Below are 72,089 nucleotides of genomic sequence, written 5' to 3' on the forward strand. Positions count from 1 at the left end.
CTGCACTTAATTCTGATGTCTAAATTGAAAAGGCCCTTGGGGGATATTTATCAAGAAGATACTCTCCCTCTCTAAGAACTGGGCTCTGTCTCACAAACACTATGATGGAGCCCTGCAGTCTAACTTACACTGTCAAAGCTGATTTGATCTGGAGGTGACATGACAGAAGATAGCTCAATGAGCACCTTACCCCATCCCTCTGTCCCCCCTACCCATGGAATTTGGAAGTTGAAACTTTGAGATTATAATTAGGTGGGACTTTGAAATTCTCATTGTGGTGTTCATATTCTGCCAAGAGCATGGAGAAGCCTGGAAATACACTTGACAGAATGAGAGGGAAGAATAATTTAGACATGCAAAAAAATATTTGGACAAGAGACACAATGGACATTATGGGGATAATGGAGAGAAAAGCTGCATTAGACCCTGGTAGCTTTTAAGTTCCAATCAGACACTCAAATACGCACCCTCTGGAGGGGATGGTAAACATATTGGAGGAGATGGTGAACATCCTGGTTGAGAGCAGCAAGTCTGGAGACAGAGTACCAGGGTTTGATGACAAACTCTGACACACTTATTAGCTGTCTAACCATGGGACAGGTACTTAACTTCTGTGTGCTTGTTTTGTTTTTTTAAAGTGTAAAATAGAGATCATCATAGGCTTATAACATTTTTGAGAGGAACAATTGAGTTACATATGTAAATCACTTGGGACACTGTCTACAAACAGAACTCTTACATAAAAGTATTAGCTATACACTTTATGTATTAACTAATACTATCATTGGAATCGAACCTAGATTATTCGTATTTTCATTATGCTCAGACTAATGTCTTACATAGTTTCAAGAAGTATAATAAAGTTGATCCTAAAAATACTATGCTCCTGATTTTAATGCACATGCTTCTAAATGTTTTTCAATTAGTATGATGTTGATGTAGATCTTAAATACAATGCCTTCATCAGGTAAAGAGTCTATTTAGAGAACTATATGAGAATTTTTTTTATAAACAAAGGAAGATGAAATTTATCTTACACTTATGTAGTGTATCTTGAGATCATATTCACAACTCACAGCTCAGAAAATCTTTTGTCCTATAAAACAGTCAAGTAGTTTTAAAGATTTTAATGACTTTTAAAAAAGCTTTATGGTCATACAGATATTGGTTGGATCTGGGCTCCATCACTTATTAGCAGAAGGTTGAGAAAAATAAAAGATAATATATGTATACACTCACACACGCGCATACGTAGTATTGTGTTACATCACCAGTGGATAAAATGTTGCCATCCAATGTTGACCTTCAAAGTGATTTTTAAAAGTTATGTTTCCACACTTTCCTAACTTTTCACAATAAGCATCTATAAAGCAGAAATCAATTTCAGAAACTAAACAACAGGTTTTTTTTTTTCACTTTGCTGAATGAATTCCAGGTATTTCAATACATTATTAATGCCACACAGTTGCCTATGAAACTCATGCATTTCATGATGTGATATGAGAATAAGGAAAAATGTAAGATGGTAGAGAAAACTGATAAGGGGAAACAACATAAGAGAGAGAAAATGCAGAGAGGGGAGATAAAAGTAACAAAAGATGTGGATGAGTTACTACCTATGTGTGCAACTTCATGCCTGATGACTCATGTTTTCTATTTCCTGCTCTACTGACTATTAGAAATGACAGAGGTGATAGTGAGTTAAATAAACTCAAGATATCTATCAATGTTCCCTATCTGAAATCTTTATTGACCATGAGTCTAGTTACAATACCAGAGAAAATGGTGACAAAGGAGCCTCAGAAACAATTACTGAAGAGAAATTATCAGAAAGTGGAAGATAAACAAAGCTAGTAGTAGTGGCATCTGGTACTTGGATAATTCATAATTTTCAAATTCTCTGACCATTGGGAGGTCAGGCAAAAATCTTCTGGGGAAAAAGAAAGAAATTTAAACCCTAGGAATGTACTTACTTTTCCAGATCAACTGAAGATTTCAAGAAATCTACCTCCAAGATTTCAGTGAAGATGAAGCAAATCTTCCTGGGTTTGGGAAAAAAAAAACATAATTTTGTTTGAGGCAAAGGGTGATAACATAAAGATCATAGAGTAGTTTGAAACAGAATTTGACAGTTTCAGATGTTAAATTTGCTCTGGGACACTGTTGGCAAAGCACACTACACAACTGGTAGATGTTACTCCTTCAATGTTTCCGGAACCCAACAATTCTATGCCTTAAAAAATTAAGAAATGTCTTGTTCTTAGGTGCCATCTAGTCAGTTCTGATTCATAGTGACCCTATGTACAACAGAACAAAACCCTGCCCAGTCCTGTACCATACTCACAGTTGTTCCTATGGAAACATAAAAACATAGCAGAGTAAAAATAGTGGCATTTTCTGATTTCCACTACAATGGGGTTGCAATGGGTTCTAATTGAGTCTACTGCAAGTTTTTTTTTTTTCTAGGAAGAATTGCTTTTGATAAGCACAGTACCTTTTTCTTCCTTAATTTTATCTGACCACAAATAAAATCTTCACCCTTAGAAAAATAGCCTATTACTTAAGCCAGTTAAATAGTTGATATACAAATTCAAGATAATAGTGAAAAAGCCCTATATTCCTCTGAACAAGAAAGGCACAGAGATTGAGAACCTCTGGAGAAGGTATAAAATAAAATGCAAGATGAAGGATGGAAAAGAAGAGAATCTGAAAGTATTCTCCCTGAGGACAGGAAGCAGACAAAGATGTCCTTTATCACCACTCTTATTCAACATTGTATTGATGTCCTAGTGAAACACTAAGGCAAGAAAAGACAATAAAGATATCCACAATGAGAAGGAAGAAATAAAACTATCTCTATTCGCAGATAATATGATCCTATACATAGAAAATCCTCAGGACTCCACAGAAAGCTGTTGGAACTAACAGAAACATTCAGAGAAGTGGCAAGATAAAAGATCAACATTAAAAAATCAGTTGTATTCTTCATCAACAAAGAGAACTGTGAAGAGGAAATCAGGAAAACAATACCATTTATAAAATCCCCCAAAAGATAAAATACTCAGGAATAAATCTAACCAGGTACATAAAAAACTTATACAAAGAAAACTACAAAATGCTACTGGAAGAAACCAAAAGAGACCTACATAAATGGAAAAACACACCATGCTTTTGGATAGGAGACTTAACATTGTGAAAATGTCAATATGACTCAAAGCAATATATAGATATAATGCAATCCCAATCCAAATCCCAACAGCGTTCTTCACCGAGATGGAAAAACTAATCACTAACTTTATATGGAAGGGAAAGAGCCCCCCTAAAAGTAAACCTTTATTTAAAAAGAAGCACAGAGCAGGAGGCCTCACATTACCTGATCTCAGAAACTAATCTACAGCCACGGTAGTCAAAAGAGCCTGGTACTGGTATAATAATAGACATAGAGATCAATGGAACAGAATTGAAAACCCACCTATGGACAACTGATCTGCAAAAAGGACCAAAGATGATTGAATGCAGAAGAGACATTCTCTTTCAAATGGATCTGGAAAAATTGGGTACCTATCTGTGGAAAAATTGGGTACCTATCTGTAGAAAAATGAAACAGGATCCATACCTCACACCATACACAGAAACTAACTCAAAATGGATGAAAACACAAATATAAAATTTAAACTATAAAGATCATGGAGGAAAAGTTAGGAAAAATGGGAAATGCTATGGGCTCTAATATATGGCATAAGTAGATTGCCAAGCATAATTAAAAATGCACACAGAAGAAGATGAAGTAGATAAAAGGGACATCCTAAAAATTAAATTATTATGCTGAACAAAAGACTTGTCTAAAATAGTAAAAAGAAAACTTATGCACTGGGACAAAATTTCTGCTATGACATATCCGACAAGGGTCTAATCTCTAAAATTTACGCAAAACTTCAACACTTCAACAAAAAAAGATAAATTATCCAATTAAAAAATGGGCAAAGGGTATGAACATGCACTTCACCAAAAAAAGACATTCAGTCCGCTAACAAACATATGAGGAAACGCTCACAAACATTAGCAATCAGAGAGATGCAAATCAAAAGTAGAATGAGATACCATCTCACCCCAACATTACTGCCACTAATAAAAAAAAAAAGAAAATAACTAATGTTGGTGAGGATGTGGGGAGATTGGAACTCTTAAACACTACTGGTGGAAATGTAAAATGGTACAACCACTATGGAAAATGGTATGGCACTTCCTCAAAAAGCTAGAAATAGAATTACCATATGATCCAGCAACCCCACTCCCAGGTATGTACCCTAAAGAAATAAGGGTTGTGACACAAATAGGCATATGCACACCCATGTTCTTTGCAACATTATCAACAATAGCAAGAATGTGGAAGCAACCGAAGTGTCCATCAACAGATGAATGGATTAACAATCTGTGGTACATGCACGCAAAGGAATACTACAGAATAATAAAGAATAATGATGACTCCTTGAAACACTTCACAATATGGATGAATCTTGAGGGGATTATGCTGAGTGAAATAAGTCAATTGCAAAAGGACAAATACTATATGAGACCTCTTTTATAAAGTAACAGCAAAAGGTTTACACACAGGGGGAAAAAAAGCTCTTATATGATTATCAGGGATTGGAAGGGGAGGGAGGGAAAATTACCAAAGTGATAGTAGACATGAGTTAATATTGGTGAAGGAAAAGACAACACACAATATGAGAGAAGTCAGCAAAACATGACCAAGGCAGGAGAGGACACTGAGTTAAACACCTAAATAAAGGACAACAATGGTAACTACTATAACATAGACAATTCTGCAACAATAGAATCAATAAACAATAATCTATGAATGGACACATAGGTATGTCAAGCATGAGGGAGTGGGTAAGGGAGCACACCCACTGGCAGATACAGGTTCGGTAGTAGAAATTTCTAAATACATGACTGTAGGCGGCACTGGGTAGGTGCTCCTTACCTATTAATGTAGACAACAGAGCACGCAAGTGGCACAGTCAGGGAAACCTCTTAGACATAACTAAACACCTCATAGGATGAAGTTCCCAAGCTTGAAGGCAAAGGACCATAGACTCCAGGGATATCTACATCATTTGGCACAACACATTTCTTAAAGACAATGTTCCACATCCTACTTTGGGAAGTAGCATCTGAGGTCTTAAAAGCTTGTGATTGGCCATCTAAGATACAACTATTGGTCTCTTCTACTCCGGAGCATAGAAGAGAAAAAAAAAAAAAACTCAAGGGAGAAATTAGTCCAAAGGACTAATGGATCACATGAACCACATCCTATACCACCCTGACACCAGAAGAACTAGGTGGTGACTGGGTACCACTACTGACTGCTCTGCCTGTTATTACAACAAAGGGTCTCAGACTGAGTATGGTTAAAATGTAGAACAAATGATCAAATTCACAAAAAAGACCTGACTTACTGGTCTCACAGAGACTGCAGGAACCCTTCTAACTCTGAATTGAAGACACTCCTGAAGTCCACTTTTCAGCCAAAGATGAGGTGGGCCTAAAAAATAAACAATAACACACGTGAGGAACGTGCTTCTTAGAACAATCAAGTATATGAGATCAAATGAGCAAAACCAGCTGAAAACAGACAAGAAGATGAGAAGGAATAGGAAAACTGGGGAACTACAACCAGAGAACCTGGGGTGGAAAAGGAAAGGAGGGAGCTGACACAAAGAGAGATTGCAACCAATGCCATGAAACAATTTGTGTACATATTTTTGAAACAGAAGCTAATTTTCTCTGTAAACTGTCACCTAAAGCACAACAACAATTTTTAAAAAGTAGTGATTAAAAAAAAAAAGAAGGAGTAGAGGCTGAAAAGGGAAAAATATAGAACGAAAATACAAAGGTTGGTGATTGAGAAGGAAATCTGGGAGATGAATTGCTATGTGGGGATTTTTAAGAAAAATTTCAGACATTGAATTGTAAACTCTCTCCTCTATCTCCTTGAATAAATCATTCATAAAATATGTGTTTCTTAGTAATGCTTTTGCCTGTGGAAATTCCTTATGATGAATACAAAAAAGAACTAGGTCTCGCATCAAGGCTGTGATGGGGTAAAGCCAAGATTGTGCATGAGAAAATGTGGGCACGTGCAATTTTCCAATTAGCAGCAGCCTAAAGAGCTTCCTAGGTTCCTGGGTGGCACAAATGGTTTGTGTTGGCTACTAATCAAGAGATTGGTAGTTCGAATCCACCCAGCAGTATTGCAGAAGAAAGACTCACATATCTAGTTCCATACGATTACAGCCATAAAAACCCTGTGGAGTACAGTCCTACTCTGAAGCACAAGGGGTCACCAAGAGTTGGAATCAACTTGACTGCAACAGATCTGGGTTTTTGGAAGGATGTTTCTACACAGAAAAATCTTGGCAGCAGGTGTGGACAAGAAGCAAGAGAGGAATTAAGGAGGTTGGAATTAAGAATTTCCTCTCACTGACTGGTCTGTATGTTCACGTGACACATATCTTGTGAGGGACTCCCAGAAATGTCATGACACTTGAATAGAATAGCTGCCAGCAATTATCTGGTGAGGATTCAAGCTATCATACCTTGGGCATTAAAAGTACACTGAATTAACTGATGGGTAAAAAGTGTTCAAAACTGGGGCATTTTCTTTACACACAGGGTGCAGTATTTAGAACTGATAGTATCCAAAAAGCCTCGCTAGAAAGGAATATCTGTTAGGAAGATATACTACTAAAAGTGGTCCCTATCTAATTACCAAACTACCAGAATCTGTTAAGAGCCTTTGGGCATAAGATGGGGGAGGTTAGCCTGGATTATCCAGGTGGGACCAATGTAATCACAAGGGTCCTTAGAAGAGGGATGCAAAGGATCAAAGGAGACAAAGGTCAGGTGATGGCAGAAACAAAAGGTTAGAATGATGTGAGAAAGGGTCATAAGCCAAAGAATGCAGGCAACCTCTAGTAGTTAGAAAATCAAGGTAGCAGATTCTCCCCTAGAACTTCCAGAAGGAGTCAACCCCGCTGACCCCTTGATTTTTAGCCCAGAGGAACTGACCTCAGACATCTGGTCTTCAGAACTCTAAGAAAATAAATTTGTGTTGTTTAAGCCACCGAGTCATACCATTTGTTAAGCAGCAGTAGAAAACTAATCCAGTTTGACCTAGCATACTGACATCATAGCCTCTATGCTACACACTACTGGATGATATAGTGGTGATGCTAACTCAGATCTACTGGATATAAAAGTATCAACAGAAAACTATGTTCATGATTGTTTTGCAGTCTTCATTATGAGAACCTTAAAACCATAGCAAAGGATGCTTCTGAAATCATAGGCAGAAGCTGCTTCAAACCTCCCATTTCAGTATTGGCCTGGGAAGGTTGAAACAGGGCACTGCTTGAAAGGAAAACCTAGGGCTGTGGATGGCAAAGCAACTGCTCTTTATTACTCAGAGGGACTGAGGGTTGTAGTGTCCTCGGCATGTACTACGGTTTCAGAATCAACTATAGTGAGTATAAAACATTTTGGAGGTCATTTAGAACACTGGTTCTCACCCAGGAACAATTCTCCTCTGCAGAGGAAACGTGGAAATGCTCAGAGAGATTTTGGGCTGTCATGAGAGGGGTAGAGACACTCCAGTGTACAGAGGTCAAGGATGCTGCTCAACAACCTATAGTGCACAGCACAAAAAAATTATCCCATAACAACAAAGAATTAACTGTCCCTAAATGTCAACAATACTGTGGTTGAGACACCCAGAATTAGATCCGTTTCCTGATTTTGCATAGTAAATACTGAGGTCCAGAGAAGTGAAGTGACCTGTTAGGGCCATATAATAAACACTCTCCTCTTTCACCAAGGGGAAAGTGGGAGATCTGATCATGTTCTGCGCCCCTTCCTTGGAGAAACAAAACCAAATGTTGATAAGAGGAAGAGAAATCCAATAGGACAAAATCCATGCATTTGACCTAGGCAGTATCCTAACATCCTTGAGTGTGCTGACTTTGTGAAGAAGAGTGGTTTAAAGATCTGGCTTGAGGACCTGCAGAAGACCTTAACACTTACAAACTTGACTACACAGACAATGTTCACACATGTCCATCACTGACCACAGACTGCTAAGCTATATCAACATTCCGGGTTTTGAATCCTGGTTCTTCACTTCTGAGCAGGTGTTCAATAAACGCTAAATCCTTCTTCATGCATTCTGTCTCTCAGATATTTCCATTCATTTCCCACTGCTCAGTTCCCACCTCTGCTATCTCTCATCATCTCTCTCTGTATCAGAGAAGACTAGCTTGCTTCCAGCACATTCTACTCAATGTCCCCAGAGAGATATTTCTACAAGGCAATCATGCTCATAGAATTCCCTTTCTTAAACACTGGACTGATACTCATTAACTTCAGAAATAAACCACAATTCTGTAGTCTCAAATGTAATAATTTGATATAGAAAATATAATAATTTTTGAAATTTGATAGTTTGGCCCCCATCTACCAAGCCAGTTTCATCTTTCCATATTCTCCTTCTCTCCCCCACATTGTCTTCCAGAAATTTAGAACTAGTTTTAGTGTCCTAAGTGCACCATGCACTTCTGGGTGTGTGTATGTGCGTGTGTGTTAAAATTCACATACCATGAAATTTACTGTTTTACACAATTGGAAGTATGCAATTCATTTACTATTGGCATCTAGAACATTCACAATATTGTGAAGCTGTCATAACTACTAGTCCCGAATCATTTACATCACCCCAAATAGAAACTCCGTACCCCTTAAGAACTCTCCCCATTGCCCTCTTACCCAATCCCTTAACAATTCCAAACCTGCTTTCTATCTCTATGGATGGGCCTACTCTAGACATTTAATATAAATAGAATCATATAATATGTAGCCTTTCATGTCTATTTTCTCATCTCTATACTCTCTTAACCCCCATGAAAAAGAGCAGAAGAATCTTTTCTGCACTCAATCACCAATAAATATGAACAGAAAGTGCCATGATGGAAGAGAGGAGTAACTAAAGGGAATGCTGCACGAGGTGCATCAGAGAGAGAGAAAGGGAAAATGAAGAATGAAAAGAACAGCCACTGTGGTGAATTATAAACTAAACCCAGAGGACTCATACTAAGAAAGAGCAGGCTGCAGCCAATGCTAAGGCTAGGGAATTAAAACTGGAAGGACTTGATACTGTTCAACTTTTACCTTTTCATCCATGTCAGGAGCCTCAGAAGGTAACAAGGTTAAAAGGGGCCCTTCCTCCACAAAGCATTCTCTCTGCACTTACAATAATGCTCCGGATCCCCCAGATGTTATGACTAAGGGGTTGGCTTTCACTGGCTCTGGTTCTCCCCTGAAAAATCATGAAAGATGAAAGCTCTGCCCCCAGGATGGGCAGGGAGACCAAGTGGTTCATAAGATCTCTGGAAGACACAGTTGTGTTTCCTCCTAATCTATCATTACTTAAACCAAACTGGAGTAGATACACAATAAAAAGAAGCCCTTATAATATCTGAGGCTTCCAAGACTGAATTATTACTGCGCCTCATGAGATAAATTACTCTATTGTCACGCTATCCTCTGAGGACTATCCTTCCATAGAAGCTAAGGAACAAAATAGAATCAATTTTGCCAGTCATGGCCCTTAGGAGTAGCTTTGGAGCTGGATATGTGCCTCCTATGTCAAATCAGGCTCCCTTCCTGAGATGTGATCTCGACGCAGCGGGGTATAAAGGAAGACCTCTGTATCTTTAGGTGTTTAACTCCTGGGAGGGGAGGTGTGTGGAGGGGGAAGATGAGGCAGGATTTGTTGAATTCCCAAGATTTTACTCACTAATGTGAAAATGGCCCTACAGAATCCAGGCCCTCAGAGAACAACCCAATTGCTTAACAAGACTTCCGTTCTCATTTACTTTTGGCTGGCTTACAGGCACAGCCTCCGCAATGTCTTTACCTCCACAGCATCACTGCAAAGTCAGAATCTTATCATCGCCCTTCCAGTTTTCAGTCCAAAGGGGAACAGATGAATGTTACCAGCCTATCATGAGACTCGTTGGTAAACGAGACCTGCAACTTAAATAAAATGGGTTTTTGTGGGTGTTACTTGCTGTCAGGAATCTCTATGTCACTCAGAAAGTCAACTTGAACTATCAAATCAATGTCATATAGTGAACTGGTAAATATTCAGAGCAAAGAGTTATGTTGATTTCATCAATTATTTTCTTAAAAAATAAAAGTGCTGTGTGAATGTTACATTGAATGAAAAATACCGAGTGATTTGAAAGAAAATAATTGGAGTATCTGACCTAGCCTTGGTAGAAGAGGAGAGGGAGAACTTTTTAAAAAGATATCATTTGAGCCAAGACAGGAAGAACAAATGGATTTTAGCTGCATGAAGAGAGGGGCTGGAAGATGTTCATTTAGTGTGAAAGCCATATTTCTAGATCAAATATTCATTCCCACTCCTTTCTCCCTCATTATTGTTGTTATTGTTGCTAGGTGCTGTGGAGTCCATTCCCACTCATAGTGACCCTATGTACAACAGAACAAAACACTACCCAATTCTGGGCCATCCTCATATTCATTGTTATGCTCGAGCCCATTGTTGCAGCCACTGTGTCAATCCAGCTCATTGAGGGTTTTTCTCTTTTTTACTGATCCTCAACTTTACCGAGAAAGATGTCCTTCTCCAGGATTGGTCACTCCAGAAAACATGTCCAAAGTGTGTGAGGTGAAGTCTCGTCATCCTTGCTTCTAAGGAGCATTCTGGCTGTACTTCCTCCCAGACAGCTTTTTCCATTCCTTTGGAGTCCATGGCATAGTCAACATTCTTCACCAATGCCACAACTCAAAGGCATCAATTCTTTTTTGGTCTTCCTTATTCACTGTCCAGGAAGTGGTTGAAAACACCATGGCTTGGGTCAGGAGCACCTTAGTCCTTAAAGTGACAACTTTGTTTTTTTTTTTTTAACACCTTAAAAATGTCTTTAAAAACAGATTTGCCCAATGCGATGTGTCTCTTGATTTCTTGACTGATGCTTCCAATGGTGTTGATTGTGGATCCAAGTAAAATGACATCCTTGACAACTTCAATCTTTTCTCTGTTTATCGTGGTGTTGCTTATGTGTCCAGTTTGTGAGGATTTTTGTTTTCTTTATGTTGAGGTGTAATCCATACTGAAGGCTCTAGTCTTTGATCTTCACCAGTAAGTGCTTCAAGTCATCCTCAATTTCAACAGGCAAGGTTGTATCACCTTGCATAATGCACTTTGTTAGTGAGTCTTCCTCCAAACCTGATGCCCTGTTCTTCATACAGTCCAGCGTCTCGGACTATTTACTCATCATACAAGTTGAATAAATATGGTGAAATGATACAACCCTGATGTACACCTTTCCTGACTTTAAACCAAGCAGTATCCCTTGTTCTGTTCAAAAGACTGCCTCGTGGTCTATGTACAGGTTCCTCATGAGCACAATTAAGTGTTCTGGGATTCCCATTTTTCAGAATATTATCCATAATGTGTTAGGATCCACATAGTCGAACACCTTTGCATAGTCAATAAAATTCACAAGTAAACATCTTCTTGGTATTCTCTACTTTCAGCCAGGACACATTTGACATCAGCAGTGATATCCCTGGTTCAATGTCCTCTTCTGAATCCATCTTTTTTCTGGGAGTTCCTTGTCTATGTACTGCTGCAGCCACTTTTGAATGAACTTCAGCAAAATTTTACTTGTGTGTGATATAAATGATATTGTTTCATAATTTCCGCATTTGTTGGGATCCCCTTTCTATGAATAGGCATAAATATGGATCACTTCCAGTGGACTTGTCAGGTAGCTATCTTCTAAATTTCTTGACATAGATGAGTGAACACTTTCAACGCTGCATCCGTTTGTTGAAACATCTCACTTGGTATTCTGTCAATTCCTGGAGTCTTGTTTTTCTTCAACGCCTTCAGTGCATCTTGGATCTCTTCCTTCACTACTATTGGTTCTTGATCATATGCTACCTTCTGAAATGGTTGAACATTGACTAATTCTTTTTGATACAATGAATCTCTGTATTTCTTCCATCTTCTTTTGATGCTTCTGTGTTATTTAATATTTTACCTGTAGAATCCTTCATTATTGCAACTAACGGCTTGAATTTTCTCTTCACATTTTTCACTTTGAGAAATGCCAAGCATGTTCTTCACTTTTGGATTTCTGTCTCCGGGTCATTGGACATTTCATTATGATACTTTACTTTGTCTTCTTGAGCCACCCTTTGAAATCTTCTGTTCAGCTCTTTTACTTCATCATTTCTTCTGTTCGTTTCAGCTTCTCTGCATTCAGGAGCAACATTCAGACTCTCTTCTGACATCAATTTTGATCTTTTTTTTCATTCTTGCCTTATTAATGACCTCTTTCTTTTTTTGTCTTTGATGTCCTTGATGGCCTTTCACAACTCACTCCGTCTTCAGTCATTAGTGTTCAATGCGTCAAACCCATTCTTGAAGTGATCTCTAATTTCAGGTGGGATATATATATTCAAGGTCATATTGTGGACTTGTTCTAATTTTTCTCAACTTCGGCTTGAACTTGCTTATGAGAAATTAATGGTCTGTTCCACAGTCGAACCCTGGCCTTATTCTGACTGATGATATGCAGCCTTTCCATTGTCTCTTTCCACAGATGCAGTCTATTTGATTTCTTTGTGTTCCATCTGGCGAGGACCACAAGCATAGTTCCATTTATGTTGTTGTAAAAAAGGTATTTGCAATGAAAACATCTTTGCTTTTGCAAAGTTCTATCATATGATCTCTGGCATAGTTTCTATTGCCAAGGCCATATTTTCCAACTGTCAATCCTTCCACTTTGTTTCCAACTTCCGAATTTCAATTGCCAGTATTACCAATGCATCTTGATTGCATGTTTGATCAATATCAGACTGCAGACATTGGTAAAAATCTTCCATCAGACTGGAAGAACAACAAACAGAAGCAGCTAAGGAATCAACAGAAATAACATGTTTCACAAAAAGGTACCCCATTTAGCATTACCCATGAGACCCAAGGAAACCTAGATTGGTGCCTGTCCAACACTTAGTGATCAAAGATTTTAAATGAATCATGATCAGAAAGGGGGATATTGTGTATATTGTGGAATCAAATTTTTATTTAAAATACATTTTTTCTTGTGTTTCAAGAGACGTTTTCTTATTCACAAATTCAAAAATAAGTCGGCCAGCAGATTTTTTCTTCTCTCACCCAAAGTTGCTAATTGAATTTTCTTTCCTGTTCCAAGAGCAAATGATAACAAAACCATTAACCTGTAATTTAATGAAAAAGACTCTGGCTTCTTTAATTTAAATTTCTGGAGGTCTCAGGACTGCAGGTAGGTGGAGGTTCAAATCTTCCAGAAAGTTACTTTTTTAATGTTAAATCAGTACCCATTAAGTGCTATATCACCATGATTGCTTCCACCCTGTACTTGTGAAGTGGGCATCAAGAGTAAACAAAGGCTACCTTAGTAAAAGTGGTTGAAGAGAAAATAACAGACATCCTGAAAGACCTGAAAGTCTTTCAGGATGTCTGTTATTTTCACTGGTCACCTTGGATCGGGATCTTGCACGAATACTTTTGAATCAGTGTTTTAACAAAGGTGTGCAGCCCAAGAAAAACAGAACATTTCCATCTCCTCAGAAAGTTCCTTCATGCCCATTTGCACTCATATATTCACTTTTCAACCTTGGCCCAGGGAGCCACTGATCTGATTTCCAGCACCACATTGCTCTAGAAAGTTTCTTGCCCATTTGCTGACAATACATTCCCTCCTCCACCTTGGCCTAGGCAAACACTGAACTGACTTCTATCATCATAATATTAGTTTCAACCCTTCTAGGACTTCAGTGAAGAGGACTTGAAGAACTTACTAATGAAGATCAAAGACCATAGCCTTCAGTATGGATTGCACCTCAGCATAAAGAAAACAAGAATCCTCACAACTGGGCCAATGAGCAACATCATGATAAACGGAGAAAAGAGTGAAGTTATCAAGGATTTCGTTTTTCTTGGATCCACAATCAACAGCCATGGAAGCAGCAGTCAAGAAATCAAAAGACACATTGCTTTGGGTAAATCTGCTGCAAAGGGCTTCTTTAATGTGTTGAAGGGCAAAGACGTCACCCTGAAGGCTAAGGTGCACCTGACCCAAGCCATGGTATTTTCAATCACATCATATGCATGTGAAAGCTGGACAATGCATAAGGAAGACCAAAGAAGAGTCAATGCCTTTGAATTGTGGTGTTGGCGAAGAATATTGAATATACCATGCACTGCCAAAGAACGAACAAATCTGTCTTGGAAGAAGTGTGGCCAGAATGCTCCTTAGAGGCAAGGGTGGTGAGACTGCATCTTACATACTTTGGACACGTTGTCAGGAGGGTTCAGTCCCTGTAGAAGGACATCATGCTTGGCAGAGTACAGGGTCAGCTGAAAAGAGGAAGACCCTCAGCGAGGTGGATTGACACAGTGGCTGGAACAATGAGCTCAAGCGTAACAACGGTTGTAAGAATGGCGCAGGACCAGGCAGTGTTTAGTTCTGTTGTGCATAGGATCGCTATGAGTCGGAACCAACTCGACGGTACCTAACAACAACCAGAAGTCTTCCTATCCAAGACCATGGTATGTTTTTCCATTTATGTAGAGGTCTTTTGGTTTCCTGCAGTAGTGTTTTTTTGTTTTCTTTGTATAAGTCTTTTATGTCCCTGGTGAGATTTATTCCTAAATATTTTATCTTTTGAGGGCCTATTGTAAACGGTATTGTTCTCCTGATTTCCTTTTCACAATTCTCTTTGTTGATGGAGTGGAAGCCAACTAGTTTTTGTATGTTACTCTTGTACCTTGCCACTTTGCTGAATGCTTCTATTAGTTCCAATAGCTTTCTAATGAAATCCTTAGAATTTTCTATGCATAGGATCATATCATCTGCAAATAGGGATAATTTTATTTCTTCATCACCAATGTGGATGCCCTTTATTTCCTTTTTTTGTCTTATTACTCTTGCGAAGACTTCCAATACAATGTTGAATAACAATGGTTATAAAAGGCATCATTGCCTGGTTCCGGTTCTCAGGGAAATATTTTCAAATTCTCTCCACTGAGCATAATATTGGCCATTGGTTTTGTATAATTCTCTCTATTACGTTGAGAAATTTCCCTTCCATTTTTTTTTTTTATTCCTATTTTGTTAGATGTTTTATCAGGAATGGGTGATGGAGTTTACCAAATATCTTTTCTGCATCGATTGATATGGTTGTGTGATTCATGTGATTCTTTTCCTTTTTTTTTATACAGTGGATGAAATTGATTGCTTTTCTAATGTTGAAGCAACCTTGCATGCCTAGTATGACTCCCACTTAGTCATGATGTGTTATTTTTTTAATATGCTGTTGTATTTTATGGGCTTTTTTTTTTTTTTTGATCATTTTTAGATCTATATATTTATTAATGAGGGAAGCCCTGGTGTCGTAGTGATTAAGTGCTATGGCTGCTAACCAAAGGGTCTGCAGTTCAAATCTGCCAGACACACCTTGGAAACTCTGCGGGGCACTTCTACTCTGTCCTATAGGGTCACTATGAGTTAGAATCGACTCGATGGCACTGGGTTTGGTTTTTGGTTTTATGTTAATGAGGGATATTGGACTACAGTTTTCTTTTTTAGTGGTGTCCTTCCCTAGCTTTGGTATTAAGGTTATGCTGGCTTCATAGAATGAAGTGAAGACTATTCCTTTTCTATGTTCTGGAATAGTTTGAGTAAAACTTGTGTCAACTCTTCTCTGAATGTTTGGTAGAATTCACCAGTGAAGCCATCTGAAACAAGGCTTTTTCTTTTTTTTTTTTTTTTGGTTGGGAGGGTATTTTTTTTACCCCTTCAGTTCATTCATTTGTTGCAGGTCTTTTCAAATTTTCTACCTTGCTCTATGTTAGTTTAGGTATGTGGTATGTTTCTAGAAATTTGTTCATGTCTTCTAGGTTTTCAAATTTGTTGGGATAGAATTTTTCCTAGTATTCTGTTGTGATCCTTTTTATTTCAGTATGTTCTGTAGTGACGTCACCCATCTCAATTCTTATTTGTGTTATCTGCACCTTCTCCCGTTTCTCTTTTGTCACTTTGGCCAGTGGTTTGAAAATTTTATTAATCCTTTCAAAAACCCAGCTTTTAGTCTTGTTGATTCTTTCTACTGTTTTACTGTTCTCTGTTTCAGTTATTTCTGCTCTAATTTGTATTATTTTCTTTCTTCTGGCAACTGCAGGCTTCTTTTGCTGCTCCCTTTCTAATTGTTCCATTTGTTGGCTTAATGTCTTGAGTTTTGTCCTTTCTTCTTTTTTGAATTGTGCATTTATTACTATAAATAGACCTCTGAGCATTGTTTTTTCAGTCTCATTGGCTTTGTTATGTCATGTTTTCATTCTCATTTGATTCCAAGGATTTTTTTAATTTCCTTTTCGATTTATTCTATTACCCAGTAGTTTTTAAGCACAGTGTTATTTAGATTCCACGTATTAGATGTCTTTCACTACTATTCGTGTATTGATTTCTACTTTGTATTTTTGTTATCAGAGAAGATGCCTGTCAGAATTTGGTTTGACATTGTATTGAATATGATGAGATATTCTGGGGGAGAACGGACATCCTAACAATATTACATCTTCCAAGTCATGGACCTGGTATATATTTCTTTATATTTCAGTCTTCATAAATTTGTCTCAGAAATATTTTATAGTTTTTAGTGTAAAGGTCTTGTATGCATTTTAAATATTTATTCCTATGTATTTTCATGTTATGGGAAGTGCTGTTTTTAAATTTAAATTTTCACTTTGTTACCAGAATATACAAACATATTTTTGTATATTAACCTTGTGCCCTGCAACCTTGCTAAATTTATGTACTAAGTTCCAAAATTATTTTTATACAGTGCTTTAGACTTTCCGTGTATACAATGATGTTGTCTGCAAATAGTTTTATTTCTTCCTTTCAACTCTTTATACCTTTATTTTATCGTACCTCCAATACAATGTTGAAAAGAAGTTATGAGAGCAGAGATTTATTTCTTTCCTTGCTTCTGCTTTTAGGTAGAAAATATTCAGTCTTCCGGCATTAAATATGATGTAGATGCTATTGATAAAGCTGAGGAATTTCCTTTCTATTCTTAGTTGGCTGACAGTTGAATTTTGGATGTTGAATTTTGTGAAATGCTTTTTCTGCATGTATTGAAGTGATCCTATGACTTTCTTTTTTGGCCTGTTGATAAGATGGGTTACCTTGATTTTGAAATATTTAGTCAACTTAACCTTTATGTATTTCTGATTTCAGTTCTCAAAATTTTGTTGAGATTCGTTGCATATATGTTGATTAGTGATATTGATCAATAAGTTTTTTTTTTGCATAATATCCGTGTGTGTGTGTGTGTGTGTGTGTGTGTCAAGGTTTTGCTCGTCTTAGAAAATGAGAAGAGTTTTTTCCTTCTCTAGTTTTGGAAAGGGTTTGCATAAGATTACCATTATTTTTGCCTTACATGTTTGATAGACTTCATCAGTAAAACCATCTGGTCCTGGAGTTTTCTTCATGGAAAAGTTTGGGATTACAAATGCAATTTAACAAACAAGTCCACAGCTATGCAGAGTTCCTATTTTTTCTTGAGTTTTACTAGGTTTTGTTATTAAAGAAATGTGTCTATTTCATATAAGGTGTCAACTTTTTGGCATAATATTGTTTATACTAATTTCTTACTGTTATTTTCATGTGCGAGCTTTGTAATGGCCTAATTGATACTACTAATTTGTGCTTTTCCCGTTTTTTACTTGATCCTTCTTTCTAGGCATTTGTTCAATTATTAGTATTTTCAAGGAATCTAATTAAGGATTTTTATTATTTTTTTCGTTTATCATTGATTTATTCCCTTATATTTACTATTTCTTCCCTTTTACCTGCTTTGAGCTCATGTTATAATTTGTTCCAAATTTCTTAAGGTAGAAGCTTAGATCATCGATTTAGATCTTTCTCCTATTCTAATATTAATACTTAAACCTATAACTTTTCCTCAGTGCAGTTCTTTAACTGCCTGCTATGAAATTTCTGTTATTTTTATTACCTTTAAATTTTAAATAATTTAAGCTATTAAGTGTCATATTAGGCACCAATGAGTAAGAGAAAAAGCTCTCAGTGAGGAAACTAAAATGTCTCAAGCAACTTATAAGATAATTACACATATTAGGGTCTGAATTATGAAAATGACTTCAGTGAGAACACAGACATAAAAAGCTGGCTCAAGCCTAACACAAAAAATCTAAGCATTGTAATAAACAGCAAGCCAAGAACAAAAAATTGAGCTCCAAGTCTTTATTTTTTATATCGAATCCTAATTTTGCCATGAAAGAGAAAATGAAGTTAAAGATAACATGTTTTTAGAAAAAACCATCACCACTTGAAACAAGTAGATACTCTCGAATTAGTTCTGTTCCAAAATTGGAAATTACTTTTAGAAAAGTAAAATCATAAAATGTCCTAAATGTCAGGAAAGTCAGAGAGATGTCAACAACAACAACAACAAAAAAAAAAAAACATCAGAATTTCAGAATGCCAATCTGGTTCCTGGATACTCATGGATTCTTCTTGTCCAGCCGCAAGACAAACATTTTTGTCACTCATTTAAAATGACAATCCCAACAAGACTTTTCAATGCCCCTTTTATGTCCTTGTTCCTCAAGCTGTAGATAAAGGGATTCAGCATGGGTGTGACTATGGTGTACATCCCTGAGGCTATTGCACTGGCCCTGGAATTTTGGGTAGTGGCAGAACTGAGGTACACCCCAAGGCCTGTACCATAAAACAAAGACACAACTGAAAGGTGAGACCCACAAGTGGAAAATGCCTCATATTTCCCCCTTGCTGATGTAATTCTCAGTATGGAAGAGACAATCCGAGAATACGAAAATATGATACCAGTGAGGGGAATAATGGCTACTACCACAGTTGTAAAATACATCTCTATGACACTGAGGAGGGTATCAGAACAGGCAAGTTGGATAACCTGATTGATTTCACAGAAGAAGTGGGGAATTTCCAAGTTAGTACAGAAAGACAGTTGCAACAATAACAAACCATGTACCAGAGAGTCCAGACCACTCAATATCCAGGACAACAGAAGCAGCAAGACACAGAGTCTGGGATTCATGATAACTGTATAGTGCAGTGGGTAACAGATGGCCACAAACCGGTCATAGGCCATTATAGAAAGGAGAAAACTATCTAACTCTGCAAAAAGGATGAAAAAATACATTTGGGAAAGGCAGCCTTGATAGGTGATGGTTTTGTTATGGGTGTGGATATTCAGCAGCATCTTTGGGATAGTGGTGGAGGTGAAACATATATCTACAAAGGAAAAGTTGGCAAGGAAAAAGTACATGGGAGTGTGGAGATGGGAGCTAGTGATGGTGGCCAAGATGATGAGAAGGTTCCCAATAAATGTGACCAAGTACATGGACAGGAACAGCCCAAGAAGAAGGGATTGCAGTTCTTCCACTTCTGAGAGTCCAAGGAGAATAAATTCTAAAACCTCTGTGTGGTTTCCTGGTTCCATGTAGCTGGCGTGACTGTCAAGAAAGTGAAAAGAAGAGTAATACATTACAAAAAGAATACACATCATCAACCAGCAGCACTACTACAGATTTTAAATTTTTAATGAATAAACATAAATACAAGTATTGTATTTGACACATACAATAAATAAAAGCCTGTATTTTGGCAATAGATTAGGTTCAGCTGAATAGTCAAAGGATTAAAAATGCAGTCATTCTTTCCACCTCTGTCCATCCTTCCAAGTTAGCAAACTAATCCCTAATGATAACTACCATAACAAGCACCACTCTTTCTACATACATATCTTTGAGATAGAATCATCTAGTTCCTTGCTCCTCAGAGTGTGATCCATGAGTAGCAGCATCAGCCTCACCTGGAAGCTTGTTAGACATGCAGGCTCAGTAGACTGCCTCTACTGAACCAGAATCTGCATTTTAACAAGTTTCCAGGTGTATTAATTTCCTGTTGTGTTGTTCTTAGGTGCCATGGAGTCCACTCTGACTCATATCGACCCTATCCAGGACAGAAGGAAACACTGCCCAGCCCTGAGCCATCCTTACAATCATTGTTATGCTTGAGCTCATTGTTGAAGCCACTGTGTCAATCCACCTCGTTCAGGGTCTTCCTCTTTGCAGCTGACCCTGTACTCTGCCAAGCATGATGTCCTTCTCCAGGGATTGATCCCTCCTGACAACATGTGCAAAGTATGTAAGATGCAGTCTCGCCATCCTTGCTTCTAGGGAGCATTCTGGTTGTTCTTCTTCTAAGACAGATTTCTTCGTTCTTTTTGCAGTCCATGGTATATTCAGTATTCTTTGCCAACATCACAATTCAAAGGCGTCAATTCTTCTTCGGTCTTCCTTATTCATTGTCCAGCTTTCACATGCATATGATGTGATTAAAAATACCATGGCTCGGGTCAGGCACACCTTAGTCTTCAAGGTGAGATCTTTGCTCTTCAACACTTTAAAGAGGTCCTTTGCAGCAGAGTTACCCAAGGCAATGCATCTTTTGATTTCTTGACTGGTGTTAGATGGCTGTTGATTGTGGATCCAAGTCAAATCAAATCCTTGACATCTTCACTCTTTTCTCCATTTATCATGATGTTGCTCATTGGGCCAGTTGTGAGGATTTTTGTTTTCTTTATGTTGGGGTGTAATCCACACTGAAGGCTGTGGTCTTTGATATTCATTAGTAAGCGCTTCAAGTCCTCTTCACTTTCAGCAAGCAAAGTTGTGTCATCTGCATAACGCAGGTTGATAATGAGTCTTTCTCCAATCCTGATGCCCCATTCTTCTTCATATAGTCCAGCTTCTCAGATTATTTGCTCAGCGTACAGATTGAATAGGTATGGTGAAAGAATACAATCCTGACTCACACCTTTCCTGACTTAAACCATGCAGTATTCCCTTGTTCTGTCCGAACAACCGTCTTTTGTCTATGTAAAGGTTCCTCATGAGCACAATTAAGTGTTCTAGAATTCCAATTTTTCTCAATGTTATCCATAGTTTCTTATGATCCACACAGTCAAATGCCCTTGCATAGTCAATAAAACACAGATAAACATTATTCTGATATTCTCTGCTTACAGCCAGGATCCAACTGACATCAGCAATGATATCCCTGGTTCCATGTCCTCTTCTGAAACCAGCCTGGATTTCTGGCAGTCCCCTGTCAATATACTGCTGCAGCTGTTTTTTAGCGATCTTCATCAAAATTTTGCTTGCATGTGATATTAATGACATTGTTCTATAATTTCCACGTTCGGCTGGATCACCTTTCTTGGGAATAGGCATAAATATGGATCTCTTCCAGTCAGTTGGCCAGGAAGCTGTCTTCCATATTTCTTGGCATAGACGAGTGAGCATCTCCAGGACTGCATCTGTTTCTTGAAACATCTCAATTGCTATTCCATCGATTTCCAGAGCCTTGTTTTTCACCAACGCCTTCAGAGCAGCTTGGACTTCTTCCTTCAGTACCATCGGTTCCTGATCATATGCCACCTCTTGAAATAGTTGAACATTGACTAATTCTTTTAGGTATAATGACTCTGTGTATTCCTTCCATCTTCTTTTGATGCTTCCTGCGTCGTTTAATAGTTTCCCCATGGAATCCTTCACTATTGCAACTCGAGGCTTGAATTTTTTCTTCAGTTCTTCCAGCTTGAAAAATGCCGAGTATGTTCTTCCCTTTTGGTTTTCCATCTCCAGCTCTTTGCACATGTCATTATAATACTTTACTTTGTCTTCTCGAGCCGCCCTTTGAAGTCTTCTGTTCAGTTCCTTTACTTCATCAATTCTTGTTTTTCCTTTAGCTGCTCGAGGTCGAGAGCAAGTTTCAGAGTCTCTTTTGACATCCACCTTGGTCTTTTCTTTCTTTCCTATCTTTTCAATGACCTCTTGCTTCTTCATGTCAGGTGACCTTGATGTCATTGCACAACTCGTCTGGTCTTCAGTCACTAGTGGTCAGTGCGTTAAATCAGTTCTTCAGATGGTCTCTAAATTCAGGTGGAATGCACTCAAGGTCATACTTTGGCTTTCGTGGACTTGCTGTGATTTTCTTCAGTTTCAGCTTGAACTTGATTATGAGCAATTGATGTTTTGTTCCACAGTTGGCCCCTGGCCTTGTTCTGACTGATGATATTGAGCTTTTCCAGTGTGTCTTACCACAGATGTAGTCAATGTGATTTCTGTGTGTTCCATCTGGCCAGGTCCATGTGTATAGTCACCATTTATGTTGGTGAAAGAAGGTATTTGCAATGAAGAAGTCGTTGGTCTTGCAAAATTCTATCATTCAATCTCCGGCAAGGCCATATTTTCCAAATATTGATCCTTCTTCTTTATTTCCAACTTTCACATTCCAATCGCCAGTAATTATCAATGCATCTTGATTGCAAGTTAGATCAATTTCAGACTGTAGCAGCTGATGAAAATCTTCTATTTCTTCATCTTCGGCCCTAGGAGTTGGTGCATAAATTTGAATAATAGTTGTATTAACTGGTCTTCCTTGTAGGCATATCGATATTATCCTATCACTGACAGCGTTTTACCTCAGGATAGATCTTGAAACATTCTTTTTGACGATGAATGCACCACCATTCCTTTTCAAGTTGTCATTCCCAGTGTAGTAGACTATATGATTCTCTGATTCAAAATGGCCAATAGCAGTCCATTTCAGATCACTAATGCCCAGGAGATAAATGTTTATGCATTCCATTTCATTTTTGATGATTTTGAATTTTCCTAGATTCATACTTCTCATATTCTAGTTTCTGATTATTAATGGATGTTTTCAGCTGTTTCTTCTCATTTTGAGTCATGCCACATCAGCGAATGAAGTTCCCAAAAGCTTTACTCTTTCCACGTCGTTCACTTAGACTCTACTTTGAGGAGGCAGCTCTTCCCCGGTCATCTTTTGCATGCCTTCCAACCTGGGGGGCTCATCTTCCAGCACTATATTAGACAATGTTCCACTGCTATTCATAAGGTTTTCACTGACTAATGCTTTTCAGAAGTAAGCCACCGGGTCCTTCTTCCTAGTCTGTCTTAGTCTAGAAGCTCAGCTGAAACCTGTCCTCCGCGGGTGACCCTGCTGGTATCTGAATACCGTTGGCATAACTTCCAGCATCACAGCAACATGCAAGCCCCCACAGTAAGGCAAACTGACAGACACATGGGGGATTAGTTTCCTAAGGATGCCAAATTGACTAGGTAAGTTTTCCTAGGTAACAAATTAACAAAAACTAGGTAGCTTAAAATAACAGAGATTTAGTCTCTCACAGTTCAGGAGGCCAGAAGTTCAAAATCAAGCTATCATCAGCCCTACTGTTTCTTTCTGAAGGCACTCTCTTAGCTTCTGGTGGCTGCCAGAAATCCTTGGTGTTCCTTGACTTGTAGACACACCACTCCAACCTCTGCCTCATCTTCACGTGGCTTTCTTCTCTCTGTGTCTCTGTGTCTTACTTTCTTCTCATAAAGACATCAGCGATTGTATTTAGTAAAAAAAAATTGTATTTAGAGCCAACCCTAAGTCCTAAATTATTTCATGTCGAGATCCCTATGTAATTAACTACCTTTGCAAAGACTCTAGTTTTTAACAAGATCACATTCTGAGGCTCCAGCAGGACATACATTTTGGGGGAACACAATTCACCCCACTACACTAGGTGATTCATATACAGTTACAGTTTCAGAAACACTGATCTGACAGTGGGTGCCTCTGGGGATAGTAAGTCTTTCATTTCAAGTGTTTTCCCTTTTACATTCTGTTTAACTATGATAATACATTACCCTTCCAAGAGCTGAAATTTCCTTTCTTATGGTTTTCATCAGCTGCATTTAATTCTGATGTCTAAATTGAAAAGGCACCTTTGGGATATCTGTCCAGAGGATACCTTCCCCTCTTCTAAGACATGGGCTCTGTCTCACAGATACTATAATGGGCCCCTGCAGTCAATTTTGTACTGTCAAAGCAATTTGGTCAGGACAAGACATGACAGAAGAGAGCCCAATGAGCTTATTACACCATCTTTGTCCCCCCTACGCATGGAATTTGGAATCGAAACTTTGAGAATACAATTAGTTAAGTGGGACATTGAAATTCTCTTTGTGGGGTTCATATTCTGCCAAAGGCATGGAGAAGCATAGAAAAAATATTTTTTAGAATGAGAGGAAAGAATAATTTATGTTAGACACACAGAAAGGAGCTTAGACAAGCAACACACTGCACAGTATGGGAATAATGGAGAGAAAAGCTGCCTCAGACCCTGGTAGCTTTCCACTTCCAACCAGAAACTCAGAGACCGACCCTCTGGAGGGGATGATGGACATACTGGTTGAGAGTGGCAAGTCTGCAGTCACACTACAGGGTTTTGAAGCCAAACTCTGCCACTTATTATCTATGGGACCTCAGAACAGCTACTTAAACTCTCTCTGCTTGTTTTTCTTTTCCTTGTTTTGTTTTTTTTTTTCAGTTGTAAAATTGAGATCATTTTAGCACTTATGCTGTTTTTGAGAATGATAAATGAGTTACATATGTAAACCACTTGGAACAGTGTCTATGAATAGAAGTCTTATGTAAGTATCAGCTGTAAGCTTTATATAAGTATTTAATAATACTATCGTTCAACGTAATCTTGATTATTTGTTTTTTGTTATCCTTACTTTACCTTAATGTCTTATATGATTTCAGGAACTAAAATAAAGTTGAACATAAAAACACAATATTTGTTCCTGATTTTAATGCACATGTTTCTAAATGTTTTACACTTAGGGTGATGTTGGTGTAGATATAAAATACCACATCTTCATCACCTAAAGAAAGTGTCTGCAAAAGCTAAGAAGTTTCCTAAATACCAACAAACACTTTGAGGAACAGAGTGGCAGGAATGGAGGTGTGTAGACCATGATTTTGAAGGACATCTAGGTCAACCGGCATGACAAAGCCTGTTAAGGAAATGTTCTGCATCCCACTTTTGTGAGTGGCATCTGAGTCCTTGGAAGCTGACAAACAGCCACCTAGGATGCATCAGTTGGTCCCAACCCACCTGAAACAAAGGAGAATGGAGAACACCAAGGACATATGGAAAATATGAGCCCAAGAGACAGAAAGGAGATTAGAAGAACTTGATGGTGCCCATCTACCACCAATGACAGGGAACAAGATGAAAGTCTCTGACGGAGCAAGAGAAAAGTGGGGTACAGAACTCAAATTCTAGTAAAAAGACTGCACTTAATGGTCTGACTGAGACTGGAGGGCCCCAGGAGGCATGGCCCTGCAACACTCTATTATCCCAAAACTAAAGCCATTCCTGAAGCCAAATCTTCAGACAAAGATTAGACTGGGCTATAAGACATAAAATGATACTTGTGAAGAATGTGTTCCTTACCTCAAGTAGATACAGGAGACTAAATGGGCAGCTCCTGTCCAGAGGTGAGATGAGAAGGCAGAAAGGGCTGGGAGCTGGTTAAATGGACATGGGAATAGCAGGGTGGAAAGGAGGAATGTGCAATCACATTATAGAGAGCACCTAGGGTTACATCACAATGTGTGTGTAAACCCTTGTAGGAGAAACTTACTTGAACTATAAACTTTTAGTTAAAGCACAAAAATAAGAAAGTATCTACTTAGAAAAATATGTGAGAATATTGTTTATAGACAAAGGAAGATGAAATTTGTCTTACTCCTATGCAGTATAGCTCAAGATCATATTTAAAAGTCACAGCTCAGAAAATATTTTGTCCTGTAAAACTGTCAAAGAGTTTTGAAGATTTTAATGACTTTCAAAATTTTTATAGTCATACAGATGTTGGTTAGATATGGACTCCATCACTTCTCAGCATAAGGTTGAGAAAAACAAAAGATAACAAATGTATACACACGCACTTAGTATGGTGCTACATCACTAGTGAATGAAATGTTATCTTCCAATGTTGATCTTTGGTGTGACTTTTCAATGGTATATATCTCCACATTTTCCTAACCTCTGACAACAAACATTTATAAAATAGAAATCAGTTTCAAAAAATAAATGGGGATTTTTTTTTTTTTTTACTCTACCAGGTAGTTCAGTCATTAATCATTAATATCACAAGTTGCTTAAAAAATTCAAATAATGTATTTCATGATGGGATAAGAGAACAAAGAAAAATGTCAGACAGTAAAGTGAAAAGGAGAAAAAAGATCAGAGAGACAGAATGCAGAGAGCAGAAATAAAAATAACAAACAGATGTGGGTTTGTTACTCCCTATGTGTGTGACTTCAGGTACAATGACTTATCCCTTCTATTTCCTGCTTTACTGACTATTAGAAATGATGGGGGTGACAGTGACTTAAATAAACTCTAGATATTTTCCTATGGTCCTTTTCTAAAAACTTCATTGACCATGAGTCTAATAATAATACCAGAGAAAATAGTGGCAAGGGAGCTCTGAAAACAATGAGGAAACGGCATCTGACCTCCTCTAACTTCAAAAAGGGAAGGAGAATGAAGATCAACAGCCGAAGGCTGATTGTTATGAGATAGATGTCAGACATGCATCCTCTCTCCACCGTCTTTACCAATTCTCATACCAACTGTTCCTCCCACAGCACTCTCTGCTTCTTTGCTGGGTTCGATAATTCATTGCAAATGACTACAGAGAACTCACAGATAGTACTCACGTTTATGGGGTTTATAAGCAAGTAACAGGTTCAGAACGCTCAGGATACAGTTCTTCCATCAGGACAGCCTCTTCCCAGCCAAGCTACAACATGCGTCTTTGGCCCCTTGGCTTCTGTTCTGCATGGGCAAGTGTTACAAACCTCTTTTAGCTCTGCCAATAAGTGTCCAGAGGCACCCCATTCCACGAGTAAGCCTCAGGCCAAAGGCACTCAGCTTGCTTTCTCGGGCCAGAAAGCCCACTGCACCGTCTTCTGTTGGTCTCTCTTGCAGGTCTCTCCTGCTGATCTCTCAAGCCAGATGCTCCTACTGGTCTCTCCTTCTTGTCAGCCTCCCCTGCCACCATTTCTTTGCCACCACATATCACTGTCTTCATTGTTACAGCTCTCTGTGACCAGGGTCCAGGAGCTTCTCAGCATAGGGCTCCTGGGTAAAAGGACATGCTTTGCATTCCTCGCTGTTCTTCCTTGGTTGTGGTGAGATTCTCTCTGCTCTGGAATTAGCTCTCTTTGAAGCCTAGTGGAATGGCAAAACTGACCAGTGCCTTTGGTGGGCCACAAGTACCTTATTTGCACAGTCCCAACCAATGTCTTGGGTGGCAGTTAAAAGACCATGGCAAGAGAGGCTACACAAACTGATCCATCACAACACAGGAGCCTCAGAAATAGTCACTGAAGAGAAACTATCAGAAGGAGGAAAACAAACTAAGCTAGAAGCAGTGGCAAATGATACTTCGAGGATCCAGAATTTGAAAATTCTATGAGTTTTTTTATGACCACTGGGAGGTCAGAGGTCTCCTGGGAAAAAAGCTTAAACCCTAGAACTGTAATTTCAAGAAAAACTACCTTCAGGATTTCCATTAAAATGAAGCCTCTCTTCCCGGCTTTGTAAAAAGACACAACTATTAAGGAGAGATTTGAAAATGTCTGAGGCAAAAGCTCAAAAGCTGATAACCTTAAGAAGATAGGACAGTTAGAGACAGAATTTGGCAGCTTCAGATGTAGTCCAATTTGCTTTGGAATGCAATTGGCAAAGTGCAATGCATGGTGGAAGATGTTACTCTTTCAACCTTTCAGGAACCCCAAAATTCTATGGATTTAAAAAATTAAGTCATGTGTTTTTTTAGGTGCCGTTGAGTTGTTTCTGAAACATAGTGACCACATGTACAACAGAACAAAATGCTGCCCAGCCCTGCATCATCCTCAGAATTGTTTCCATGGACACGTAGCAGGAAAAAAATTGTTCGTGGCATTTTCTCATTTCCTACTGCCTCTAGACAGGATGGATTTTCCACAGGGTGTAATCAACTCTACAGCAACATGGTTTTTTTGTGTTTTCATTTTCTAGGAGGAATAACACCTGATAAGCAGAGAGCCTTTTTCTTTTATTAATTTTATCTGACCACAAATAAAATCTTCACCTTTAAAGAAAAATGATCTCTCACTTACTCTAAGTCAGTTAAATAATTGATATATAAAATTAGGATAATACTGAAAAAACCCCTAAATTCCTCTGTAAAAGAAAGACTGAGAACCTCTGGAGAAGGTATAAAATGAGATAAGATGAGAGATGGAGAGTCTGAAAAGGGAAAAATGTAGAAAGAAAGCCCAGAGTTTGGCAACCGAGAAGGGAGCTTTAGGAGATGAATTACCACAACGGGGAATTTTCAAGAAAAATCTCAGACACTGGAGTGTAAACACTCTCTTCTCTCTCTTTCATTAAATCACTAGTAAAATATGCATTTATTAGTAATGATTTTCTGTATGGACATTTTTTATGAAAAATACATAAAAAGAACTGTGTCTTACATCAAGGCCATCATGGGGTAAAACCAAGGCTGTGCATGAGAAGCTGTAAGAATGTGAAATTTTCCAATTAGCAGCAGCCTAAAGAGGTTACCAGGTTCCTGGGTAGTACAAATGGTTTCTGCTTGGCTACTGACCAAGAGATTTGTAGTTCAAATCCATCCGGCAGCATTGCACAAGAAAGATCTAGGGATTTTTCCTGAAAGATTACAGCCATGAAAACCCTATGCAGTACAGTTCTACTCTGAAACACATGGGGTTGCCATGAGTTGAAGTCAACTCGACTGAAAGAGGTCTGGGTTTTTGGAAGGCAGTTTCTACACAAAAGACTTAGTGGTTGTGGACAAGAAGCAGGAGATGGAATTAAGGCAGATGGAAATTAGGAATTTATTCTCATTGACTACTCTGTATGTTCATGCGGTACATACCTGTGAGGGAGTCCCAGACATAAGACACTTGAATGAAATAGCTGCTGACAATTTATCTGCTATGTGAGTTATTATACCTTGGGCATGAAAAGAACATTGAATTAACTGATGCTCAAAAGGTTTTGAAAACTTAGGCATTTTTCTTACAAATTGGTTACAGTACTTCGATCTGACAGCATCCACAAAGCCTCTCTAGAAAGGAGTTTCTGTTAGGAAGATTTACTACTAAGAGTGGTACCTATCTCATTATCAAAACACCAGAATCTATCAAGTATCCTTGGGCATGAGATGGTGGAGATTGTCTCCGATTATCCAGGTGGGATCAATGTAATCACAAGGGTCCTTATAGGAGGGAAGCAGGGGATCAAAGGAGACAAAAGGCTAGGTGATGACAGATACAAAAGGTTGGAGTGATGTGAGGAAGGGGTCATGAGCCAAGGAATGCAGACAACCTCTAACAGCTTGAAAATCAAGGTAGCAGGTTCTCCCCTACACCTTCCAGAAGGAGTCAACCCTCCTGACACCTTGATTTTTAGCCAAGAGAAACTGGCCTCAGACATCCGGTCTTCAGAAGCGTAAGAAAATAAATTTGTGTTGTTTAAGCTACCAAGTCTTATCATCTGTTAAGCAGCAGTAGAAACCTAACACACTTTGACCTAGCATACTGAGATCATAGCCCCCAGGCTACACAACTACTGCCTGATAATAGTGCTGATGCTAACTCAGATCTGCTGGATAGCAAAAGCTGTTCTCTACCTTTCTGTGTTATAAGACGGATATAAATTATCAACAGAAATTTATGTTCGTGGTTGTTTCACACTCTTCATTATGAGAACCTTAAAACCGTAGCAAAGGATGCTTCTGAAATCATAGGCAGAAGCTGCTTCAAAACCTCCCATTTCCATACTGGTCTGGGAAGGATGAAGCAGGGCACCACTTGAAAGGTAAACCTAGGGCTGTGGAAGGCAAAGCAACTGCTCTTTATTACTCAAAGGGGCTGAAGGTTGTAGTGTCCTTGGCATGTCCTGAGGCTCCAGAATCATCGAAAGTGAGTATGAAAGTGTTTGGAGTTCATTTAGAACACTGGTTCTCACTCAAGGCCAATTCTGCTTTGCAGGGGAAACCTGGAAATTCTCAGAGACATTTTTGACTGCCATAAAAGGGGAGAGGCAATCCAGTGTCTAGAGGTCAAAGACACTGCTCAACATCCTACAGTGCACAGCACAAAAAATATTCTCTCATACCAACAAAGAAATAACTGTCCCAAAATGTCAACAGCACCATGGTTGAGGCACCCAGAATTAGATCCATTTCCTGATTTTGCATAATAAATACGGAGGTCCAGAGAGGTGAAGAGGCCTGTTAGGGCCATCTAATACACCCAAGTGGAAAGTGGGAGATCTGATGATGCCTTGCCCCCCCGCTCCACAACACCCCTACCCCATGGCAGAAACGAAACCAGATATAGGAAAGAAGAAGAGGAAGTCAATAGGACAAAACCCATGCATTTGACAGAGACAGGGTGTGTCCAAACTTCCTTGGGTGTGTTGACCCTGTGCAGAAGAGTGCTTTAAATATCAGGCTTGAGGACCTGCAGAAGACATCCACATTCACCAACTTGTAGCTACAGAGCCAGTGTCCACAGACGTCCAACACCGACCGCTGACTGCTAAGCTATAAAAACACTCCTCGTTTTGAATCCTGTTTCTCCTCTTCTGAGCAGGTGTTCAATAAATGCTAGCTCCCTCTTCATGCATTCTGCCTCTCAGAGATTTCCATCCATTTCCCTATGCTCTGTTCCAACCTCCACTGTCTCTCATCATCTCTCTCTCTAATCAGAAGAGGCTAGCCTACCTCTAGCACATTCAACTCATTGCCCCCAGAGAGATCTTTCTACAATGCAGGCATATTCATAGAATTCCCTTTATACAAACACTGGACTGATATTCATTAACTTTAGAAATAAGCCACAATTCTGTAGTCTCAAATATAAGGGCATTTGATAATTCAGCCTCCATCTGCCAAGCCAGTTTCATCTTTCAATATTCTCCATCTCTCCCCCACATTGCCAACCAGACATTTAGAACTAGTTTTGGTGTCCTGAGTATGCCATGTGCTTTTGTGTGTGTGTATGTGTGTGTTAAAATTCACATACCATGATATTCACTTTTTTGCGCACTTTAAAGTGTGCAGTTCATGTAGTATTGGCATCCAAAACATTAACAATATTGTGAAACCATCAGGACTACCAGTCCAAATGATTTCATCACCCCAAATAGAAACTCTGTACCCATTAAGAACTTTCCCCATTGCCCGCTTACCCAAGCCCTTAGCAATAACAAATTTGCTTTCTATCTCTATGGGCGTGCCTACTCTGGACATTTCATGTAAACAGAATCATACAATATATGGCTTTTTTTGTCTGGCATCTTTTACACTCCAATTCCTTCTGCATGGAGCACTCTTACCTTGAAATCTTCAGTTCCTGCTTCAAGACACATACCAACTATTCTCTTGCCTCTATACTCTCTAGCCCTTCTGAAACAGAGCAGAACCATCATTTCTACACTCAATCACCAATAAATAAATACGAACAGAAATTGCCAATAATGGAAGAAGGATAAACTGAAAGGAATGCTACACTAGGTGTGTCAGAGAGAGAAAGAGGAAATGAGGAATAAAAAGAACAGCCACTGTGGATGAATTACAAACTCAACCCAGAAAATTCTATTGAGAAAGGGCAGGTTTCAGCCTAATGTGAAGGCTATCCCATAAAACCCATTGCCGTCGAGTCGATTCTGACTCATAGCGACCCTATAGGACAGTGTAGAACTGCCCCACAGGGTTTCCAAGGAGCGCTTGGTGGATTCTAACTGCCAACCCTTCAGTTAGCAGCTGTAGTACTTAATCTCCATGCTACCAGGGTTTCCAATGCGAAGTCTGGGGAATTGAAACTGGAAGGACTTGATACTGTTCAACTTTTACTTTTCATCCATGTCAGGAGCCTTAGGAGGTAATCCCATTAAAGGGGCCCTTCCTCCACAAAGCATTCTCTCTGCACTTACACTGATGCCCCGGATCCACCAGATGTTATCACTAAGGACTTGGCTTCCGCTGGTTCTTGTTCTCCCCTGAAAAATCATGAAAAATGAAAGCCCTGCACCCAGGACGGGCAGGGAGACCAAGTGACTCATGAGATCTCTGGAAGACGCAGTTGTGCTTCCTCCTAACCTATCATTGCTTAAACTAAACTGGAATAGATGTACAATAAAAAGAAGCCCTTATAACATCTGAGGCTTCCAGGACTGAATTGTCACTGTGCCTCATTAAATAAAGTACTCTACTTTCACTCTATCCTCAGAGGACTATGCTTCCCTACAAGCTAAGAAACAAAGTAGAATACATTTCGGCAGCCATGGCCCTTAGGGGTAGCTTTGGAGCTGGAGATATGTCTCCTATGTCAAATCAGGCTACCTTTCTGAGATGTAGTCTCAAGGGAGCAGGGTATAAGGGAAGACTTCTCTATCTTTAGGCATGGCTAACTCATTAAGTAAACCCTGGTGGCATAGTGTTAAGTGCTACGGCTGCTAACCAAAAAGTCAGTGATTCAAATCCACTGCGAGCTCCTTAGAAACTCCATGGGGCAATTCTACTCTATCCTATAGGGTTGCTATGAATCAGAATCAAATCAACAGCAATGGGTTTACTGTTTTTAACTCATTAAAGACCTGGGGGGGGGAGGGGTAAGATGAGACAGGATCTGTTGAATTTCCAAGATTTTTACTCAGGAATATGAGAATCGCCCTGAGTAAACCCACACCCTCGAAGGACAACCCAATTGCTTAACAAGACTTCCATTCTCATTTACTTTTGGCTGGCTTACAGGTACGGCCTCTGGGATGTGTTTATCGCCACAGGGTCACCACAAATTCAAAACCATATCATCTCCCTTTCAGTTTTCAGTCCAAAGGGAAACAGCTGAATGTTACCAACCCATCATGAGACTGGTTGGCAAATGAGACTTGCATCTTAAATGAAATGGGTGTTTGTGTGTGTTACTTGCTCTCAGGAATGTCTGTGATTAGTCAGAAAATCACCTTGGACCACCATATCAATGTCATAAAATGAACTGCTAAATATTCAGAGCAAAGAGAACATGTCAACTTTATGGGTTGTTTCTTTAAAAAATAAAAGTGCTGTGTCAACGTTGCATTGAATGAAAAATACCTAGTGATTTGAAAGAAAATAATTGGAGTATCTGACTGAGTGTTGGTAGAAGAGGAGAGGGGCAAGTTTCTAATAAGACGTCACTTGAGCTGAGACAGGAAGAATGAATATATTATTACCTGCATGAAGGGAGGGCCTGGAAGATTTTCATTTAGTGTATCAGACATATTTCTATATCAAATATTCATCCCCACTCCTTTCTCCCTTGTTCTTGTTGTTTTTATGTGCTGTAGAGACCATTTCCACTCACAGTGACCCTGTGTACAACAGAACGAAACTGCGCCATCCTAGTATGCATTGTTATGCTTGCGTCCATTGTTGCAGCCACTGCGTCAAGCCATCTCATTGAGGATCGTCTTCTTTTCTGCTGACCCTGACTTTACCAAGCATGAGGTCCTTCTCCAGGGTTGGTTCCTCCTGACAACATGTCCAAAGTATGCAAGACACAGTCTAGTCGTCCTGACTCCTAAGGAACATTCTGGTTGTGCTTCTTCCAAGACAGATTCGTTCGTCCTTTTGGCAGTCCATGGTATGTTCAACATTCTTCGCCAACACCACAATTCGAAGCATCAACTCTTCTTGGTCTTCTTTATTCATTTTTCTGCTTTCATGTGTGTATTATGCGATTGGAAATACCATGGCTTGGGTCAGGCGCATCTCAGTCCTAAAGGCGACATCTATGTTTCTCAACACTTTAAAGAGGTCCTTTGCAGCAGATTTCCCCAATGCAATGTGTCTTTTGATTTCTTGACTGCTGCTTCCATGGGTGTTGATCCTGAATCCAAGTAAAATGAAATCCTTGACAACTTCAATCTTTTCTCTATTTATTGTGATGTAGCTTATTGGTCCAGTTGTAAGGATTTTTGTTTTCTTTATGTTGAGGTGTAATCCATACTGAAGGCTGTGGTCTTTCATCTTCATTAGTAAGTGCTTCAAGTCCTCTTCACTTTCAGCAACCAGGGCTGCATCATCTGCATAGCACAGGTTGTTCATGAGTCTTCCTCCAATCCTGATGCCCTGTTCTTCTTCATATAGTCCAGCTTCTCAGACTTTTTGGTCAGCATACAGGCTGAATAGGTATGGTGAAAGGATACAACCCTGACACACACCTTTCCTGACTTTAAACCATTCAGTATTCCCTTGTTCTCTCCGAACAACTGCCTCTTGATCTATATACAGTCCTAGATGAGCAGGGCTGATTGGTATAGGCACAAGTATCTGGCTGCAGTAGGGGGTCACGCGCTGATCAAGGCAGGGGGTTGACAACCACCCCTGGCTGTCTGTGAGGAAAGCGTGTCCCTGTTCCCTAGAGTACATAGGTGGGTGGGTTTGGCAGGTAGACTATGGGCACCCAATGCTGTTGGCTGTAGGGACTGGGGGGCAACACTTATTCTTCAACCCCTGTCCCAGGTGGCTAGGTGCCATCAGCTGAGCCACAAGCCCTCAGGCCCAGGATGTGGGTAGGTGAGGACCCTGCTTAATAGGCGGAGTAGTGCAAATATCACGAACCTCCCTCTCCGCCATGTAGCTGAAACTTTGAAGTTAGACTTCAGTTTAATACCCTGTTGTGCTGTGCTTATGAGGGTCTATGTTGTCGAAATGAGCCTACAGAGGTCTATGCAGGGGTGAAACACATTCAAAGTCTATGGACTCTTTATGCCTCTGCCTAGGCAGAGGAGCTCTTTCTGTCCTGAACTCCTGTCTTAGGGGAGCCAGCAAGTTGTATTTTCCCTGTTTGTTAATTTGTTCCCTCTCCAAGACCAGGAGAATGGCTCAGAGCAAGTGCAGGGTCCTTCTTCCAGCCCAGGGGATGCAGCTGGCTGGGACCCAGTGCAGAGTGGGAAGGGAGCAGGTAGTGGGAGAGAAGATTTTCTTAAAGGGGTATTTTTGGATCCTCATGGTAGGTTAAATGCAGGTACTTGTCTTTTGCCAATTGAGGGCCACTTCTCACTTATTCTGAAGAGTTGAACAGACTCTAGGACACTCCTTCTCTCCCGATGTGGAAAATGTGTCCTGAATGTCACTGCTTGCCTCAGCACACTCTTGCCAGCACAAGCAGCTTGCTGGGTGCCAGTTCCCTCCAGATCAGGTCTGGCAACTCCTCGCTGCTTCTGAGCTCTTTCTCCCTCCCCTGCCACTCAGTTCTATTTCTCAACTTTGCCTTTGATGTTCAGGACTCCTAGCTTGTCATATATAATCTATTCACTTGTTTTTTCAGGTCTTTGTTGTAAGAGGGACCACAGGAAGCAACTGACTACTCCACCATCTTGGCCTCCCCTCTGGTGAAGTCTTCTGATGAGCATAAGTGTTCGATTTTTAGGAGCTCCCAGTTATCTGGTTTCTCTTCTAGTGTTTGTGCGTTGTTAGTTATGTTTTGTATTCTGTTTATGCCATGTATTAGAGTTCCTAATGTTGTCCCTATTTTTTCTTCCATGATGTTTATCATTTTAGATTTTATATTTAGGCCTTTGATCCATTTTCAATTAGTTTTTATGCATACTGTGAAGTATGGTCCTGTTTCATTTTTCTGCAGATGAATATCCAGGTACGCCAGCACCATTTGTTAAAGAGACCTTCTGTTCCCCGTTTAATGGACTTTGGGCCTTTGTCAAATATCAGCCATTCATAGGTGTACGAGTTTATGTCTGGATTCTCAATTCTGTTCCATTGGCCTATGTATCTGTTGTTGTACCACCAATACCAGGTTGTTTTGACTACTGTGGTGGTGTAATAGGTTGTAAAATCAGGTAGTGTGAGGCCTTTGTTCTTCTTCTTCGGTAATGCTTTATTTATCCGAGGCCTCTTCCCTTTCCATATGAAGTTGGTGATTTGTTTCTCCATCACATTAAAAAACGTCTTTGGAATTTGGATTGGGGTTGCATTTTATCTGTAGATTGCTTTGGGTAGAACTGACATTTTCACAATGTTGAGTCTTCCGATGAATGAGCAAGATATGTTTTTCCACTTATGTAGGTCTCTTTTGGTTTCTTGCAGTAGTGTCTTGTGGTTTATTCCTACGTATTTTATCTTTTGGGGGGCTATTGTAAATGGTATTGATTTCTCTTTGTTGGAGTAGAGGAATCCAACCGATTTTTGTGTATCTCTCTTGTATCCTGATATTGTTTCCATCTCTTAATGGTGTCTTTTGAAGTCTATTTAGTAATGTTTTTCTTTTATACTTACTGCCTTATTTTTAAGAACCTTGCCTACTCCAAAATCACAAAGTGTTCTTTTTAGGTTTTCTCTACAAACATTATAGTCTTAGCGTTTACAGTTAGGCCTTTAATCATTTTGAAATTCATTTCTGTATTTTGCAAGGGATGATATCATAGGCATATTTTTAAAATCTGTGATTAGCCAGTTGTTCCAGAACCATTTATTTATGATACTATTCCCCTTCCATTGAATTATCATGGCATTTTTAAAATATAAATTGATTGTGTAAGTGTAGATTTATTTTCTAGGCTCTCCATTGTTGTAGAGGTGTACTTGTATGTCCTAAAACTAGTATCACAATGTCCTGATTACTGTAATTTTATAATAATTCCTGAAGTTAAGTAATATAAGACTGCCAACACTGGTTTTCATTTTTCCAAATTTTTTTTTAATCTAGATTCTTTGCATTTGCATAAAAATTTTAGAAATCTCAGTTTCTACAAAAATGACTGTCAGAATTTGGTTTGGCATTGCATTGAATGTGATAGGTCATTTTTTGAGAGAACTGACATCCTAACAATATTACATCTTCCAAGCCACGGGCATGGTGTATATTCCTTTATATTTCAGTCTGCATGAATTTTTCACAGCAATATTTTATAGTTTTTAGTGTAAAGAGTTTGCATGCATTTTAAATATTTATTCCTAGATATTTTGGTGTGATTGTATATGCTATTATTAAATTTTAATTTTCCAGTTTATACCAGTATACAAAAATATAATTTATTTTGTGTATTAACCTTGTGGCCTGCAACCTTGTTAAATTTCTCTATTGATTCTTGAAGATTTTTTTTTACAGTCTTCTTTAGACTCTTTATGTATAAAATGATGCTGTCTGCAGGTAGTTTTATTTCTTCCTTTCAACTTTTCCTAACTTTTATTTTATTGTACCTCCAATACAATTTTGAAAAGGAATCATATAGACCAAGCACTGGTTTTCTTTCTGGTTTCTGATCTTAAAGAAAAGATTTTCTGTCTTTCACCATTAAATATGATTTACATGCTATTGACCATTTTGAGAAAGTTCCTTTCTATTCTTAGTGGCTAAGAGTTGAATTTTGAGTGGTGACTTCTATCAAGTGTTTTTTTTGCATGTACTGAGATGATCATACAGCTTTCTCTTTTGGTCTGTTGAGATGATGGATTACATTGATTTTGAAATGTTGAGTCAACTTTGTACTTACATATTTCTGCTTTCAATTGTCAAAATTTTGTTGAGGTTTGCTATGAGTTGGAATCTACTCAACAGTAATGGTATTTGGGGGGGTTTTGGTGGTATTTTCATTAGGGATATTGGTCTGCAATTCTGTTTTCTTATAGTGTTTGCTTGTTTGTTTGTTTTTGGTGTCAAAGTTATGCTGATCTTGTAAAATGAGAAGAGTCCTTTCCTCTCTAGTTTCTAAAAGAGTTTGTATGAGATTAGCATTATTTTTACCTTATGTGTTTGATAGACTTCACAAGTAACAACATCTGATCATGGAGTTTTTTCATGTCATAGTTTGGGTTTACAAACGTGATTTAAAAAATAAGTCCAGAGCTATTCAGAGTTTCTAGTTCTTCTTCAGTTAGTTTTATCACGTTTTGTTGTTCCAGAATGTATTTCATACAAGGTGTCAAATTTACTGGCATAGTGTCATTTACAGTAATTTCTTACTGTTATATTAATGTCTGAGCATTTGTAATGATCATATCAATACTAGTAACTGTAATTTTCCCCTTTTTTTACTTGATCCTTCTCGCTAAAGTTTGTTCACTTATTAGCATTCTTGAGGAATCTAATTAAGTCTTTTTGTTATTGTTTTTTTCTTATCACTGACTTCTTAACTTACATTTATTATTTCCTTCCTTGTACCTGCTATGGGTTCACGTTATAATTTATTCCTAGCTTCTTAGGGTAGAAACTTTGATCATGGATTTAGACTTTTCTTCTTTTCTAACGTTAGTACTTAAAGCTATAAATTTCCCTCAAATCACTTCTTTAGCTGCATCGCAGAAAATTTCATGTTGTTTTTATTACCATTCAGTTTTACATAACATGTTATTAATTTTCACACCAGTCAATGAACAGTAAGAGAAAAAGCTCTGAGTGTGAGGACTAAAATGCCTCAGACACTTCAGACACTTATAAAATAATTAAGCATATTACAGTCTAAATTATTAAAAAATGCCATGAAGGCAGGGATACAGAAAGGAAAAGTTGACTCAAGTCTAATAAAGGAGGACTCAGCATTCTAATAAACAGTAAGTCATGAACAAAAATTTAAGTTACAAGTCTTTATTATCTCCAAGATTTTTATACCTCATCATAGTTTTACCATGAAAGAGAAAATGAATTTGAAAACAGTATATTTTTAGAAATAATCATTACCACTTGAAACAAGTAGATACTCTCTAGTTAGTTCTGTTCCAAATTTGGAAACAACTTTTAGGAAAGTAAAAACATAAAATGCGAGAAATGTCTGGAGAGTCAGAGACAGCTCACACACACACACAAAATCACAATTTCTGAATGCCAATTTGGTTCAAAGATACTTGTGCTTTCTTGTCCAGCCCTAAGGGTAACATTTTTGTCACTCATTTAAAGTGACAATCCCAACAAGACTTTTCAAGGCCCTTCAAAGGAAACACTGGTGGCATAGTAGTGAAGTGCTATGACTGCTAACCAAAGGGTTGGCAGTTCGAATCTCCCAGGTGCTCCTTGGAAACTCTATGGGGCAGTTCTACTCTGTCCTACACCATCGCTATTAGTCAGAATCAACTCGACACCACTGGCTTTGGGTTTTTTTATATCCTGGTTTCTCAGGCTGTAGATAAATGGATTCAGCATGGATGTGACTACGGTGTACATCACTGAGCATATTGCCATTGACTTGGAATTTTGGATGGGGCAGAACTGAGGTAGACCTCAAGACCTGTACCATAAAACAAATAAACAACTGAAAGGTGAGACCCACAAGTGGAAAATGCCTATACTTTCCCCTTGCTGATGTAATTCTCTGTATGGAAGAGACAATCTGAGAATAAGAAAATATGACAGCAGGGAGAGGAATAATGCCCATCACCACAGTTGCAAAATACATCTCTATAATACTGAGAAGGGTGTCAGAACAGGCAAGTTGGATAACCTGATTGATTTCACAGAAGAAGTGGGAATCTCCAAGTTAGTACAGGACAGCTGCAACACCAGTAAAACAAGTAGCAGAGAGCCCAGAACACCCAATATCCAGGACAACAGCAGCAACAAGATACAAAGTATGGGTTTCATAATGACTGTGTAGTGCAGTGGGTGACAGTTGGCCACAAACTAGTTGTAAGCCATTATAGAAAGGAAAAAAACATCCAACTCTGCACAAAGGGTGAAAAAATACATTTGGGAAAAGCAGCCTTGATAGGTGATGGCTTTATTATGGGTGTGCATGTTCAGTAGCATCTTTGGGATAGTGGAGAAGGTGAAACATATCTCTACAAAGGAAAAGTTGGAGAGGAAGAAGTACATGGGAGTGTGGAGATGGGAGCTAGGGATGGTGGCCAAGATGATGAGAAGGTTCCCAATAAACGTGACTAAGTGTTGGACAGGAAAAGCTCAAGAAAAACAGATTGCAGTTCTTCCACTTCTGAGAGTCCAAGGAGAATAAATTCTAAAATCTCTGTGGTTTCCTGGTTCCATGTAGCTCATGTGACTTTCAAGAAAGTGACAAGAAGAACAATACTTTACAAACAAAATTAGGCATCATCACCCAGCAGCACTATTACAGATGATAAATTTTCCATGAATAAATGTAAATACAAGTATTTTATTTGACACATAAAATAAATAAAACCCTATATTTTATCAAAAGACCAGGTTCAGCTGACTATTAAGAAGATTAAAAATGTAGCCATTCTTTCCACCTCTGTCCACCCTTCCAGTTTAGTAAACTAATCCCAAATTATAATATACCTCACAAAGCCAGCACTCTTTCTACATACATTTCTCTGACAGAGAAAATCTAGCTCCTTGTTCCTCAAGTGTGGTCCATGACTAGCAGCATCAGCCTTACCTGGAAGCTTGTTAGAAATGCAGAGTCAGTAGGCTGCCCCTAACGAATCTGAATCTCCATTTTAACAAGTTTCCAGGCGTATTAGTTTCCTAGGGATGCCAAATTACCTAGATAATTTATTCTAGGTAACAAATTACCAGAAACTGGGTAGCTTCAAACAACAGAAATTTATGCTCTCACAGTTCAGGAGGTCAGAAGTTCAATACCCAAGTATCAGTAGGATTGGTTCCATCTGAAGACTCTCCTAGCTTCTGGTGCCTGCCAGCAGTCCTTGGTGTTTTTGGCTTGTAGAAACATCACTGCAATCACCACGTCCATCTTGAAGTGGCTTTTTCTCTCTGTGTCTCTGTATCTTCTTCTCTTCTTGTAAAGACATCAACTGCTGGATTTACAGCCAATTCTAAATCCAAAATTATTTCATCACAAGATCCATAATTAACTCTATTCTTTTATAAGGTCACATTCTGAGGGTCCAAGTGAACAGACATTTGGGGAGACACAATTCACCCCACTACACTAGGTGATTCATATACAGATATAGTTTGAGAAGCACTAATCTAGCTGACAGTGTCTCCAGGGATAAGAAGTCTCTCATTCTAAGTGTTCTTCCTTTTACATCCTACTTAACTATGAAAATATATTGCATTTCCAAAAGCTGAAATTTGCATCCTTGTGATTTTCACCTACTGCACTTAATTCTGATGTCTAAATTGGAAAGGCAACTTTGGGATATCTGTCACGAGGACGTCCTCCACCTAAGAACTGGACTGTGTCTCACAAATACTATGATGGGACCCTGAAGTCAACTTTATACTGTCAAAGTCATTTGGTCAGGAGAAGACATGACAGAAGATAGCCCAATGAGCATCTTACACCATCTCTCTGTCCCCACACCCATGGAATTTGGAATTGAAACTTTGAGATTACGATTAGTTAAGTGGGACTTTGGAACTCCAGCTGTGGTGTGCATATTCTGCCCAGGGCATGGAGAAGCATAGAAAAACATTGTATAGAATGAAAGGAAAGAATAATTTATATTAGATATGCAGAAAGGAGTTCAGACAAGAGACACAGTGAGCATTACAGGAATAATTGAGAGAAAAGCTGCCTCAGACCCCGGAAGCTTTCCACTTCCAGCCACACATTCAAAGATCAACCCTCTGGAGGGGATGGTGAACATACTGGTTGAAAGTGGAAAGTCTGGAATCACACTACAAAGTTTTGAATCCAAACTCTTGGCACTTATTAGCTATGTGACCACAGGACAGTTACTTAACCCCTCTCTGCTTGTTTTTCTTTTTCTTTTTTCATGTAAAATTGAGACCATTGTAGCACCTATAGTGTTTTAAAGAAGGATAACTGAGTTACATATGGAAACCACTTGGGACAGTGTCTACAAGTAGAAGTATTATGTAAGTATTAGGTGTAAGCTTTATGTAAGTTTATCCAATACTAACATTGGAGCATAATCTTGATCATTTGTATTTCTGTTATGCTTCTCTTAATACCTTATATTGTTTCAAGAACTGTAATGAAGTTGAACCTAAAAATATACTATTTGTTCCTCATTTTAATGGACAGGCTTCTAAATGTTTTCTAATTAATATGTTGTGGCAGATGTAAAATACCATATCTTTATCATGTAAAGAAAGTGTCTGTCTACTTAGAGAAATAAATGAGAATTTTTTATACAGATAAAGGAAGATGAAATTTGTCTTACTCTTATACAGTATATCTCAAGATTGTATTCACAACTCACAGCTCAGAAAATATTTTATCCTATAAAACTGTCCAATAGTTTTGAAGATTTTAATGACTTTCAAAAGCTTCAAGGTCATACAAATATTGGTTGGATATGAAGTCCATCACTTATCAGCATATCGTTGAGAAAAAGAAAAGATAAAGTATGTATATACACACACTTAGTATGACGCTACATCACTAATGAATAAAATCTTATCTTCCAATGTTGATCTTTGATGTGACTTGTAAATGTTATAAATTTCCAAATTTTCCTAAATTTTGACAATAAGCATTTATAAATAGAAATGCATTTCAAAAAATAAAAAACAGGGATTTTTTTACACTACCTGGTAGTTCATTTAATGCCACAGTTGCTAAAAAAATTCAACTAATGTATTTCAAGATGGGATAAGAGAATAAAGAAAAATGTCAGACAGCAGAGAAAAGTGATAAGGGGAAAAAGATAAGAGAGAGACAGAATGCAGAGAGCAGAGATAAAAGTAACAAAAAAAAGTGGGTTTGTTATTCCCTTTGTGTGTGACTTCATGTGCAATGTCTTGTGCCTTCTATTTCCCTGTTTCACTGGCTATTAGAAATGATGGGGGTGCCAGTGACTTAAATAAACTCCAGATATTTTCCGGCTGTCCTTTTCGGAAAAATTTATTGACCATAAGTCTAGTTATCATATCAGAGAAAATGTGACAAGTATTCTTTAAAAGTAATATGGAAGCAGCATCTGACATCCTCTAACGTCAAAAGGGGGAAGGAGAATCAAGAGCAACAGCCCAGGTGGGGCCAACATGGCGGAATAGTCAGATGTTTCCGGCGAAGGCTCTTACAACAAAGACCCGAAAAATCAACTGAAACGAATATATTTATGACAAGCTAGGAGCTCTGAACATCAAGGCAAAGTTAAAAAATGGACTGAGCAGCAGGAGGAGGGAGATATGGTTCAGAAGCGGACAGGAGTTGCCTGACCTAAATCGCCGGGATCCCTTGGGGACCAGTCCTGGAAGCAGCTATGGATGGCTGGTGGTAGTGTTCAGCTGCAGTTTTCTCACAGAGAAGCAACCACCTTCATAGACTACTCACACTTCCAGACCCAGAGAAGAACGGCACTTTTGGCAAAAGCCAAGTACTTGCATGTATTTTACCGTGCCCCCCGACCCAAGCTGGCTTCAGTAGCTATTGATTTCCCTGGGCCTCTGATAGGCACATATGAGCACCCCAAGCCATGCTTCTGGACTTGGAGAAGGTATAAATTCACAACAGGGGGAAAAGATTAATTTGCCAGCTCCACTAACCTGGGCAGTTCAGGAGAGAAGTGGCTCCTGTCCAGGCATAAACGGCCCATGAACTTTGAATACCTATTCCCCCTGCATGGACTTGTGCGGGCCTATTTCAGGAGAAAAGGCCCTAGCTGGCAGACTGCAACTGTTTAAGCTGTGTGGTGGAGAGGTGGGTGTTTGATATTTGGCACCATTTTGCCTATTAAACAGGGTCTTCACCTATCCACTTCAGGGGCCTAAGGACTGGTGGTTCCACTCAGGTCACCCAGCCACCCATGACAGGGGTCCAAGGATAGCTCATACCTCCCAGTCCTTACAACCAAAAGCTTTGGGTGCCCATGGTTCATTGCAGAACCCACCTACCTGTACGCTTTAGGGAACAGGGAAGCACCTTCCTCAGAGACACTAGTGGGGTGGTTCTCAGCCCCCTGCCTTGTTTACAGCATGACACCAAACACCCCTGCTCCTCTAAGACTGTAGGACAGAGCGTGCACCAACACTTGATGACCAGCCACCTGGACACCTGAGCTGAATCCACACAAGAAAAGTGAATGGACTCATAAGCTCATATACCTGATAACAACTCTAGCCATCTGGTGACAAGATGTCAGAGCTCCAAAGGTGAAAATATTCAAACTAGCTCACTCAAGCAATGCATTTGGGCATATCAAAACAAAACAAAGCAGGAAACTAGGATACAGTAAACAAACATAAAATAAACTAATACAATAACTTACAGATGGCTCGGAGACAAGAGTCAATATCAAGTCACATAAAGAAACAGATCATGATTGCTTCAACAAGCTCTCAAAACACTGAATCAAAGAATCTTCTGGATGAGGGTGCCTTCCTGGAATTACCGGATGCAGAACTCAGAAGATTAATATACAGAACTCTTCAAGATATCATGAAAGAGATCGGGAAGGAGCTCAGGCAATATGTAGAACAAGGCAAGGAACACAGAGATAAAACTGTTGAAGAAATTAAAAAGGTTATTCAAGAACATAATGAAAAATTTAATAAGCTGAAAAAATCCATAGACAGACAGCAATAAGACATTCAGAAGATTAACAATAAAATTACAGAATTAGACAACTCAATAGAAAGTCAGCTGAGCAGAGTCGAGCAAGTGGAAGGCAGAATTAGTGACCTTGAAAATAAAGCACTTGGCACTAATATATTTGAAGAAAAATTGATAAAAGAATTTAAAAAAATGAAACCTTAAGAATCATGTGGGACTCTATCAAGAGAAATAACCTATGAGTGATTGGAGTATCAGAACAGGAAGGGATAACAGAAAATGTAGAGTTGTTGAAGATTTGTTGGCAGAAAGCTTCCCTGATATCTTCAAAGATGAGAAGATATCAATTCAAGATGCTCATCGAATTCCACATAAGGTAGATTTTAAAAGAAAGCCACCAAGATACATTATTATCAAACTTGCTAAAACCAAAGATGAAGAGAGAATTTTAAGAGCAGCTAGGGATAAATGAAAAGTCACCTACAAAGGAGAGTCAATAAGAATGAGCTCAGACTACTTGGCATAAAAGATGCAGGTAAGAAGGCAAAGGGATGACTTATATAAAAAATTGAAGGAAAGAAATTTCCAGGCAAGAATCAAATATCCAGCAAAACTTTCTCTCAAATATGAAGGTGAAATTAAGACATTTCCAGATAATCAGAGCTTTAGGGAATTTGTAAAAACCAAACCAAAACTATAAGAAATTCTAAAGGGAGTTGTTTAGTTAGAAAATCAATAATATCAGGTAACCCAACACTAGAAAACTGGACAGAGCAATCAGATATCAACGAAGATAGACAAATTACAAAAATAAATCAAGATAAAAAAATGCTCACAACACAGAAACAGTGACATCATTATGTAAAAGAAGAAAACATCAAAAAAATAATAAAGAGAGACTAAGAAATGTAGTCATAAATCTTTCACACGGAGAGGAAGACAAGGCGATATAAAGAAATAAAAGTTAGGTTTAAATTTAGAAAAATAGGGGTAAATATTAAGGTAACTGCAGAGGAAATTATTATTATACTCATCAAAATAAAATACAAGAAAAAAGTAGAGACTGAGAAGACACAAAATTAACAACAACGAATAAGAGGAAAAGATGACATATAAAGATAAACTACTCAACAAAAAAAATTAAGTGGGAAGAAGAAACTGTCAACAACACACAAGAAAAGGACATCAAAATGACAGGACTAAACTCGAACCTATTCATAATTACACTGAATGTTAATTGACTAAATGCACCAATAAAAAGAAAGAGAGTGACAGAATGGATAAAAAAAACACGATCCATCTATTTGCTCCCTACAAGAGACACACCTTAGACTTAGAGACACAAACAAACTAAAACGCAAGGGATGGAAAAAAAATATATCAAGCAAACAATAATCAAAAAAGAGCAGGAGTGGCAATATTAATTCCTGACAAAATACACTTTAAAGTTGAATCCACCACAAAGGATAAGGAAGGACACTATATAATGATTAAAGGGACAATATACCAGCAGGATATAACCATATTAAATATTTATGCACCCAATGACAAGGCTGCAAGATACATAAAACAAAATCTATCAGCATTTAGAAGTAAGCTAGGGAGATCCACAATTATAGTAGAAGAGTTCAACACGCCACTTTTGGTGAAGGACAGAACATACAGAAAGAACCTCAATAAAGACTCAGAAGATCTAAATACCACAATCAACCAACACAACCTTATAGACATATACAGAACACTCTATACAACAGCAGCCAAGTATATTTTCTTTTCCAGTGCACACGGAACATTCTCTAGAATAGACCACATATTAGGTCATAAAGCAAGCCTTAGCGGAATTCAAAACATCAAAATATTACGAAGCATCTTCTCTGACCATAAGGCCATAAAAGTGGAAATCAATAAAGGAGTAGCAGGGAATAGAAATCCAACACTTGGAAACTGAACAATATCTTGCTCAAAAAAGGCGGGGTTATAGAAGACATTAAGGATGGAATTAAGAAATTCATAGAATCCAATAAGAATGAAAACACTTCCTAACAGAACCTTTAGAACACAGTGAAAGCTGTGCTCAGAGGTCAATTTTTATAAACAATACACACACACAAAAAGGAGAAAGGGTCAAAATCAAAGAACTGTCCCCACAACTTGAACAAATAGAAAGAGAGCAACAACGGAAACCTTCAGGAACTAGAAGATAGGAACTAAAAAAAATTAGAGGCGAACTAAATGAAAAAACAGAAAAACAATTGAAAGAGTTGTTTGGTACCATCGAGTCGATTCCAAACATACCAACCCCACGCACAACAGAATGAAACACTGCCCGGTCCTGAGCCAACCTTACAGTCGTTGTTATGCTTGAGCCCATTGTTGCAGCCACTGTGTCAATCCACCTCATTGAGGGGTGTCCTCTTTTCTGGTGACCCTGTACTTTGCCAAGCATGATGTCCTTCTCCAGAGACTGATTCCTCCTGACAATATGTCCAAAGTATATAGGACACAGTCTCGCCATCCTTGCTTCTAAGGAGCATTCTGGTTGTACTTCTTCCAAGACAGATTTGTTCATTCTTCTGGCACTCCATGGTATATTCAATATTCCTCACCAACACCACAATTCAAAGGAATCAAAACTTCTTCAGTCTTCCTTATTCATTGTGCAGCTTTAGCATGTATATGATGCAATTGAAAACACTATGCCTTGAGAGAGGCGGAGCCAGGATGGCAGAATAGACAGATGCTTCCCGTCGAGCCCTCTTTACAACAAAGACACACAAAAAAAGTGAAATGAGTATATTTCTGACAAGCTGGGAGCCCTGAGCATCAAAGGCAAGCCTAGACAATGAACTGAGGGGTAGGGAAGGAAGAGACCCTTCAGAAGCAGAATGGACTTACCAGACATGAATCGCCGGGAGCCCTCAGGCACCATCCCCACAGCAGAGGCAGCGGTGGCAGTGGGCTGGTACTAGCGTTCGCAGCAGTTTCCTCAGGGAGATGCAGACAGCCACACAGCCTACTCACACCTCCAGAACCTGAGAAAAACAGCGCTCTCGACAAATGCTAAGTATTCCATATATTTTACCGCAAGCCCCCAACCCCCAAGCCGGCTTCAGCGGCTGAATCCCTGGGCCTGAGATAGACCCTGGTGAGCACCTAGAGCCATCCTCCAGGCCTTGGGGAAGGAAAATATTTACAACTGACGGGAAAAGATAATTTGCTAGCTCCATTAACCAGGGGGAGCTCAGGACAGAAGCGGCTCCTGGCCAGGCATAAACCAGCACCTTTCCCTTCTGCATGGACCTCTGTGGGCCTATTTCAGGAGAATAGGCCCTTGTTGGCAAACTCCAACCATTTCAGCTGTGCAGTGGAGAGGTGGATATTTGCTGTTTGCCATTGCTTTGACTATGAAACAAGGTCCTCACCTACCCAAAACAGGGACCTAAGGACTGGTAGCTCCAATCAGCTCACCTAGCCACCCACGACAGAGTTCCAAAATAACTGGCACCTCCCAGTCCTTACAACCAAAAGCTTTGGAAGCCCATGGTCCTTCTGCAGAACCCACCCACCAGCACGCTCTAGAGAACAGAGACGTGTTTTCCTAAGAGACACATGGGGGTCGGTTCTCAGGCCCTGCCTTGTTCGGAGTGTGATCCCCTGCTGCAATCAGATACCGGTATATATGCCAATCACCCCTGCCCCTCTAAGACTGTAAGATAGATGCTGTACCACACACTTGATGGTCAGCTACCTGGAAAACTGACCTGAATTCATACAAGAAAACTGAATGCGCTCCTAGGCTGATATGCCTGATAACAGCTCTAGCCAGCTGGGGACAGGACACCAGAGCTCCAAAGGTGAAAATAATCAAGCTAGCTCACTCAAGTAACCCATAGGGACATACCAAAACAAAACAAAGCAAGAAGCTATGACACAGTAAGCAAGCATAAACTAATACAATAACTTATACATGGCTTGGAGACACAGTCAACATCAAGTCACATAAAGAAACAGACCATGATCACCTCAACAGGCTCTCAAAGAATCCAGGGATCTTCTAGATGAAAGTGCATTCCTAGAATTACCAGATGCAGAATAGAGAAATTTAGTATACAGAACCCTTCAAGACATCAGGAAGAAAATGAGGCAATATACAGAACAAACCAAGGAACACACAGATAAAGCAACTGAAGAAATCAGAAAGATTATTCAGGAACATAATGAAAAGTTTAACAAACTGGAAAAATCCATAGACAGACAGCAATCAGAAATTCAGAAGATTAACAATAAAATTTCAGAATTAGATAACTCAATAGAAAGTCAGAGGAGCAGAATTGAGCAAGTAGAAGCTAGAATTTCTGAACTCGAAGGTAAATCACTTGGCACTAATATATTTGAAGAAAAATCAGATAAAAGAATCTTAAAAAATGAAGAAAATTTAAGAATCATGTAAGACTGTATCAAGAGAAATAACCTCCGAGTGATTGGAGTACCAGAACAGGGAGGGATAACAGAAAATACAGAGAAAATTGTTGAGGATTTGTCGGCAGAAAACTTCCCTGATATTGTGAGAGATGAGAAGATATCTATCCAAGATGCTCATCGAACTCCATATAAGGTAGATCTTAAAAGAAAGCCACCCAGACATATTATAATCAAGCTTGCCAAAAACAAAGATAAAGAGACAATTATAAGATCATTGAGGGATAAAAGAAAAGTCACCTATGAAGAAGAGCCGAAAAAGAATAAGCTCAGACTACTCAGCAGAAACCATGCAGGCAAGAAGGCAATGGGATGACATATTTAAAAAATTGAAGGAAAAAAATTGCCTGCCAAGAAATATATATCCGGGAAAACTGTCTCTTAAATATGAAGATGAAATTAAGACATTTCCAGATAAACACAAGTTGATGGAATTCATAAAAACCAAACCAAAACTACAAGAAATACTAAAGGGAGTTCTTTGGTTAGAAAATGAACAATGTCAAATATCAAACCAAGACTACAACACTGGGCAGAGCAACCACAAGTCAACCCAGACAGGGAAATCCAAAAAACAAAGCAAGATTATTAAAAAAAAAAAAGCCCAACACAGGGTACCAATGATGTTATTATATAAAAGAAGACAACATTAAAATAATAAACAGGGACTAAGAAATGTCATCATACACCTTCCATATGGAGAGGAAGGTACGGCGACACAAAGAAACAAAAGTTAGTTTTAAATTTAGAAAAATAGGGGTAAATAATAAGGTAACCACAAGGGAGACAAACTATCCTACTCATCAAAATAAAATTAAAAAAAAAAAAATACAAGGGAAAAATACAGACCCAGCAGAAACAAAAGCAACAACAACAAATATGAGGAAAGGACAATATATAAAGAAAATCTACTCAGCACATAAAATCAAGTGGGAAAAAGAAACTGTCAACACACCAAAAAAGACAGCAAAATGATAGCACTAAACTCATACCTATCCATAATTACCCTGAATGTAAATGGACTAAATGCACCAATAAAGAGACAGAGAGTGGCAGACTGGATTAAAAAACAAGATCTGTCTACATGCCGCTTACAAGAGACAAACCTTACACTTAGAGACACAAACTAAAACTCAAAGAATGGAAAAAAATATATCAAGCAAACAACAGTCAAAAAAGAGCAGGAATGGCAATATTAATTTCTGACAAAACAGACTTCAAAGTTAAATCCATCAGAAAGGATAAGGAAGGACACTATATGATGATTAAAGGGACAATACACCAAGAAGACATAACCATATTAAATATTTATGCATCCAATGACAGGGCTGCAAGATACGTAAAACAAACTCTATCAGCATTGAAAACTGAGATAGACAGCTCCACAATAATAGTAGGCTATCTCAACACACCACTTTCAGTGAGGGACAGGATATCCAGAAAGAAGCTCAATAAAGACACGGAAGATCTACATGCCACAATCAACCAACTTGACCTCATAGACATATACGGAACACTCAACCCAACAGCAACCACCTATACTTTCTTTTCTAGAGCACATGGAACATTCTCCAGAACAGACCACATATTAGGTCATAAAGCAAGCCTTAGCAGAATCCAAAACATTGAAATATTACAAAGCATCATCTCTGAACACAAGGCCATAAAAGTGGAAATTAATAACAGGAAAAGCAGGGAAAAGACATCAAACACTTGGAAACTGAACAATGCCCTGCTCAAAAAAGACTGGATTATAGAAGACATTAAGGATGGAATAAAGAAATTCAGAGAATCCAATGAGGATAAAAACACTCCCTATGAGAACCTTTGGGACACAGCAAAAGCGGTGCTCAGAGGTCAATTTCTATCAATAAATGCACACATCCAAAAAGAAGAAAGGGCCAAAATCAAAGAATTATCCATACAACAGGAACACATAGAAAGAGAGCAACAAAAGAAACCTACAGTCACCAGAAGAAAACAAATAATAAAAATTAGAGCTGAACTAAATGAAATAGAAAACAGAAAAACAATTGAAAGAATTAACAAGACCAAAAGCTGGTTTTTTGAAAAAATCAACAAAATTGATAAACCACTTGCCGAAATGGCAAAAGAAAAACAGGAGAGGGAGCAAATGACCTGAATAAGAAATGAGATGGGTGATATTACAACAGACCCAACTGAAATTAAAAGAATCATATCAGATTATTATGAAAAGCTGTACTCAAACAAATTTGAAAAAACCTAGAAGAAATGAACACACTACCTACCTAAACTAACACAAACAGAGGTAGAACAACTAAATAGACCCACAACAAAAGAAGAGAGATTGAAAAGGTAATCAAAAAACTCCCAACAACAACAACAAAAAAAGCCCTGGTTTGGATGGCTTCGCTGCAGAGTTCTACCAAACTTTCAGAGAAGAGTTAACTCCACTACTACTAAAGGTATTTCAGAGCATAGGAAAGGACGGAATACTCCTGAACTCATTCCATGAAGCCATCATATCCCTGATACTGAAACCACGTAAAGACACCACAAGAAAAGAAAATTATAGACCTATATCCCTCATGAATGCAGATGAAAAAACCTGACCAAAATTCTAGCCAACAGAATTTAACAATATATCAAAAAAATAGTTCACCATGACCAAGTGGGATTCATACCAGGTATGCAGGGATGGTTCAAAATTAGAAAAACAATGAATGGAATCCACCACAGAAATAAAACAAAAGACAAGAATCACATGATTTTATCTATTTATGCAGAAAAGGCATTTAACAAAGTTCAACACTCATTCATGCAAAATAGGAATAGCAGGAGAATTCCTCAACATAATGAAGGGCATTTATGGCAAGCCAACAGCCAATATCACTCTAAATGGAGAGAGCCTGAAAACATTCCCACTGAGATCGGGAACACGACAAGGGTGCCCTTTATCACCACTCTTATTCTGGAAGTCCTAGCCAGAGCAATTAGGCTAGATAAAGGAAAAACGGATATCCAGATTGGTAAGGACGAAGTCAAAGTATCTCTATTTGCAGATGACATGATCTTATACACAGAAAACCCTAAGGAATCCTCCAGAAAACTACTGAAACTAATAGAAGAGTTCAGCAGAGTATCAGGATACAACATAAACATACAAAATCAGTTGGATTCCTCTACACCAACAAAAAGAACATCAAAGAGGAAATCACCAAATCAATGCCATTTACACTAGCCCCCAAGAAGATAAAATACTTAGAAATAAATCTTATCGGAGATGTAAAAGACTTATACAAAGAAAACTACAGTACACTTCTGCAAGAAACCAAAAGAGACTTACATAAGTGGAAGAACATGCCTTGCTCGTGGATAGGAAGACTTAACATTATAAAAATGTCTACCCTACCAAAAGCAATCTAGACGTTTAATGCACTTCTGATCCAAATCCAAACGACATTCTTTAATGAGATGGAGAAACAAATCACCAACTTCATATGGAAGGGAAAGAGGCCCCGGATAAAAAAGGCATCACTGAAAAAGATGAACAAAGTGGGAGGCCTTACCGTACCTGAGTTTAGAATCTATTATACCTCCACAGTAGTCAAAACAGCCTGGTACTGGTACAACAACAGATACATGGACCAATGGAACAGAACTGAGAATGCAGACATAAATCCATCCACATATGAGTACTTGATATTTGACAAAAGCACCAAAACACTTAAATGAGGAAAAGACAGTCTTTTTAACAAATGGTGCTGGCATAACTGGATATACATCTGCAAAAAAATGAAACAAGGCCCATACCTCACTCCATGCACAAAAACTCACTCAAAATGGATCAAAGACCTAAATATAAAATCTAAAACGATAAAGATCGTGGAAGAAAAAATAGGGACAACATTAGGAGCCCTAATACATGGCATAAAAAGTATACAAAACATTAAAAAGAATGTAGAAGAAAAACTAGATAACTGGGAGCTCCTAAAAATCAAACACCTGTGCTCATCCAAAGACTTCACCAAAAGTGTAAAAAGACTACCTATAGACTGGGAAAAAGTTTTTAGCTATGACATTTCTGATCAGCGCCTGATCTCTAAAATCTACATGATACTGCAAAAACTCAACTGCAAAAAGACAAATAACCCAATTAAAAAAATCGGCAAAAGAAGACATTCAGGTAGCTAACAAATACATGAGGAAACGTTCATGATCATAGCCATTAGAGAAATGCAGATCAAAACTACAATGAGATTTCATCTCGCCCCAACAACGCTGGCATTATTACAAAAAACACAAAATAATAAATGTTGGAGAGGCTATAGAGAAATTGGAACACTTATACACTGCTGGTGGGAAAGTCAAATGGTACAACCACTTTGGAAATCGATTTGGTGCTTCCTTAAAAAGCTAGAAAGAACTACCATACGATTCAGCAACCCCATTCCTTGGAATATGTCCTAGAGAAATAAGAGCCTTTACACGAACAGATAGATACACACCCATGTTTATTGCAGCACTGTTTACAATAGCAAAACAATGGAAGGAACCAAGGTGCCTATCAACAGATGAAAGGATAAATAAATTATGGTATATTCACACAATGGAATACTACACATCGATAAAGAACAGTGAGGAATCTGTGAAACATTTCATAACATGGAGGAACCTGGAAGGCATTAGATTGAGGGAAATTACTCATTTGCAAAAGGACAAATATTGTATAAGACCACTATTTTAAGAACTTGAGAAATAGTTTAAGCTGAGAAGAAAACATTCTTTTGTGGTCACAAGAGAGGGTGAGTGAGGGAGGGAGAGGTGTTTTCACTAATTACGTAGTAGATAAGAACTACTTTAGGTGAGGGGAAAGACAACACACGATATAGGGGAGGTCAGCAGGCTGGATCCAACCAAAACAAAGAAGTTTCCTGAATAAACTGAATGCTTCGAAGGCCAGCATAGCAGGGGTGGGGGTTTGCGGACCATGGCTTCAGGGGACATCTAAGTCAATTGGCATAAAAAAATCTCCTAAGAAAACATTCTGCATCCCAATTTGAAGAGTGGCATCTGGGGTCTTAAACGCTAGCAAGCAGCCATCTAAGATGCATCAATTGGTCTCAACCCACCTGGATCAAAGGAGAATAACGAACACCAAGGACACAGGTGATTACGAGCCCAAGAGACAGAAAGGGCCAAATGAACCAGAGACTACATCATCCTGAGACCAGAAGAACTAGATGGTGCCCAGCTACAACCGAGGACTGCCCTGTCAGGGAACAAAACAGAAACCCGAGAGGGAGCAGGAGAGCAGTGGGATGCAGACCCCAAATTCTCATAAGACCAGACTTAATGGTCTGACTGAGACTAGGAGGACCCCAGTCAGTGGTCATGGCCCCCAGAATGTCTGTTGGCCCAGGACAGGAACCACTCTGGAAGCCAACTCTTCAGACATGGATTGGAATGGACAGTGGGATGGAGAGGGATGGGGTGAGGAGTGAGCTTCTTGGATCAGGTGGCCACTTGAGACTATGTTGGCATCTCCTGCCTGGAGGGGAGATGAGAGGGTGGAGGGGGTTAGAAGCTGGTGAAATGGACATGAAAAGAGAGAGTGGAGGGAGAGAGCGGGCTGTCTCATTAGGGGGAGAGTAATTGGAAGTGTGTAGCAAGGTGTATATGGGTTTTTGTGTGAGAGACTGACTTGATTTGTAAACTTTCACTTAAAGCACAAAAAAATTATTTAAAAAAATACTATGGCTTGAGTCAGGCGCACCTTAGTCTTCAAGGTGAGATCTCTGCTCTTCAACACTTTAAAGAGGTCCTTTGCAGCAGATTTACCCATTGCAATGTGTCTTTTCATTTCTTGACTGCTGCTTCCATGGCTGTTGATTGTGGATCCAGTAAAATCAAATCCTTGACAACTTCAGTGTTTTCTCCATGTACCATGATGTTGCTTACTGGCCCAGTAGCGAGGATCTTTGTTTTCTTTATGTTGAGGTACAATCCATACTGAAGGCTGTGGTCTTTGATCTTCATTAGTAAGTGCTTCAAGTCCTCTTCACCTTCAGCAAGCAAGGTTGTGTCATCTGCGTAACAAAGGTTGTTAATGAGTCTTCCTCCAAACCTGACGCCTCGTTCCTCTTCATATAGTCCAGCTTCTAGTATTATTTGCTCAGCATACAGATTGAATAGGTATGGTGAAAGAATACAACTCTGACACACACCTTTCCTGACTTTAAACCATGCAGTATCCCCTTATTCTGTCCAAACAACTGCCTCTTGATCTATGTAAAGGTTCCTCAGGAACACAATCAAGTGTTCTGGAATTCCCGTTCTTCGAGATGTTATCCATAATTTGTTATGATCCACATAGTCGACTGCCTTTGCATAGTCAATAAAACACAGGTAAACATCCTTCTGGTATTCTCTGCTTTCAGCCAGGATCCATCGGACATCAGCAATGATATCCCTGGCTCCACGTCCTCTTCTGAAACCGGTCTGAATTTCTGGCAGTTCCCTGTCGATATACTGCTACACCATTTTTGAATGATCTTCAGGAAAATTTTCTTGCGTGTGATATTAATGATGTTGTTCTATAATTTCCACATTCAGTTGGATCACCTTTCTTGGGAATAGGCATAAATATGGACCTCTTCAAGTCAGTTGAACAGGAAGCTGTCTTCCATATTTCTTGGAATACAGGAGTGAGCAACTCCAGCGCTGCATCCGTTTGTTTAAACATCTCAATTGATATTCCATCAATTCCTGGAGTCTTGTTTTTCGCCAATGCCTTCAGAGCAGCTTGGACTTCTTCCTTCAGTACCATTGGTTCCTAATCATACGCCGCTTCTTGAAATGGTTGAACATAGACTAATTCTTTTTGGTATAATGACTCTGTGTATTCCTTCCATCTTCTTTTGATGCTTCCTGTGTCATTTAATAGTTTCCCCACGGAACCCTTCACTATTCCATCTCGATGTTTGAATTTTTTCTTCAGTTCCTCCAGCTTGAGAATCACTGAGCGTGTTCTTCCCTTTTGGTTTTCCATCTCCAGCTCTTTGCACATGTCATTAGAATACTTTACTTTCTCTTCTTGAGACACCCTTTGAAATCTTCAGTTCTTTTGCTTCAACAATTCTTCCTTTTGCTTTAGCTGCTCAACATTTGAGAGCAAGTTTCAGAGTCTCCTCTAACATCCATCCTGGTCTTCTCTTTCTTTTCTGTCTTTTCAATGACCTCTTGCTTTCTTCATCGATGATGTCCTTGACGTCATTCCACAACTCATCCAGTCTTTGGTCACCAGTGTTTAATGCATCAAATCTATTCTTCAGATGGTCTCTAAATTCAGGTGGGATATACTCAAGGTCATATTTTGGCTCTCGTGGACTTGCTCTGATATTCTTCAGTTTCACCTTGAACTTGCATATGAGTAATTGATGGTCTGTCCCACACTCGGCCTCTGGCCTTATTCTGACTGATGATATTGAGCATTTCCATCGTCTCTTTCCACAGATGGAGTCAACTTGATTTCTGTGTGTTCCATCTGGCAAGGTTCACGTGTATAGTTGTCATTTATGTTGGTGAAAGAAGGTATTTGCAATGAAGAAGTCGTTGGTCGTGCAAAATTCTATTGTTCAATCCCCAGCATTGTTTCTATCACCAAGGCAATAGTTTCCAACTACTGATCCTTCTTCGTTTCCAACTTTTCCATTAAAATCAACAGTAATTATCAATGCATCATGATTGCACGTTGGCTCAATTTCAGACTGCAGCAGCTGGTAAAAACCTTCTATCTCCTCATCTTCAGCCCTAGTGGTTGGTGAGTATATTTGCATAATAGTCGTATTAACTGGTCTTCCTTATGTGCATATGGATATTATCCTATTACTGACAGCATTGTACTTCAGGATAGATCTTGAAACGTTCTTTTTGACGATGAATGCAACACCATTCTTCTTCAAGTTGTCCTTCCCAGCAACATAGATTCCATGATTGTCCGATTCGAAATGGCCAATACCAGTCCATTTCAGCTCATTAATGCCTAGGATATCACTGTTTATGCATTCCATTTCATTTTTGACGATTTCTAATTTTCCTAGATTCATACTTCGTACATTCCAGGCTCCGATTATCAATGGATGTTTGCGGCTGTTTCTTCTCATTTTGAGTCATGCCACGTCAGCAAATGAAGGTCCAAAAATCTTTACTCCATCCACGTCAATAAGGTCGACTCTACTTTCAGGAGACAGCTCTTCCTCAGTCATCGTTTGAGTGCCTTCCAACCCGGGGGGCTCATCTTCCAGCACTACCTCAGACAATGTTCCACTGCGATTCATAAGGGTTTCACTGGCTAATACTTTTCTGAAGTGGACTGCCGAGTCCTTCTTCCTAGTCTGTCTTAGTCTGAAAGCTCAGCTGAAACCTGTCCTCCATGGGTGACTCTGCTGGTAGCTGAATAGCAGTGGCATAGCTTCCAGCATAACAGCAACATGCAAGCCTCCACAGTACAACGAATTGGCAGACACGTGGGGTTTGAAGCAGTTAACAAGAACAAAAGCTGGTTCCTTGAAAAAATTAACAAAATTGATAAACCATTGGCCAAACTGACAAAAGAAAAACAGGAGAGGAAGCAGATAACCTATATAAGAGATGAGATGGGCAATATTACAACAGACTAAAATGAAATTAAGGAGTCATATCAGATTACTATGAAAAATTGAACTCTAACAAATTCGAAAACCTAGAAGAAATGGATGAATTCCTAGGAACACACTACCTACCTAAACTAACACAAACAGAGGTAGAACTAAATAGACCCATAAAAAAAAGAAGAGAATGAAAAAGTAATCAAAAAACTCCCGAGGAAAAGAAGGCCTGGCCTGGGTGGCTTCACTGCAGAGTTCTACCAAACTTTCAGAAAAGAGTTAACACCACTACTACTAAAGGTATTTCAGAGTATAGAAAAGAGCAGAATACTCCCAAACTCATTCCATGAAGCCAGCATATCCCTGATACCAAAACCAGGGAAAAAAAAAAAAGACACCATAAAAAAAGAAAATTACACACCTATATCCCTCATGAACTTAGATGCAAAAATCCTCACCAAAATTCTAGCCAATAGAATTCAACAACATATCCAAAAAATAATTCACCATGACCAAGTTGGATTCATACCAGGTATGCAGGGATGTTTCAACATTGGAAAAACAATTAATGTATTCCATCATATAAATAAAACAAAAGACAAGAACCACATGATTTTATCAATCAATACAGAAAAGGCATTTGACAAAGTTCAACACTCCTTCATGATATAAACTCTCAGCAAAACAGGAATAGAAGGAAAATTCCTCAACATAATAAAGGACATTTATACAAAGCCAACAGCCAAAATCATACAAAAAGGAGAGAGGCTGAAAGCATTCCACTTGAGATTGGGAATCAGACAAAGATGTCCTTTGTCACCACTCTTATTCAGCATTTTGCTGGAGGTCCTAGCCAGACCAATTAGGCTAGATAAAGAAATAAACAGCATCCAGCTTGGTAAGGAAGAAGTAAAAGTATCTCTATTTGCAGATGACATGATCTTATACACAGAAAACCCTAAAGAGCCCTCAAGAAATCTACTGAAACTAATAGAAGGGTTCAGCAGAGTATCAGGATACAAGATAAACACAAAAATCAGTTGGATTCCTCTACATCAACAAAAAGAACATTGAAGAGGAAATCATCAAATCGATACCATTTACAGTACTCCAAAGAAGATAAAATACTTAGGAATAAATCTTACCAGAGATGTAAAAGACATATACATAGAAAACTACAAGACACTACTGCAAGAAAACAAAAGAGACCTACGTAAGTGGAAAAACATACCTTGCTCATGGATAAGAAGACTTTACATTATAAAAATGTCTATTCTACCAAAAGCCATCTATAGATACAATGCAATCCTGATCCAAATTCCAATGACTTTTTTTTAATGAGATGGAGAAACAAATCACTAACTTCATATGGAAGGGAAATAGGCTCCAGATAAGTAAAGCATTACTGAAAAAGAAGAACAAAGTGGGAGGCCTCACTCTACCTGATTTTAGAAACTAGCATACTGCCACAGTAGTCAAAGAGCCTGGTATTGGTACGGCAACAGACACATAGACCAGTGGAACAGAATTGAGAATCCAGACATGAATCCCTCCACATATGAGCAGCTGATATTTGACAAAGGCCCAAAGCCAGTTAAATGGGGAAAAGACAGTCATTTTAACAAATGGTGCCGGCATAACTGGATATCCATCTGCAAAAAAATTAAACAAGACCCATACCTCACTCCGTGCCCAGAAACTAACTCAAAATGTATCAAAACCCTAAACATAAAATCTAAAACAATAAATATCATGGAAGAAAAAATTGGGACAACGCTAGGAGCCTTAATAATGGCATAAACAGTATAGAAAATATTACTAGCAATGGAGAAGAGAAACCAGATAACTGGGAGCTCCTAACAATCAAAGACCTATGCTCATCCAAAAACTTCACCAAAAGAGTAAAAAGATTACCAGCAGATTGGAAAAAAGTATTTAGCTGTGACATTTCCTATCAGCGCCTCATCTCTAAAATGCACATGATACTGCAAAAACTCAACTACAAAAAGACAAATAACTGAATTAAAAAATGGGCAAAGGATATGAATAGACACTTCACTAAAGAAGACATTCAGGTAGCTAACAGATACATGAGGAAATGCTCGTAATCATTAGCCACTAGAGAAATGCAAATCAAAAACACAATGAGATTCCATCTCACTCCAACAAGGTTGGCATTAATCCAAAAGACACAAAATAATAAATGTTGGAGAGGTTGTAGAGAGACTGGAATATTTCTACACTGCTGGTGGGAATGTAAAATGGTACAACCACTTTGGAATTCGATTTGGCACTTCCTTAAAAAACTAGAATTAGAACTACCATACGATCCAGCAATCCCAGTCCTTGGAATACACCCTAGAGAAGTAAGAGCCTTTACACGAACAGATATATGCACACCCATGTTCATTGCAGCACTGTTTACAATAGCGAAAAGATGGGAGCAACCAAGGTGCCCAACAATGGAAAAATGGATAAATTATGTTATATTCACACAATGGAATATTACACATCAATAAAGAACAATAATGAATCTGTGAAACATTTCATAACATGGAGGAATCTGGAAGGCATTATGCTGAGTGAAATTAGTCAGCTGCAAAAGGACAAATACTGTATGAGACCACTATTATAAGAACTTGAGAAATAGTTTAAACACGGAAGAAAATATTCTTTGATGGTTACAAGAGGGTGGAGGGAGGGAGGTTCAGAGAGAGGTTTTCACTAATTAAACAGTAGATAAGAACTGTTTTAGGTGAAGGGAAAGACAACACACAATACAGGAGAGGTCAGCACAATGGGACTAAATCAAAAGCAAACAAGTTTCCTGAATAAATTGAATGCTTTGAAGGCCAGTTGAGCAGGGGCGGAGATTTGGGGGCCATAGTTTCAGGGGACATCTAAGTCAATTGGTATAATAAAATTTATTAAGAAAACATTCTGCATCCCACTTTGGAGAGTGGTGTCTTGGGTTTTAAATGCTATCAAACAGCCATCTAAGATGCATCAATTGGTCTCAACCCACCTGGATCAAAGGAGAATGAAGAACACCAAAAACACAAGGTAATTATGATCCCAAAAGACAGAAACCAAAAAAAAAAAAAAAAAACAAACCCAATGCCATCCAGTTGATTCTGACTCATAACAACCCTACAAATGGCCACATAAACCAGACACTACATCCGCCTCAGACCAGAAGAACTTGATAGTGCCTGACTACAACCAATTACTGCCCTGATAGGGAACACAACAGAGAACTCTAGAGGGAGCAGGAGAGCAGTGGGATGCAGACCCCAAACACAGGTAAAAAGGCCAGACTTAATAGTCTGACTGAGACTAGAAAGACCCCGGTGGTCATGACCCCAGACCTTCTGTTGGCCCAGAACAGGAACCATTCCCAAAGCCAACTCATCAGCAATGATTGGACTGGACAACGGGTTGGAGAGGGATGCTGGTGAGGAGTGAGCTTCTTGGATCAGGTGGACACTTGAGACTATGGTGGCATCTCCTGTCTGGAGGGGAGATGAGAGAGTAAAGGAGGTTAGAAGCTGGAGTAATAGACATGAAAAGAAAGAGTGGAGGGAGGGAGCAGGCTGTCTCATTAGGGGGAGAGCAATTGGGAGTATGCAGCAAGGTGTATATAAGTTTTTGTGTGAGAGGCTGACTTGATTTGTAAACTTTGGTACTAACAGAAGCACAATAAAAACTAAAACAAAAAAAGAAGTACGCTGTTCCATTTGATGTACTTGTCCCCAGAGTCTATGGTCATTTGCCTTTGATCATGGGAAATTCATCCCATGAGGTGTTTAGTTACATCTAAGATGTTTCCTGACTGTGCCACTTGTGTGCTCTATTATCTGTAATAACATATGAAAAGCACCTATTGTCATGTATTTAGAGATTTCCAACACTGAACCTATATTTGTGAGCATGTGTGTTCCTTTACTCCCTCTCTAACCTCTTGCCATATCTACCTATCTAACAAATAAATTTGTCTTGGAAGAAGTACAGCCAGAATGTTCCTAAGAAGAAAGGATGGCAAGAATTCGTCTCATGTAATTTCGACATGTTATCAGGAGGCACCAGTCCCTGGAGAAGGACATCATGCTTGGTAAAATAGAGGGTCAGTGAAAAAGAGAAAGCCCTTCAATGAGATGGATTGACACAGTGGCTGCAACAATGGTCTCAACCATAACAAAGATTGTGAGGATAGTGCGGGACCAGGCAGTGATTCGTTCTGTTATACATAAGGTTGCTATGAGTTGGAACTGACTTGATGGCGTCTAACAACAATAATCTATGTATATATTTGTAGATTATTGTCTGTTGATTCTATTGTTGCAAAATTGTCTAAGCTATAGTAGTCACCACAGTCCTTTATTCCAAACGTTATCCATAATTTATTATGGTCCACATAGTCGAATGCCTTTGCATAGTCAATAAAACACAGGAAAACATCACTTTGGGTAGTACTGACATTTTCACAATGTTATGTCTTTCTGTCCAAAAGCATGGTATGATTTTCCATTTATGTAGGTCTCTTTGGGTTTCTTGCAGTAGTGCTTTGTAGTTTTCTTTGTATAATTCTTGTACATCCTTGGTTAGATTTATTCCTAAATATTTTATCTTTTGGGGGCTATTGTAAATGATATTGTTTTCTTGATTTTTTCATCACAGTTCTCTTTCTGATGGAGAGGAATACAACTAATTTTTGTATGTTAATCTTGTATCTTGCCCCTTTGCAGATTGCTTCTGTTAGTTCCAATAGCGTTCTTGTGAAATCCTGAGAATTTTCTATACATAGGACAGTATCATCTGCAAATAGGGACAGTTTCATTTCCTTCTTACCACTGTGGATGCCCTTTATTTCCTTTTCTTGTCCTATTATGCTCGCTAGGACTTCCAATACAATGTTTAATAACAGTAGTGATAAAGGGCATCACTGTCTGCTTCCGGTTCCCAGGGGAATGTTTTCAGATTCTCTCTGTTGAGCTTAATATTGGCTGTTGGTTTTGTATAATTCCCTTTATTATGTTGAGAAATTTCCCTTCTATTCCTATTTTGTTAGAATTTTTATCAGGAATGGGTGATGAAGTTTACCAAATGCCTTTTCTGCATCAATTGATATGATCACGTGATTCATGTAATTCTTTTCCTTTGTTTTATTTGTATAGTGGATAACATTGATTACTTTTCTAATGTTGAACCAACCTTGCATGTCTTCTATGAATTCCACTTAGTCATGATGTATTATTTTATTGATCTGCTGTTGTGGTCTATTGGCTCAGATTTTGAGGATGATTTTTACATCTATATAAATGACGCATATTGGACTGTAGTTTTCTTTTTTAGTGGCATCCTTGCCTAGCTTTGGTATTTGGGTTATCCTGGCTTCATAGAATGAATTCAAGACTATTCCTTCCTTTTCTGTATTATGGCATAATTTGAGTAGAATTGCTTTCAGCTCTTCTTTGAATGTTTAGTAGAATTCTCCAGTGAAGCCCTCTAAACCAAGATTTTTTTTTTTTTTTTTTTTTTGCTTGGGAGGTGTTTTGTTTTGTTTTCTGACCCCTTCAATTTCTTCTTTGTTATAGGTCTTTTCAAATTTTCTACTTCGGTTTCTGTTAGTTTAGGTAGGTGGTGTGTTTCTAGAAATTTGAGTTTTCCTCTAGGTTTTCAAATTTGTTGGGGTACAATTTTTCATAGTTTTCTGTTATGATCCTTTTTATTTCAGTGTTTTCTGTTGTAATGTCACCCATCTCATTTCTTATTTGTCTTATTTGCATCTTCTCCTCTTTTCTTTTGTCAATTTGGACAGTGGTTTTCAATTTTATTAATCCTTTCAAAAAGCCAGCTTTTATTCTTGTTGATTCCTTCTACTGTTTTTCTGTTCTGTTTCATTTATTTCTAATTATTATTATTTTCTTTCTTCTGCTGCCTGCCAGCTTCTTATGCTGCTCTCTTTCTAGTTGTTCAAGTTGTAGGATTAATATCTTGATTTTTGTCCTTTTTTTTCATGTGTGCACTTATTACTATAAATTGACCTCTGAGCACAGCTATTGCTGTGTCCCGCAGGTTTTGTTATGTTGTGTTTTCATTCTCATTTGATTCTAGAAATTTTTTAAATTTCATTTTTTATTTCTTCTATTACCCAGTAGTTTTTTTAAGCAGAGTGTTATTTAGATTCCACTTGTTAGATTTTTTTTTTCCTTGCTCCTCATGTATTGGTTTCTACTTTTGTAGTGCTCTTATCAGAGAAGATGCCTCTCAGAATTTGGTTTTACATTGTATTGAGTAGGATAGGTTATTTGAGGGGAGAACTGACATCCTAACAATATTACATCTTCCGATTCATGGACATGGTATATATTTCTTTATATTTCAGTCTTCATAAATTTCTCTCAGAAATATTATATAGTTTTTAGTGTAAAGGGTTTGTGTGCATTTTAAATATTTATTCCAATATATTTTGGTGTTGTGGGACATGCTATTTTTAAAGTTAAATTTTCCAGTTAGTTACCAGTATATACAAATATATTTTTGTATATTAACCTTGTGTCCTGCAACCTTGCAAAATTTATATTTTAAGTCTCAAAGTTATTTTTATACAGTGCTTTAGACTTTCTATGTATACAATGATATTGTTTCTGCAAATAGTTTTATTTCTTCCTTTCAACTCCTTATACCTTTATTTTATTGTACCTCCAATACAATGTTGAGAAGAAGTCATGAGAGCAACCGTTTATTTCTTTTCTTGCTTCTGCTCTTAAAAAAAAAAAAAGGAGAAAACATTCAGTCTTCCGTGATTAAATATGATGTAGATGCTACTTATAAGGTTCAGAAATTTCCTTTCTATTCTTAGTTGGCTGAGAATTGAATTTTGGATGTTGAATTTTGTTAAATACTTTTTCTGCATGTTTTGAGGTAATCATATGACTTTCTTCTTTGGACTGTTGATATGATGGGCTACCTTGATTTTGGAATGTTGAGTCACCTTAACTTTTATATATTTCCGCTTTCAATTGTCAAAATTTTGTTGAGATTCATTGCATCTATATTCATTAGAGATATTGATCAACAAGTTTGTTTTCTTCACACAATCCTTTTCAGTGTGTGTGTGTGTGCATGTGTGTGTGTCAAGGTTTTGCTGGTCTTAAAACATGAGAAAAGAAAAGCTTTTTCCTTCTCTAGTTTCTAAAAGAGTTTGCATAAAATTAGCAATACTTTTGCCTTACATGTTTGATAGACTTCATTAGTAAAACCATCTGGTCCTGGAGTTTTCTTCATGGCATAGTTTTTTTTTACACATGGAACTTAAAAAATAACTCCAGAGCTATTCAGAGTTCCCATTGCTTCTTCAGTTAATTTTACTAGGTTTTTTACTAAAGAAAGGTGTCTATTTCATATAAGGTATCAAAATTTGGCATAATATTTTTACAGTAATTTCTTACAGTAATTTTAATATCTGAGCATTTGTAATGGTCTAATACTACTAATTAGTGATTTTCCCATTTTTTACATGATCCTTCTTTTTGGTATTTGTTCATTTATTAGTATTTTCAAGGGATATAACTAAGGCTTTTTTTTTTCTTTTATAATCGATTTTTTTCCTTTTATTTACTAATTTCCTTCCTTTTACCTACTTTGAGTTCATGTTATAATTTGTTCCAAGCTTCTTAAGGTCGAAGCTTAGATCATTCATTTGGATCTTACTTCTTGTCTGATCTTAATAGTTAAAGCTATAAATTTTCCTCAAAACACTTCCACTGCCTCCTACAAAATTCATGTTCTTTTTATTACCTTTCAATTTAAAATAATTTAAGCTATTAATTGTCATATTAGGCACCAATGAGTAAGAGAAAAAGCACTCAGTGAGGAAAGTAAAATGTCTCAGGCCAGTTATAAAATAATTACACATATTAGAGTCTACATTATGAAAATGACTTAAATAAGAACACAGAAATGAAAAGCTGGCCTAAGTCTAACAAACAAAACCTAGGCATTCTAACAGAGAGTAAGTGCAGAATAAAAATTTAAGCTTCAAGTCTTTATTATCTCCAAGATTTTTATACCTAATCATAATTTTTCCATGAAACAGGAAATGAACTTGAAGATAGCATATTTCTAGAAATACCCATTGCCACTTGAAACAAGTGGATACTCTCAAATTACTTCTGTTCCAAAGTTCGAAATTACTTTCAGGAAAGTAAAAACATAAAATGTCATCTGTGCCTGGAAAGTAGAGACACGTGCACAAAAGAAAAAAATCAGAATTTCTGAATGCCAGTCTGGTTCCTGGATACTCATGGATTCTTGTCCAGCCCCAAGAAAAATATTTTTGTCACTCATTTAAAGTGACAATCCCAACAAGACTTTTCAATGCCCCTTTTATGTCCTTGTTCCTCAGGCTATAGATAAAGGGATTCAGCGTGGGTGTGACTATGGTGTACATCATTGAAGCTATTGCACTGGCCCTGGAATTTTGGGTAGTGGCAGAACTGAGGTAGACCCCAAGGCCTGTACCATAAAACAAAGACACAACTGAAAGGTGAGACCCACAAGTAGAAAATGCCTTATACTTTCCCCTTGCTGATGTAATTCTCAGTATGGAAGAGACAATCTGAGAATAAGAAAATATGATACCAGTGAGGGAAATAATGCCTATCACCACAGTTCCAAAATACATCTCTATGATACTGAGGAGGGTGTCAGAACAGGCAAGTTGGATAACCTGATTGATTTCACAGAAGAAGTGGGGAATTTCCAAGTTAGTACAGAAGGACAGTTGCAACACTAACAAACCATGTACCAAAGAGTCCAGAGCACTCAATATCCAGGATGACACCAGCAACAAGACACAGAGTCTGGGATTCATGATAACTGTGTAGTGCAGTGGATGACAGATGGCCCAAAACCGGTCATAGGCCATTATAGAAAGGAGTAAAATATCTAACTCTGCAAAAAGGATGAAAAAATACATTTGCGTGAGGCAGCCTTGATAGGTGATGATTTTGTTATGGGTGTGGATATTCAGCAGCATCTTTGGGATAATGGTAGAGGTGAAACATATATCTACAAAGGAAAAGTTGGCAAGGAAAAAGTACATGGGAGTATGGAGATGGGAGCTAGTGATGGTGGCCAAGATGATGAGAAGGTTCCCAATAAATGTGACCAAGTACATGGACAGGAACAGCCCAAGAAGAAGAGATTGCAGTTCTTCCACTTCTGAAAGTCCAAGGAGAATAAATTCTAAAACCTCTGTGTGGTTTCCTGGTTCCATGTAGCTGGTATGACTGCCAAGAAACTGAAAAAAAGAGGAATACTTTACAAAAAAAAAATAGTCATCAACCAACAGCACTACAACAGATTATAAATTTTACAAAGATAAATGCAAATACAAATATTGTATCTGACACATAAAATAAATAAAAGCCTGTATTTTGTCAATAGATCAGGTTCAGCTGAATATTCGGAGGATTAAAAATACAGCCATTCTTTCTGCCTCTGTCCACCCTTCCAAGTTAGCAAACTAATCTCTAATCATAACTACCATACCAAGACAGCACTCTTTCTACATACATTTCTCGGAGATAGAATCATCTAGTTCCTTCCTTCTCAGAGTGTGATCCATGACTAGCAGCATCACCCTCACCTGGGAGCTTGTTAGAAATGCAGCCTCAGTAGGCTGCCCCTACTGAATCAGAATCTACATTTTAACAAGCTTCCAGGTGTATTAGTTTCCTAGGGATGCCAAATTACCTAGGTAATCTTTCATAGGTAACAAATTACCAAAAACTGGGTAGCTTCAAACAACAGATATTTATTCTCTCACACTTCAGGAGGGCAGAAGCTGAAAATCAAGCCATCATCAGTAGGACTGTTCTTTCTGGAGGCACTTTCCTAGCTTCTGGTGGTTGCCAGAAATCCTTGGTGTTCCTTCGCTTGTAGAAACACGACTCCAATCTCTGCTTCCATCTTCACGTCGCATTCTTCTCTCTTCGTCTTCTTCTCTTCTCATAAAGATATCAGTGATCGGATTTAGAGCCAACCCTAAATCCAAAATTATTTCATGTCAAGATCCTTAATTAGCTACATTTGAAAAGACTCTAGTTTTTAACAAGGTTACATTCTGAGACTTCAGCAGGTCATACATTTTGGGGGGACACAATTCACCCCACTACACTAGGTGATTCATATACAGATACAGTTTGAGAAACACTAATCTGACAGTGGGTGCCTCCAGGGATAGGAAGTCTTTCATTTTAAGTGTTTTTCCTTTTATATTCTGCTTAACTATAACACATTACTCTTCCAAGAGCTGAAATTTCCTTTCTTGTGGTTTTTATCAGTTGCACTTAATTCTGATGTCTAAAATGAAAAGGCACCTTTGGGATATCTGTCCAGAGGATACCCTCCCCCCTTCTAAGACATGGGCTCTGTCTCACAAATACTATGACGGGCCTGTGCAGTCAATTTTATACTGTCAAAGCCATTTGGTCAGGAGAAGACATGAGAGAAGATAGCTCAATGAGCATCTTACACCATCCCTGTGTCCCCCTTACCCATGGAATTTGGAATTGAAACTTTGAGATTGCAATTAGTTAAGTGGGACATTGGGATTCTTGTTGTGGGGTTCATATACTGCCAAGGGCATGGAGAAGCATAGAAAACCATTTTTTAGAATGAGAGGAAAGAATAATTTACTTTACACATGCAGAAAGGAGTTTAGACAAGAGACACAGTGGACTCTATGGGGATAATGGAGAGAAAAGCTGCCTCAGACCCTGGTAGCTTTCTACTTCCAAACAGACACACAGAGACCCACCATCTGGAGGGGATGGTGAACATACTGCTTAAGAGTGGAAAGTCTCCAGTCACACTACAAGCTTTGAAGCCAAAGTCTGGCACTTACTAGCTATGGGACCACAGGACAGTTACTTAACCTCTCGCTGCTTATTTTTCCTTTTCTGTTTTTGTACGTGTAAAATCAAGATCATTGTAGCACTTATACTGTTTTTCAGAAGAATAAATGAGTTACATATGTAAACCACTTGGGTCAGTGTCTACAAATCGAAGTCTTATGTAAGTTTTAGCTGTAAGCTTTATATAAGCATTATCTAATACTATCATTGGAATATAACCTTAATTATTTTTCTTTTTGTTATGCTTACCTTAATGCCTCATATTGTTTCAAGAACTATAATAAAGTTGAACATAAAAATACAATATTTATTCCTGATTTAAATGGACGTGCTTCTAAATGGGAAACCCTAGTGGCATAGTGGTTAAGTGCTACAGCTGCTAACCAAGAGGTCGGCAGTTCAAATCCTCCAGTCGGTCCTTGGAAACTCTATGGGGCAGTTCTACTCTGTCCTATGGGGTCACTGTGAGTTGGAATCAACTCGACAGCAGGCGGATTGGTTTTGGTTTTTTGGGGGCTTCTAAATGTTCTTCAGTTAGTATGATGTTGATGTAGATGTAAAATACCACATCTTCATCAGGTAAAGAAAGCTAAGAAGTTTCCTGAATACAAAAAAACACTCTGAAGGACAGAGTGGCACGGATGGGGGTCTGGGGACCATGATTTTAGGGGACATCTAGGCCAAATGGCATAACAAAGTTTGTTAAGAAAATGTTCTGCATCCCACTTTGGTGAGTGGCATCTGAGGTCTTGGAAACTGAAAAACAGCCATCTAGGATGCAACAATTTGTCCCAACCCACCTGGAACAAAGAAGAATGGAGAACACCAAGGACATATGGAAAATATGAGCCCAAGAGACAGAAAGGGCCACATAAACCAGAGACTCCATCAGCCTGAGATTAGAAGAACTGGATGGTGCCTAGCTACCACCAATGACAGGGAACAAAACGGAGAGTCTCTGCAGAGCAGGAGAAAAGTAGGTTACAGAACTCAAATTCTAGTAAAAAGACCAGATTTAATGGTCTAACTGAGACTGGAAGGACCCCAGGAGGCATGGCACCTGGACTCTCTATTAGCACAAAACTAAAAACATCCCCAAAGCCAACTCTTCAGACAAAGATTAGACTGGACTGTAAGACATAAAATGGTACCTGTGAAGAATGTGCTTCTTAGCTCAAGTAGATACAGGAGACTAAATGGGCAGCTCCTGTCCAGAGGTGAGATGAGAAGGCAGAAAGGGCTGGGAGCTAGTTAAATGGACCTGGGAAAACAGGGTGGAAAAGAGTGTGCTGTCGCATTTTAGAGAGCAACTGGGTTACGTAACAATGTGTGTGTAAATTTTTGTATGAGAAACTAACATGAGCTGTAAACTTTTAGTTAAAGCACAAAAATAAGTGTCTACTTAGAGAAATATATGAGAATTTTTTATATAGACAAAGGAAGATGAAATTTATCTTATTCTTATACAGTATATCTTGAGATCATATTCACAACTTACAACTCAGAAAATATTTTGTCCTATAAAACGGTCAAATAGTTTTGAAGGTTTTGATGACTTTCAAAAGCTCTATGATCATACAGATGTTGGTTGGATCTGGGCTCCAACAATTACTAGCATAAGGTTGAAAAAAATAAAAGATAATACATGTATATACTCACACTTAGTATGGTTCTACATCACTAATGAATAAAATGTTATCATCCAACGTTTGATCTTTGATGTGATTTTTAAATGTTATATACATTTCCACATTTTCCTAACCTCTGAAAATAAGCATTGATAAAATAGAAATCAATTTCAACAAATAAACAACAGGGTTTTTTTTTGCTCTACCTAACGAATTCCAGACAGTTCAGTTATTAATCATAAATGCCATACAGTTGCTCAATAAATTCAACTAATGTATTTTATGATGGGAAAAGAGAATAAAGAAAAATGTCAGACAGGAAAGTCATAAGGGGGAAAAGATAAGAGAGACAGAATACAGAAAGGAGAGATAAAAGTAACAAAAAAAATGTGGCTTCAACGGAATACTATGCATCGATAAAGAACAGTGAGAAATCTGTGAAACATTTCATAAACATGGAGGAACCTGGAAGGCATTATGCTGAGTGAAATTAGTCAGTTGCAAAAGGACAAATACTGTATAAGGCCACTATTATAAGAACTTGAGAAATAGTTTAAACTGAGAAGAAAACATTCTTTTGTGGTTACGAGAGGGGGAGGGAGGGAAGGTGGGAGAGAGGCATTCACTAATTAGATAGTAGATAAGAACTACCTTAGGTGAAGGGAAAGACAACACACAATACAGGGGAGGTCAGCACAATTGGATTAAACCAAAAGCAAAGAAGTTTCCTGAATAAACTGAATGCTTTGAAGGCCAGCGTAGGAGGGGCAGGGGTCTGGGGACCATGATTTCAGGGGACATCTAGGTCAATTGACATAATAAAATCTATTAAGAAAATATTCTGCATTCCACTTTGAAGAATGGTGTCTGGGGTCTTAGATGTTAGCAAGTGGCATCTAAGATGCATCAATTGGTCTCAACCCACCTGGATCAAAGGAGAATGAAGAACACCATGGACACAAGGTAATTACGAGCCCAAGAGACAGAAAGGGTCACATGAACCAGAAACTACGTCGTCCTGAGACCAGAAGAACTAGATGGTGCCCAGCTACAACCGATGGCTGCCCTGACAGGGAACACAACAGAGAACCCCCGAGGGAGCAGGAGAGCAATGGGATGCAGACCGCAAATTCTCATAATGCCAGACTTAATGGTCTGACTGAGACTAGAAAGACCCCAGTGGTCATGCCCCCAGACCTTCTGTTGGCCCAGGACAGGAACCATTCCTGAAGCCAACTCTTCAGACATGGATTGGACTGGACAATGGGTTGGAGAGGGATGCTGGTGAGGAGTGAGCTTTTTGGATCAGGTGGATACTTGAGATTATGTTGGCATCTCCTGCCTGGAGGGGAGATGAGAGGTGGAGGGGGTTAGAAGCTGGTGAAATGGACACGAAAATAGAGAGCAGAGGGAGAGAGCGGGCTGTCTCATTAGGGGGAGAGTAATTGGGAGTGTGTAGCAAGGTGTATATGGGTTTTCGTGTGAGAGAATGACTTGATCTGTAAACTTTCACTTAAAGCACAATAAAAATTATTTTTTTTTAAATTTTGGATTTTTTACTCCCTGTATGTGTGACTTCATATACTATGACTCGTGCCTTCTATTTCCTGCTTTACTATTAGAAATGATGGGGGTGTTAGTGAATTAAATAAACTCAAGATATTTTCCAATGTTTCTTTTCTGAAAATTTTACTGACCTTGAGCCTAGTTATAATATCAGAGAAAATGGTGGCAAGGGGGCTTAAAAATGGTATGGGAGTGGCATCTGATCTCCTCTAACTTGAAAAGGGGAAAGAGAATCAAAATCAACAACCCAAGGCTGATTCTTATGCATAGAGGTCAGACATGTGTCCTCTCTC

The 72,089-nt window shown here is 38.5% G+C and overlaps 2 protein-coding genes and 1 pseudogene across 2 annotated transcripts; all 3 read right to left on the minus strand.

The window, feature by feature from the left end:
- Positions 1-18,705: 18,705 nt before the first annotated feature.
- LOC135230534 (olfactory receptor 7A10-like) lies at positions 18,706-21,150 on the minus strand. The gene has a single exon (XM_064279904.1). It carries the CDS (start codon positions 19,708-19,710, stop codon positions 18,706-18,708), a length of 1,005 nt encoding a protein of 334 aa, XP_064135974.1. The 5' UTR covers positions 19,711-21,150.
- A 10,866-nt stretch (positions 21,151-32,016) lies between these two features.
- Positions 32,017-47,500, minus strand: LOC100667511 (olfactory receptor 7A10-like; annotated as a pseudogene).
- An 18,521-nt stretch (positions 47,501-66,021) lies between these two features.
- On the minus strand, positions 66,022-67,340 carry LOC100667230 (olfactory receptor 7A10-like). Its single transcript, XM_003413310.3, has one exon. It carries the CDS (start codon positions 66,958-66,960, stop codon positions 66,022-66,024), a length of 939 nt encoding a protein of 312 aa, XP_003413358.1. The 5' UTR covers positions 66,961-67,340.
- Between the last annotated feature and the right edge of the window lie 4,749 nt (positions 67,341-72,089).

Source organism: Loxodonta africana, chromosome 3 (genome assembly GCF_030014295.1).
Source record: "Loxodonta africana isolate mLoxAfr1 chromosome 3, mLoxAfr1.hap2, whole genome shotgun sequence".
Taxonomy (NCBI): domain Eukaryota; kingdom Metazoa; phylum Chordata; class Mammalia; order Proboscidea; family Elephantidae; genus Loxodonta; species Loxodonta africana.

Excerpts from the sequence above, each read along its gene's own strand:
- LOC135230534 (XM_064279904.1), bottom strand. The coding sequence starts at position 19,710 with ATGATGTGTATTCTTTTTGTAATGTATTACTCTTCTTTTCACTTTCTT.
- LOC100667230 (XM_003413310.3), bottom strand. The coding sequence starts at position 66,960 with ATGGAACCAGGAAACCACACAGAGGTTTTAGAATTTATTCTCCTTGGA.